Genomic DNA, 72,089 nt, shown 5'->3' with positions numbered 1-72,089 from the left:
GCCAATCGCCATGGTGCGCATAGCGGCCGTTGGAACGTCTTCTTCATCTACATCATCAAGATCAACAACTTGCTCTCTTGGAGAGCCATTAGTCTCATCAAATACAACGTCGCTAGAGACTTCAACCAAACCCGATGATTTGTTGAAGACCCTATACGCCTTTGTATTTGAGTCATAACCTAATAAAAACCCTTCTACAGCTTTGGGAGCAAATTTAGAACTTCTACCTTTCTTTACAAGAATATAGCACTTGCTCCCAAATACACGAAAATAAGACACATTGGGTTTGTTACCAGTTAGCAGCTCATACGAAGTCTTCTTGAGGAGGCGGTGAAGGTAGACCCGGTTGATGGCGTGGCAAGCCGTGTTCATGGCTTCCGACCAAAAACGCTCGGGGGTTTTGAACTCTCCAAGCATAGTCCTCGCTATATCGATGAGCGTCCTGTTCTTCCTCTCTACCACACCATTTTGTTGTGGTGTGTAGGGAGCGGAGAACTCGTGCTTGATCCCTTCCTCCTCAAGGAACTCCTCCACTTGAAGGTTCTTGAACTCGGACCCATTGTCGCTCCTTATCTTCTTCACCTTGAGCTCAAACTCGTTTTGAGCTCTTCTTAGGAAGCGCTTGAGGGTCCCTTGGGTTTCAGATTTATCCTGCAAAAAGAATACCCAAGTGAAGTGGGAAAAGTCATCAACTATAACAAGACCATACTTACTTCCTCCTATACTTAGATAGGCGACGGGTCCGAAGAGGTCCATATGAAGCATCTCCAAGGGTCTTGATGTGGTCATCACATTTTTGGTGTGATGAGAGCCTCCCACCTGTTTCCCTGCTTGACAAGCTGCACAAGGTCTATCTTTTTTGAAATGCACGTTAGTTAGACCTATCACGTGTTCTCCCTTTAGAAGCTTGTGAAGGTTCTTCATCCCCACTTGTGCCAAGCGGCGATGCCACAGCCAGCCCATGCAAGTCTTAGCAATTAAGCATGCATCTAGACTAGCCTCTTCTTTTGCCAAATCAACTAAATAAAGTTTGCCGTCTAGTACACCCTTAAAAGCTAGTGAACCATCACATCTTCTAAAGACAGACACATCTACATTTGTGAATAGACAATTATATCCCATATTGCATAATTGACTAACAGATAACAAATTATATGCAAGAGACTCAACTAAAAACACATTAGATATAGAGTGCTCAGATGAAATAGCAATTTTACCTAACCCTTTTACCTTGCCTTGGTTCCCGTCACCGAATATTATTGAATCCTGGGGATCCTTGTTCTTGACGTAGGAAGAGAACATCCTCTTTTCCCCCGTCATGTGGTTTGTGCATCTGCTGTCGATAATCCAGCTTGTACCCCCGGATGCATAAACCTGCAAGGCAAATTTAGGCTTGGGTCATAGGTACCCAACTCTTGTTGGGTCCTACAAGGTTAGTCACAATTGTCTTAGGGACCCAAATGCAAGTTTTATCTTCCTTGCATCTTGCCCCTAACTTCCTAGCAATCACCTTCCTATCCTTTTTACAAATAGCAAATGAAGCATTGCAAGCATGATATATTGTAGAAGATTCATTAACTTTCCTAGGAGCATGAGCAATATTATTTCTAGGCACATGATGAATAACATTTCTCCTAGACATATTTCTACCATGCATATAGGAAGAACTAGAAGCAAACATGGCATGAGAATCAAAAGCATTATAAGCATTACAACTCCTATAAACATTTCTAAATTGTCTCCTATCATGGTATATAAAAGCATGGTTCTTTTTAGCACTAGTAGCCATAGGGGCCTTCCCTTTCTCCTTGGCGGAGATGGGAGCCTTATGGCTTGTCAAGTTCTTGGCTTCCCTCTTGAAGCCAAGTCCATCCTTAATTAAAGGGTGTCTACCAATCGTGTAGGCATCCCTTGCAAATTTTAATTTATCAAATTCACTTTTGCTAGTCTTAAGTTGGGCATTAAGACTAGCTACTTCATCATTTAATTTAGAAATGCAATCTAGGTGTTCACTACAAGCATCAACATTAAAATCTTTACACCTAGTGAAAATTACAACATGTTCTACACAAGAGTTAGATTTATTTGCTACTTCTAGTTTAGCATTTAAATCATTGTTAATTCTCTTTAAGCTAGAGATAGCGTCATGACAGGTAGACAATTCACTAGAAAGCATTTCATTTCTTTTAACTTCTAGAGCAAGTGAATTTTGTGCACTAACAAATTTATCATGCTCTTCATATAAAAGGTCTTCTTGTTTCTCTAAGAGTCTATCCTTTTCATTCAAGGCATCAATCAATTCATTGATCTTATCTATTTTAGTTCTATCCAATCCCTTGAACAAACTAGAGTAATCTATTTCTTCATCACTAGACTCATCATCACTAGAAGAATCATAAGTAGTACTGTCCCGAGTACATACCTTCTTCTCCTTCGCCATGAGGCATGTGTGACGCTCGTTGGGGAAGAGGGATGACTTGTTGAAGGCGGTGGCGGCGAGTCCTTCATTTTCGGAGTCGGATGACGAACAATCCGAGTCCCACTCCTTGCCAAGGTGTGCCTCACCCTTAGCCTTCTTGTATGTCTTCTTCTTCTCCCTCTTGCTTCCTTGTTCCTGGTCACTTTCATTATCGGGACAGTTAGCAATAAAATGACCAATCTTACCGCATTTGAAGCATGAACGCTTCCCCTTTGTCTTGGTCTTGCTTGGCTGTCCCTTGCGACCCTTTAGCGCCGTCTTGAAGCGCTTGATGATGAGGGCCATCTCTTCATCATTGAGTCCGACCGTCTCAACTTGTGCCACCTTGCTAGGTAGCGCCTCCTTGCTCCTCGTTGCCTTGAGAGCAATGGGTTGAGGCTCATGGATTGAACCGTTCAACGCGTCGTCCACGTATCTCGCCTCCTTGATCATCATTCGCCCGCTTACGAACTTCCCAAGGACTTCTTCGGGCGACATCTTGGTGTACCTAGGATTTTCACGAATATTGTTCACCAAATGTGGATCAAGTACAGTAAAGGACCTTAGAATTAGGCGGACGACGTCGTGGTCCGTCCATCGCGTGCTTTCGTAGCTCCTTATTTTGTTGATGAGGGTCTTGAGCCGGTTGTATGTTTGGGTTGGCTCCTCACCCCTTATCATCGCGAATCTTCCAAGCTCGCCCTCCACCAACTCCATCTTGGTGAGTAAGGTGACGTCGTTCCCCTCATGAGAGATCTTGAGGGTGTCCCAGATCTGCTTGGCATTGTCCAAGCCGCTCACCTTATGGTACTCGTCCCTGCACAAAGAGGCTAACAGCACAGTAGTAGCTTGTGCATTTTTATGAATCTGTTCATTAATAAATATGGGACTATCCGAGCTATCAAATTTCATTCCATTCTCAACAATCTCCCATATGCTTGGATGGAGAGAGAACAAGTGACTACGCATTTTGTGACTCCAAAATCCGTAGTCCTCCCCATCAAAGTGTGGAGGTTTGCCAAGAGGGATGGAAAGCAAATGTGCATTTGAGCTATGCGGGATACGCGAATAATCAAAAGAAAAGTTTGAGTTAACCGTCTTTCGTTTGTCGTAGTCGTTGTCGTCGTTGTCCTTTTGGGAAGAAGTAGACTCATCGCTGTCGTCGTAGTAGACGATCTCCTTGATGCGTCTCGTCTTCTTCTTCTTCCCATCTTTGCGTCTGTGGCCCGAGCCCGAGTCGGTAGGCTTGTCATCCTTCGGCTCGTTGACGAAGGACTCCTTCTCCTTATCGTTGATCACGATTCCCTTCCCCTTAGGATCCATCTCTTCGGGCGATTAGTCCCTTCGTGAAGAGAACGGCTCTGATACCAATTGAGAGCACCTAGAGGGGGGGTGAATAGGTGATCCTATAAAACTTGAAACTTAAGCCACAAAACTTGGTTAAGTGTTAGCACAATAATCGCCAAGTGGCTAGAGAGGAGTCTCAACAAAACACAATAACCACAAAGATATCAATCACAGAGATGGCACGGTGGTTATCCCGTGGTTCGGCCAAGACCAACGCTTGCCTACTCCACGTTGTGGCGTCCCAATGGACGAGGGTTACAATCAACCCCTCTCAAGCGGTCCAAAGACCCACTTGAATACCACGGTGTTTTGCTTTGCTTTTCTTTATGCCGTTTGCGAGGAATCTCCACAACTTGGAGCCTCTCGTCCTTACACTTGAAGTTCACAAAGAAGCACGGAGTAAGGGAGAGATGAGCAACGCACACAAGACACAAGAATCAGAATGTCAATACGCACACAAGTCGCAACAAGAGCTCACAACACAACCCGACGAGTTCACAACTTAACAAGAGCTCTAGATGCTATCACGAAGAAACAAATGCGTGGAATCAAAGTCTTGGTGCTTAGGAATGCTTTGAGTATGCTTGTTGTTCTCCTCCATGCGCCTAGGGGTCCCTTTTATAGCCCCAAGGAAGCTAGGAGCCGTTGAGAGCATTCCAGGAAGGCTGATCTTGCCTTCTGTCGCCTGGCGCACCGGACACTGTCCGGTGCGGATCTCTTTCCTTATTTGGCGAAGCCGACCGTTGGCGCCTAGGAGCCGTTGGCGCACCGGACACTGTCCAGTGCACACTGAAAGTCGCCTAGAGGGGGGATGAATAGGCGGAACCTGAAAATTAAAACTTTATCCCCCAACTAGATCCCTTGATTTGTGGTTAGAACAAGATATACAAATATCGGAGAATAGAAACTAAGTTCTTGCTTGAAAAGAGTATTGCTAAATAATGCGGGAGAGATAAATCAATACAACTAATAAGTTATAGAATAACAAAGCAAGAAGCCTTATATGAGAAGAGCACTAAGCCAAGTTCTTTCTTGCGAAATGTTGCTTCACTAAATGGAATTAAACTTGAAGCAACACCAAATGATATTAGCAAATAATGGTGCAAGAAAATTTAGAGCAAGGGAAAACAAACAAATCACAAGCAATAAACACAATGGACACGGGTGATTTGTTTTACCGAGGTTCGGCCCTCGAAGGCCTAGTCCCCGTTGAGGAGTCCACTTAAGGACGGGTCTTTTTCAACCCTTTCCCTCTCTCCCCCGATCACACAAGGATCAGCGAGCTCTTCTTCTTCTCAAGGATCACTCTCGATCCCACAAGGACCACCACACACTTTGGTGTCTCTTGCTAGCTTTTACAAGCCTCCAAAACTTTGGAGGAAGTTCAATGGGAGTCAAAACTCCACGCGCAAATGAACACAAAGATGAAGCACACACTATCTCTCGATGAAACTCACAAGGCACTAGTGCTAAACTCAAATGAGTAGCTCTCTTTTGCTTGCTCTCTATTTTGTGGCACTTGTGTTGGTTGTAGTGGTCTAAATCTTGTGTATAGGATGGATCAATGAATATATGTGGTTGGGAGGGCTTGAGTATGTCAACTAGATGACTTGGAATGTTGCTTGGGCTCCCACACCTTGAAGTGGCCGGTTGGGGTGGTATTTATAGCCACCAACCAAAATCTAGTCGTTGGTGAAAGCTAACTGTCGTATGGGGCACCGGACAGTCCGGTGCACACCGGACATGTCCGGTGCGACAGCCACGTCACCAGGCCGTTGGGGTTTCGACCGTTGGAGCTCTGACTGCTGGGCTCGCCTGGATGTCTGGTGGCGCACCAGACATGTACTGTAGAGTGTCCGGTGCGCCACTACGCGCGTGCCTAACTTCTGCGCGCTCTGACGCGCATTAATTGCTGTTGCAGGTGACCGTTGGCGCGAAGTAGCCGTTGCCCCGCAGTTACACCGGACAGTCCGGTGTACACCGGACATGTCCAGTGAATTACAGCGGAGCAGCCGTTGCTGTTTCCCGACGCTGGCGAGTTCCGGAGGCCGCTCTTCCTTGGAGCACCGGACACTGTCCGGTGTACACCGGACAGTCTGGTGAATTATAGCGGAGTCGCCTCTGGAAATTCCCGAAGGTAGCGAGTTTGAGTTGGAGTCCTCTGGTGCACCGGACATGTCCGGTGGTGCACCGGACAGTCCGGTGCGCCAGACCAGAGGAGCCTTCGGTAGTCCCTTTGCTCTTTTGTCGAACCCAATACTTGGTCTTTTTATTGGCTAAGTGTGAACCTTTTGGCACCTGTATAACTTATACACTAGAGCAAACTAGTTAGTCCAATTATTTGTGTTGGGCAATTCAACCACCAAAATTAATTAGGGACTAGGTGTAAGCCTAATTCCCTTTCACACACCGAACAGTCCGGTGCCTCCTTCTAGCCGTTGGCTCGGCCACGTGTCCCGCGCAGATCGCGCGGCCGACCGTTGGCCCAGTCGACCGTTGGCTCACCGGACACTGTCCAGTGCACACCGGACAGTCCGGTGAATTATAGCCGTACGTCGTTTATTTCTTCCCGAGAGCGGCAAGTTCGCCTGAGTCGGCCTGGCACACCGGACACTGTCCGGTGCGCCTAGACCGAGCTGACTTTGGCTGAACATAGCCATCTCATTTCCAATTCAATCTTTCCTGTTTCCAGCACTTAGACACAATACATTAGTCCATAAAAGAATGTACTAAGTCTAGAAACATACCTTTTGACATGATTTGCACTTTGTCCACCACATTGCATAGACCAACACAAAAGCACTTGCGTTGGCACTCAATCACCAAAATACTTAGAAATGGCCCAAGGGCACATTTCCCTTTCAGCAAGGTGTAGGGTGAACAAAGTAGGTAACCTATTAGGTCCCATCAATTTAATCTAACTGTGCCACGATGATTAATAGAATCATAAATATTATCAGGTCAAAGAATGTGATCAAGGACACAACTTGCCTTTTACTTGCAAATCCTACTGCTCAAGTGCTTCCCCAAAAGTTGTGGTCCAGGTTTCTCATCGTAACCTCGCTTCTATTTGTAGCAAAACATATAGATAGACAAAGAATAGATAAAAATAACATTACACCAAAGATGGAAACAAACCACACAATAATATTCTACGCTTCTATACAAATCCGTAGGTTCGAGAACCACTAAATTCGAAGCTAAAAAGTAAAAAATATAAATTTTCTAAGTTCCTATAATTTTTTATACTAGAAATCAATTTGCATAATTAGTTTTTAAATTTCCTGGTTTTATTGGACTACGTCTATTATTTATTGGAAGCTCGGGATCTCTTCTGAAGAATACAAGACCTAGTTTAAATGTTCTTTATATATACTAGGATGGCAGGTGTTGGGGGCCTGTCTTGCCAAAGGTCCTCAAGACGTCTTTACTTTGGTATAAACAAATGTGTTTCAGGTAAATAGTGAAGGACGGACGAAGGTAGCCTTTGGCATAAGCGGTGAGTAAAGAAGCTTCGTCTACATACAGCGATAGTGCGAACCGAAGATCACCAGCCTCGGCATAAGGACGGCTTTGAGTACGAAGTGATAAGGAGGAAGAAGCTAAAGTCTTATGCAACAAGAAATAAAGAGGAAAGAAAGTATTGCCCGTGTATCATTTGTTAATCATGTGTGTAAGCCTTGTGGGCATGTATGTAATTTCATGAGAGGTTGTTCAACTTCGCTATAAATAGGTGAACAATGCCATGTATAAATTCACCTTTTTGAGGGCCTTAACCTTCGTTTCACTTAGCCTTCGAAGTATCTTCGAGCTATCTTGTGCAAAAAAGTCGAAGGTATGTTTGTAAACTTGTTTAATACGGAGGAAGATGGGATAAAAAATGCTATGGCATATGAGATGAGTCTCATATTGTATTGTTCATTGTCCTCTCATTGAATAGTGCTTCATTCACATCTTCTCTTAAGAACCTTCGTCCTCAAGTTATCACTTCAAAGAAGTAATAACATAAGGACGAAGGTTCAAACTTCTTAACTTGTGTTGCCTTGTTTTTGATGCCATGTAGCAATTGAAAACAAGTGACCAACATCGGGTTGATTTCCTAAAACTCTAGGGGTTCTTTTATAAATGTGTTGTGGCGAAGGGGTATCCTTTGTTCTAGATCATTAGATTCAAAACCGACGGCTCTGATTAGATCAGATATCTTATGAACCGGTATCCGATCTGAATTCTTTGATCTAGGATCTACGACCTATGGTAATCCACGCCAGTGCCTAGTCATAACCGCATGATCCAATCTTAACGTCCTAGATTAAAGTAATGAAGAGGTATTTGTGTCATCTATCCTCATCCGTTCATCAACAAATCGATGGCCACGGGCGCCCCTTCCCCGACGACGGCCAAGGACTATAAGGGAAATGTGCCCATGGGCCATTTCTAGTTGTTTTGGTGATTAAATGCCCAACACACTACTTTGAACTAACCCTCTTAATATGAGCATGAGCAGAGGTGTAGCAAAGGCAAATTGAAGGTAGTAAGTCCATATGAGTTGAATTGGAGGGCTAAAAGTGCAACTTTGATCAAACCATCAAAACATAAAGTTTAAGTGTTGGATAAGTTGCATACACCCTACTCTATGTTTCTAGCACTTTGTTTTGGCTATTAACTTAGTTTTGCAAAGAAATGAATTTTTGAACTTAGTTACAGATATGTTGCATATCCTTGTGAAAAGAAGTTGTTTGTCACTCATTTCTGAAACGGAATTAGGCTTACACCTATTTCCTAAATGATTTTGGTGGTTGAATTGCCCAACACAAATAATTGGACTAACTAGTTTGCTCTAGTGTATAAGTTATACAGGTGTCAAAGGTTCACACTTAGCCAATAAAAAGACCAAGATTTGGGTTCAACGAAGAGAGCAAGGGATAACCGAAGGCAGCCCTGGTCTGGCGCACCGGACTGTCCGGTGCACCACCGGACAGTGTCCGGTGCACCAGGGGACTTCACGCTGAACTCTTCACCTTCGGGAAAACTAAGAGGCGCTCCGCTATAATTCACCGGACTGTCCGGTGTACACCGGACAGTGTCCGGTGCTCCAGGAATGAAGCGACTCTGAACTCGCCAGCTTCGGAAATTCGCTCCACTATAATTCATCGGACATGTCCGGTGCACACCGGACTGTCCGGTGAGCCAGCGGAGCAACGACTACTTCGCGCCAACTGTCACCTGCAGAAGCAATTAATGCGCGCCAGAGCGCGCAGAAGCCAGGCACGCGCGAAGTGGCGCACCGAACACTCCACAGTACATGTCCGGTGTGCCACCGGACATCCAGGCGGGTGAGAGCACCTAGAGGGGGGGGGGGTGAATAGGTGATCCTGTGAAACTTGAAACTTAATCCACAAAAGCTTGATTAGACGTTAGCACAATAATGCCAAGTGGCTTAGAGAGGAGTCTCAACAAAACACAATAACCACAAGAGATCAATCACAGAGATGGCACAGTGGTTTATCCCGTGGTTCGGCCAAGTACAAAACTTGCCTACTCCACGTTGTGGCGTCCCAACGGACGAGAGTTGCACTCTACTCCTCTCAAGTGATCCAATGATCAACTTGAATACCACGGTGTTTTGCTTTTCTTTTCTTATCCCGTTCGCGAGGAATCTCCACAACTTGGAGCCTCTCGCCCTTACACTTTGATGTTCACAAAGAAGCACGGAGTAAGGGAGGGATGAGCAACTCACACAAGACACAAAGATCACAGCAAATACGCACACACAACACCCAGACTTGAGCTCAAGAGACTATCACAAGTTTCACACTAGAACGGAGCTCAAATCACTAAGAATGTCGAACAAGTGCGCAAGAATGGAGTGTGAGTGATCAACAATGCTCAAAGGATGCTTGGTGTTCTCCTCCATGCACCTAGGGGTCCCTTTTATAGCCCCAAGGCAGCTAGGAGCCGTTGAGTGCATTCCAGGAAGGCATTTCTTGCCTTCTGTCGACTAGCGCACCGGACAGTCCGGTGCACCACCAGACACTGTCCGGTGCGGATTTCCTTCCTTATTTGGCGAAGCCGACCGTTGGCAGCCTTGGAGCCGTTGGCGCACCGGACACTGTCCGGTGCACACCGGACAGTCCGGTGCCCCCTACTAGCCGTTGGCTCAGCCACGTGTCCCGCGCGGATCGCGCGGCCGACCGTTGGCCCGGCCGACCGTTGGCTCACCGGACACTGTCCGGTGCACACCGGACAGTCCGGTGAATTATAGTCGTACGCCGTTAATCATTTCCCGAGAGCAGCAAGTTCGTCTGAGCCAGCCTGGCGCACCGGACACTGTCCGGTGCACCACCGGACACTGTCCGGTGCACCCAGACAAAGCTGACTTTTGGCTGAACAAAGCTATCTCTCTTCCAATTCGATTTTTCCTGTTTCCAGCACTTAGACACAATACATTAGTCTCTAAAACAATGTACCAAGTTTGAGAAACATACCTTTATATTTGATTTGTACTTTGTCCACCATTTGACACTTAGGCACTTGTATTGGACACTAAATCACCAAAACACTTGGAAATGGCCCAAGGGCACATTTCCCTTTCAATCTCCCCCTTTTTGGTGATTTATGCCAACACAACATAAAGCAAGTAGAACAAGTGCAAAATCAATTCAAATAAAAACTCAAATTTGTTTTGAATCAAATTTGGCATATATGGATCATTCTTTGCCACCACTTGGTTTGTATTTGCAAATCAACCTCAATTTCCTATCTCTAAGTCAAACACACATGTTGAAACATAAAGAGAGATGTTTCATGAGAAATTGATCAAGGATTCAAAAACTCCCCCTTTTTCCCATAATTAAGCCATTCTCCCCACAAGAGGCCAACTTTTGACAATAAGAGGCAACCAAGAGTATTTTGACAAAGACTCTAGCTCTACTATTTTCAAAACTCTCACAACTCACAAGTGGTAGCTGATCCATTTATTGCTTTGGCCTTATTTTCTCCCCCTTTGGCATCAAGCACCAAAACGGGATCAATTTTGGCACTTTAACCCCATTGCCTCACCAAAATCTTCAACTAAGAGTAAAAAGGCAATAAGAGTACAAAGATGAACTTGGAAAAGTTACTCTTTCATCGGAGTGCAGTGGAAGTCTTGCATGGTCCAAGTCCACCTTTTCCCTTTCAAACCTCCTTTGAGACTAAAATAAGCAGACTCAAGCACACGGTTAGTCTCAAAGGGTCAAGTTGTAGCACATCTCCCCCTAAATTTGTGCATCACTTGCAAAGGACTTGTGAGGTCCGGGGAGTGCTTGTACAACTTGAGCACCATAAGTAAACAACAAAATGCATAAGGAACATGATCAAAGGCATAAACACATGTATGCTATAAATCAATCCAAGTTCCGCGAATCTAAGACATTTAGCTCACTACGCAACTTGCAAAAGGTCTGCTCATCTAAAGGCTTGGTAAAGATATCGGCTAGCTGGTTCTCGGAGCTAACATGAAACACTTTGATATCTCCCTTTTGCTGGTGGTCTCTCAAAAAGTGATGCCGGATGTCTATGTGCTTTGTTCGGCTGTGTTCAACAGGATTATCCGCCATGCGGATAGCACTCTCATTATCACATAGGAGTGGGACTTTGCTCAGATTGTAGCCAAAGTCCCTGAGGGTTTGCCTCATCCAAAGTAGTTGCGCGCAACACTATCCTGCGGCAACATACTCGGCCTCAGCGGTGGATAGGGCAACGGAGGTTTGTTTCTTAGAACTCCAGGACACCAGGGACCTTCCTAAGAATTGACACGTCCCCGATGTACTCTTCCTATCGACCTTACATCCAGCATAGTCGGAGTCTGAATATCCAATCAAGTCAAAGTTAGACCCCTTTGGGTACCAGATCCCGAAACAAGGCGTAGCGACTAAATATCTAAGAATTCGCTTCACAGCCACTAAGTGACACTCCTTAGGATCGGATTGAAATCTAGCACACATGCATACACTAAGCATAATATCCGGTCTACTAGCACATAAATAAAGTAAAGACCCTATCATAGACCGGTATGCCTTTTGATCAACGGACTTACCTCCTTTGTTGAGGTCCGTGTGTCCGTCGGTTCCCATTGGAGTCTTTGCGGGCTTGGCGTCCTTCATCCCAAACCGCTTGATCAAGTCTTGCGTGTACTTTGTTTGGGAGATGAAGGTCCCATCCTTGAGTTGCCTCACTTGGAACCCAAGGAAATAGCTTAGCTCGCCCATCATCGACATCTCAAACTTTTGAGTCATCACCCTGCTAAACTCTTCACAAGACTTTTGGTTAGTAGAACCAAATATAATGTCATCGACATAAATTTGGCACACAAAAAGATCACCATCACAAGTCTTAGTAAAAAGAGTTGGATCGGCTTTCCCAACCTTGAAAGCATTAGCGATTAAAAAGTCTCTAAGGCATTCATACCATGCTCTTGGGGCTTGCTTAAGTCCATAGAGCGCCTTAGAGAGCTTACACACGTGGTCGGGGTACAGTTCATCCTCGAAGCCAGGGGGTTGCTCCACGTACACCTCCTCCTTGATTGGCCCGTTGAGGAAAGCGCTCTTCACATCCATTTGGAACAACCTGAAAGAATGGTGAGCGGCATATGCTAGCAAAATGCGAATGGATTCTAGCCTAGCCACAGGAGCAAAAGTCTCCTCAAAGTCCAAACCTGCGACTTGGGCATAACCTTTTGCCACAAGTCTAGCCTTGTTCCTTGTCACTACCCCGTGCTCGTCTTGTTTGTTGCGAAATACCCACTTGGTTCCCACAACATTTTGATTGGGACGAGGCACCAGTGTCCAAACTTCATTTCTCTTGAAGTTATTGAGCTCCTCTTGCATGGCCAACACCCAGTCCGGATCTAGCAAGGCCTCCTCTACCCTAAAAGGCTCAATAGAGGAGACAAAAGAGTAATGCTCACAAAAATTAACTAATCGAGATCGAGTAGTTACTCCCTTGCTAATGTCACCCAAAATCTGGTCGACGGGATGATCCCTTTGAATCATTGCTCGAACTTGGGTTGGAGGTGCCGGTTGCGCTTCTTCCTCCATTACATGATCATCTTGTGCTCCCCCTTGATCACACGCCTCCTGTTCATCATCTTGAGTTGGGGGATGCACAAATGTTGAGGAAGAAGGTTGATCTTGTTCATCTTGTTCCTGTGGTCACACCTCTCCAATCGCCATGGTGTGTATTGCGGCTGTTGGAACTTCTTCTTCATCTACATCATCACAATCAACAGCTTGCTCTCTTGGAGAGCCATTAGTCTCATCAAATACAACGTCGCTAGAGACTTCAACCAAACCCGATGATTTGTTGAAGACTCTATATGCCTTTGTATTTGAGTCATAACCTAACAAAAACCCTTCTACGGCTTTGGGAGCAAATTTGGAATTCCTACCCTTCTTCACTAGAATGTAGCATTTACTCCCAAAAACCCGAAAATACGAAACATTTGGTTTGTTACCGGTTAGTAGCTCATACGACGTCTTCTTGAGGAGGCGATGAAGGTAGACCCTGTTGATGGCGTGGCAAGCCGTGTTCACGGCTTCCGACCAAAAGCGCTCGGGGGTCTTGAACTCTCCAAGCATCGTTCTCGCCATGTCTATAAGCGTCATGTTCTTCCTCTCTACCACACCATTTTGCTATGGTGTGTAGGGAGCGGAGAACTCGTGCTTGATCCCTTCCTCCTCAAGGTACTTCTCCACTTGAAGATTCTTGAACTCGGACCCATTGTCGCTCCTTATCTTCTTCACCTTGAGCTCAAACTCGTTTTGAGCTCTCCTTAGGAAGCGCTTGAGGGTCCCTTGGGTTTCAGTTTTATCCTGCAAAAAGAATACCCAAGTGAAGCGGGAAAAGTCATCAATAATAACTAGTCCATACTTACTTCCTCCTATGCTTAGATAGGCGACGGGTCCGAAGAGGTCCATATGTAGCAGCTCCAGAGGTCTTGATGTGGTCATCACATTCTTGCTGTGATGCGCTCCTCCCACTTGTTTACCTGCTTGACAAGCTGCACAAGGTCTATCTTTTTCGAAAGTAACATTGGTTAGACCTATCACGTGTTCTCCCTTTAGAAGCTTGTGAAGGTTCTTCATCCCCACATGTGCTAAGCGGCGATGCCACAACCAGCCCATGCTAGTTTTAGCAATTAAGCATGCATCTAGACCGGCCTCCTCTTTTGCAAAATCAACTAAATAAAGTTTGTCGTCTAATACACCCTTAAAAGCTAATGAACCATCACTTCTTCTAAAGACAGACACATCTACATTTGTGAATAGACAATTATATCCCATTTTGCATAATTGACTAACAGATAACAAGTTATATCCAAGAGACTCAACTAAAAACACATTAGATATAGAGTGCTCGGATGAAATAGAAATTTTACCTAACCCTTTTACCTTGCCTTGATTCTCATCACCGAATATTATTGAATCTTGGGAATCCTTGTTTTTGACGTAGGAGGTGAACATCTTCTTCTCCCCCGTCATATGGTTTGTGCATCCGCTGTCGATAATCCAGCTTGAACCCTCGGATGCATAAACCTGCAAGGAAAATTTAGGCTTGGGTCTTAGGTACCCAACTCTTGTTGGGTCCTACAAGGTTAGTCACAATTGTCTTAGGGACCCAAATGCAAGTTTTATCTCCCTTTCATCTTGCCCCTAACTTCCTAGCAATCACCTTCTTATTCTTTCTACAAATGGCAAATGAAGCATTGCAAGCATGATATATTGTAGAAGGTTCATCAACTTTCCTAGGAACATTAACAACATTTCTCCTAGGCATATGAACAACATATCTCCTAGACATATCTCTACCATGCATATAGGAAGAACTAGAAGCAAACATGGCATGAGAGTCAAAAGCATCATACGCATTACAACTCCTATAAGACTGTCTTCTATCATAGTACATAAAAGCATGGTTCTTTTTAGCACTACTAGCCATAGGGGTCTTCCCTTTCTCCTTGGCGGAGATGGGAGCCTTATGGCTTGTTAAGTCCTTGGCTTCCCTCTTGAAGCCAAGTCCATCCTTAATTGAGGGGTGTCTACCAATCGTGTAAGCATCCCTTGCAAATTTTAGCTTATCAAATTCATTCTTGCTAGTCTTAAGTTGGTCATTAAGACTAGCCAATTCATCATTCAATTTGGAAATTGAAACTAGGTGTTCACTACAGGCATCAATGTCAAAATCCTTACACCTATTGCAAACCGTAACATGTTCTACACAAGAGTTAGATTTACTAGCTATCTCTAACTTAGCATTCAAATCATCATTTATGCTCCTTAAGCTAGAAATTGTCTCATGGCAGGAAGATAGTTCACAAGAAAGCATTTCATTTCTCTTTATTTCTAAAGCAAGGGATTTTTGAGCTTCTACAAACTTATCATGTTCATCATATAAGAGATCCTCTTGCTTTTCTAGCAATCTATTCTTATCATTCAAAGCATCAATCAATTCAATTATTTTATCCACCTTGGTTCTATCTAGACCCTTGAATAAACATGAATAATCTATTTCATCATCATCACTAGACTCATCCTCACTTGAAGAAGCATAAGTACTAGTGTTACGAACGCTTACCTTATTTTCCCTTGCCATGAGGCAAGTGTGATGCTCGTTGGGGAAGAGGGATGACTTGTTGAAGGCAGTGGTGGCGAGTCCTTCGTTGTCGGAGTCGGACGACGAACAATTCGAGTCCCACTCCTTGCCAAGATGTGTCTCGCCTTTTGCCTTCTTATAGTTCTTCTTCTTCTCCCTCTTGTTCCCTTGTTCCTGGTCACTATCATTGTCGGGACAGTTAGCAATAAAATGACCAACCTTACCACATTTGAAGCATGAGCGCTTCCCTTTTGTCTTGGTCTTGCTTGGCTGCCCCTTGCGACCCTTTAGCGCCGTCTTGAAGCGCTTGATGATGAGGGCCATCTCTTCATCATTGAGCCCGGCCGCCTCAACTTGCGCCACCTTGCTAGGTAGCATCTCCTTGCTCCTCGTTGCCTTGAGAGCAATGGGTTGAGGCTCATGGATTGGACCGTTCAACGCGTCGTCAACATATCTCGCCTCCTTGATCATCATTCGCCCGCTTACAAATTTCCCAAGAACTTCTTCGGGCGACATCTTGGTGTACCTAGGATTTTCACGGATATTGTTCACCAAATGTGGATCAAGTACAATAAAGGACCTTAGCATTAGACGAACGACGTCGTGGTCCATCCATCGTGTGCTTCCGTAGCTCCTTATCTTGTTGATGAGGGTCTTGAGCTGGTTGTATGTTTGGGTTGGCTCCTCTCCCCTGATCATTGCGAATCTTCCAAGCTCGCCCTCCACCAACTCCATTTTGGTGAGTAAGGTGACGTCGTTCCCCTCATGTGAGATCCTGAGGGTGTCCCAGATCTGCTTGGCATTGTCCAAGCCGCTCACCTTATGATACTCGTCCCTGCACAAAGAGGCTAACAACACAGTAGTAGCTTGTGTATTTCTATGAATCTGTTCATTGATAAACATAGGACTATCCGAACTATCAAATTTCATTCCACTTTCCACAATCTCCCATATGCTCGGATGGAGAGAGAACAGGTGACTACGCATTTTGTGGCTCCAAAATCCGTAGTCCTCTCCATCAAAGTGAGGAGGTTTGCCAAGTGGAATGGAGAGCAAATGAGCATTTGTACTTTGCGGAATACGAGAGTAGTCAAAAGAAAAGTTCGAATTAACCGGTTTCCTTCTCTCGTAGTCATTGTCGTCGTTGTCCTTTTGGGAAGAAGTGGACTCGTCGCTGTCGTTGTAGTAGACGATCTCCTTGATGCGCCTTGTCTTCTTCTTCTTCCCATCCTTTCGTTTGTGGCCCGAGCCCGAGTCGGTAGGCTTGTCATCCTTCGGCTCGTTGACGAAGGACTCCTTCTCCTTATTATTGATCACGATTCCCTTCCCCTTAGGATCCATCTCTTCTGGCGGTTAGTCCCTTTCTTGAAGAGAACGGCTCTGATACCAATTGAGAGCTCCTAGAGGGGGGGTGAATAGGTGATCCTGTGAAACTTGAAACTTAATCCACAAAAGCTTGATTAGACGTTAGCACAATAATGCCAAGTGGCTTAGAGAGGAGTCTCAACAAAACACAATAACCACAAGAGATCAATCACAGAGATGGCACAGTGGTTTATCCCGTGGTTCGGCCAAGTACAAAACTTGCCTACTCCACGTTGTGGCGTCCCAACGGACGAGAGTTGCACTCTACTCCTCTCAAGTGCTCCAATGATCAACTTGAATACCACGGTGTTTTGCTTTTCTTTTCTTATCCCGTTCGCGAGGAATCTCCACAACTTGGAGCCTCTCGCCCTTACACTTTGATGTTCATAAAGAAGCACGGAGTAAGGGAGGGATGAGCAACTCACACAAGACACAAAGATCATAGAAAATACGCACACACAAGACCCAGACTTGAGCTCAAGAGACTATCACAAGTTTCACACTAGAACGGAGCTCAAATCACTAAGAATGTCGAACAAGTGCGCAAGAATGGAGTGTGAGTGATCAACAATGCTCAAAGGATGCTTGGTGTTCTCCTCCATGCGCCTAGGGGTCCCTTTTATAGCCCCAAGGCAGGTAGGAGCCGTTGAGTGCATTCCAGGAAGGCATTTCTTGCCTTCTGTCGACTGGCGCACCGGACAGTCCGGTGCACCACCGGACACTGTCCGGTGCGGATTTCCTTCCTTATTTGGCGAAGCCGACCGTTGGCAGCCTTGGAGCCATTGGCGCACCGGACACTGTTCGGTGCACACCGGACAGTCCGGTGCCCCCTACTAGCCGTTGGCTCAGCCACGTGTCCCGCGCGGATCGCGCGGCCGACCGTTGGCTCACCGGACACTGTCCGGTGCACACCGGACAGTCTGGTGAATTATAGCCGTACGCCGTTAATCATTTCCTGAGAGCAGCAAGTTCGCCTGAGCCAGCCTAGCGCACCGGACACTGTCCGGTGCACCATCGGACACTGTCCGGTGCACCATCGGACACTGTCCGGTGCACCCAGACAAAGCTGACTTTTGGCTGAACAAAGCTATCTCTCTTCCAATTCGATTTTTCCTGTTTCTAGCACTTAGACACAATACATTAGTCTCTAAAACAATGTACCAAGTCTGAGAAACATACCTTTATATTTGATTTGTACTTTGTCCACCATTTGACACTTAGGCACTTGTATTGGACACTAAATCACCAAAACACTTGGAAATGGCCCAAGGGCACATTTCCCTTTCAGCGGGCCCAGTAGTCAGAGCTCCAACGGTCGGAACCCAACGGCCTGGTGACGTGGATGGCGCACCAGACAGTGTCCGGTGGCGCACCGGACTGTCCGGTGCGCCATGCGACAGACAGCCCCACCAAACGACTAGTTTGGTGGTTGGGGCTATAAATACCCCCAACCACCCCACATTCAAGTCATCCAAGTTTTCACACTTCCAACCACTTACAAGAGCTAGGCATTCAATACAAGACACACCCAAGTGATCAAATCCTCTCCTAATTCCACAAAAGCTTTAGTGATAAGTGAGAGAGATTTGTCGTGTTCTTTTGAGCTCTTGCGCTTGGATTGCTTTCTTCTTTCTCATTTTTTCTTGAGATCAATACTCACTTGTAATTGAGGCAAGAGACACCAATTGTGTGGTGGTCCTTGCGGGGAAGTTTTGTTCCCGGTTGATTTGAGAAGAGAAAGCTCACTCGGTCCGAGGGACCGTTTGAGAGAGGGAAGGGGTTGAAAAAGACCCGACCTTTGTGGCCTCCTCAACGGGGAGTAGGTTTGCAAGAACCGAACCTCGGTAAAACAAATCCGCGTGTCACACTTCTTATTTGCTTGCGATTTGTTTTTTACCCTCTCTCGCGGACTTGATTATATTTCTAACGCTAACCCGGCTTGTAGTCGTGATTAAACTTTGTAAATTTCAGTTTCGCCCTATTCACCCCCTCATGACGACTTTCAATTGGTATAAGAGCCCGGTGCTTCATTAGAGCCTAACTGCTCGAAGTGATGTCGGGAGAACACGCCAAGAAGGAGATGGAGACCGGCGACAAGCCCGCTACAAGCCATGGGAAAGCTTCATCGGAAGAGTCCCGCAAAAAGGGAAAGGGGAAGGAGAAGAAAGCCTCCTCCCACAAGTCGCATCGGAGTGGCGACAAGAAAAAGAAAATGAGGAAGGTGGTCTACTACGAGACCGACACCTCATCACCTTCCACCTCCGGCTCCGACGCGCCCTCCGTAACTTCTAAGCGCCATGAGCGCAAGAAGTTTAGTAAGATCCCCCTACGCTACCCTCGCATTTCTAAACATACACCTTTACTTTCCGTCCCATTAGGCAAACCACCAACTTTTGATGGTGAAGATTATGCTAGGTGGAGTGATTTAATGCGATTTCATCTAACCTCACTCCACAAAAGTATATGGGATGTTGTTGAGTTTGGTGTACAGGTACCATCCGTAGGGGATGAAGACTATGATGTGGATGAAGTGGCCCAAATCGAGCACTTCAACTCCCAAGCCACAACAATACTCCTCGCCTCTCTAAGTAGGGAGGAGTACAACAAGGTGCAAGGATTAAAAAGCGCCAAGGAAGTTTGGGACGTGCTCAAAACCGCGCACGAAGGTGATGAACTCACCAAGATCACCAAGCGGGAAACGATCGAGGGGGAGCTCGGTCGCTTCCGTCTTCGCCAAGAGGAGGAGCCACAAGACATGTACAAGCGGCTCAAAACCTTGGTGAATCAAGTGTGCAACCTCGGGAGCAAAAAGTGGGATGACCACGAGGTGGTTAAGGTTATTTTAAGATCATTCATTTTCCTCAACCCTACTCAAGTACAATTAATTCGTGGTAATCCTAGATATACACTAATGACTCCCGAGGAAGTAATCGGGAATTTTGTGAGCTTTGAGTTCATGATCAAGGGCTCACGGAAGATCAACAAGCTTGACGGTCCCTCCACGTCCGAAGCACAACCGGTCGCATTCAAGGCGACGGAGGAGAAGAAGGAGGAGTCTACACCAAGTAGAACACCCATCGACGCCTCCAAGCTCGACGACGAGGAAATGGCGCTTGTCATCAAAAGCTTCCGCCAAATCCTCAAGCAAAGGAGGGGGAAAGATTACAAGCCCCACTCCAAGAAGGTTTGCTACAAGTGTGGTAAGCCTGGTCACTTTATAGCAAAATGTCCTATTTCTAGTGACAGTGACAGGGGCGACGACAAGAAGGGGAGAAGAAAGGAGAAGAAGAGGTACTACAAGAAGGGCGGCGATGCCCATGTTTGTCGCGAGTGGGACTCCGACGAAAGCTCTAGCGACTCCTCCGACGACGAGGACGTCGCCAACATCGCCGTCACCAAGGGACTTCTCTTCCCCAACGTCGGCCACAAGTGCCTCATGGCAAAAGACGGCAAAAAGAAAAAGGTTAAATCTAAATCCTCCACTAGATATGAATCCTCTAGTGATGATAATGCTAGTGATGAGGAAGACAATTTGCGTACTCTTTTTGCCAACTTAAACATGCAACAAAAAGAGAAATTAAATGAATTAATTAGTGCCATCCATGAGAAGGATGATCTCTTGGACTCCTAAGAGGACTTCCTAATCAAGGAAAACAAAAAGCATGTTAGAGTTAAAAATGCTTATGCTCTAGTAGTTGAAAAATGTGAAAAATTGTCTAGTGAGCTAAGCACCTGCCATGAGACTATAGACAACCTTAAAAATGAGAATGCTAATTTGTTAGCTAAGGTTGATTCTATTGCTTGTAATGTTTCAATTCCCAATCTTAGAAATGATAATAATGATTTACTTGCTAAGATTGAAAAATTGAACATTTCTCTTGCTAGCCTTAGAAATGAAAATGAAAAATTGCTTGCTAAGGCTAAAGATTTTGATGTTTGCAATGGTATCATTTCCGACCTTAGAAGTAAAAATGATATATTGCATGCTAAGGTTGTAGAATTAAAATCTTGCAAACCATCTACATCTACCGTTGAGCACACTACTATTTGCACTAGATGTAGAGATATTGATATTAATGCTATACATAATCACATGGCTTTAATTAAACAACAAAATGATCATATAGCTAAACTAGATGCTAAAATTGCCGAGCATGAACTTGAAAATGAAAATTTTAAATTTGCTCGTAGTATGCTTTATAATGGGAGACGCCTTGGCATCAAGGATGGCATTGGCTTCCAAAAGGGGGACAATGTCAAACTTAATGCCCCTCCTAAGAAATTGTCCAACTTTGTTAAGGGCAAGGCTCCCATGCCTCAAGATAACGAGGGATACATTTTGTACCCTGCCGGTTATCCTGAGAGCAAGATTAGGAGAATTCATTCTAGGAAGTCTCACTCTGGCCCTAATCATGCTTTTATGTATAAGGGTGAGACATCTAGCTCTAGGCAACCAACTCGTGCTAAGTTGCCTAAGAAGAAAACTCCTAATGCATCAAATGATCATGACATTTCATTTAAAACTTTTGATGCATCATATGTGTTAACTAACAAATCCGGCAAGGTAGTTGCCAAATATGTTGGGGGCAAACACAAGGGATCAAAAACTTGTGTTTGGGTACCCAAAGTTCTTGTTTCTAATGCCAAAGGACCCAAAACCATTTGGGTACCTAAAGTCAAGAACTAAACATGTGTTGTAGGTTTATGCATCCGGGGGCTCAAGCTGGGTAATCGACAGCGGGTGCACAAACCACATGACAGGGGAGAAGAAGATGTTCTCCTCCTACGAGAAAAACCAAGATCCCCAACGAGCTATCACATTTGGGGATGGAAATCAAGGTTTGGTCAAAGGATTGGGTAAAATTGCTATATCACCTGACCATTCTATTTCCAATGTTTTTTCTTGTAGATTCATTAGATTACAATTTGCTTTCCGTTTCTCAATTATGCAAAATGGGCTACAACTGTTTATTCACTGATGTAGGTGTCGCTGTCTTTAGAAGAAGTGATGATTCAATAGCATTTAAGGGAGTGTTAGAGGGTCAGCTGTACTTAGTGAATTTTAATATAGCTGAACTCGACACTTGCTTGATTGCTAAGACTAACATGGGCTGGCTCTGGCATCGCCGACTAGCACATGTTGGGATGAAGAATCTTCATAAGCTTCTAAAGGGAGAACACATTTTAGGATTAACCAATGTTCATTTTGAGAAAGACAGGATTTGTAGCGCATGCCAAGCAGGGAAGCAAGTTGGTGCTCATCATCCACACAAAAATATCATGACAACTGACAGGCCACTGGAGCTCCTTCACATGGATTTATTCGGCCTGATCGCTTACATAAGCATCAGTGGGAGTAAGTACTGTCTAGTTATTGTGGATGATTATTCTCGCTTCACTTGGGTATTCTTTTTGCAGGAAAAATCTCATACCCAAGAGACATTAAAGGGATTCTTGAGACGGGCTCAAAACGAGTTCGGCTTAAGGATCAAGAAAATTAGAAGCGACAACGGGACGGAGTTCAAGGACTCACAAATCGAAGGCTTTCTTGAGGAGGAGGGAATCAAGCATGAGTTCTCTTCTCCCTACACGCCACAACAAAATGGTGTAGTGGAGAGGAAGAATAGAACTTTATTGGACATGGCTAGAACCATGCTTGATGAGTACAAGACATCGGATCGGTTTTGGGCCGAGGCGGTCAACACCGCCTGCTACGCCATCAACCTGTTATATCTACACCGAATCCTCAAGAAGACATCATACGAACTCCTAACCGGTAAAAAGCCAAATATCTCATATTTTAGAGTCTTTGGTAGCAAATGTTTTATTCTTATTAAAAGAGGTAGAAAATCTAAATTTGCTCCTAAGACTGTATAAGGCTTTTTACTAGGATATGACTCAAACACAAGGGCATATAGAGTCTTTAACAAGTCCTCTGGACAAGTTGAAGTTTCTTGTGACGTTGTGTTTGATGAGACTAACGGCTCTCAAGTAGAGCAAGTTGATCTTGATGAGATAAGTGATGAAGAGGCTCCATGCATCGCGCTAAGGAACATGTCCATTGGGGATGTGTGTCCAAAGGAATCCGAAGAGCCTCCAAATGCACAAGATCAACCATCCTCCTCCACGCAAGCATCCCCACCGACTCAAAATGAGGATGAGGCTCAAGTTGATGAAGGAGAAGATCAAGCAAATGAGCCACCTCAAGATGACGGCAATGATCAAGGCGGAGATGCACTTACTCAAGACAAGGAGGATGAAGAACAAAGGCCGCCACACCCAAGAGTCCACCAAGCAATCCAATGAGATCACCCCGTCGACACCATCCTCGGCGACATTCATAAGGGGGGTAACCACTAGATCTCGTGTTGCACATTTTTGTGAGCATTACTCTTTTGTTTCCTCTATTGAGCCACACAGGGTAGAGGAAGCACTTCAAGATTCGGATTGGGTGGTGGCGATGCAAGAGGAGCTCAACAACTTCACGAGAAATGAGGTATGGCATTTAGTTCCACGTCCTAATCAAAATGTTGTAGGAACCAAATGGGTCTTCTGCAACAAGCAAGACGAGCATGGTGTAGTGACAAGAAACAAAGCCCGACTTGTGGCCAAGGGATACTCCCAAGTCGAAGGTTTGGATTTCGGTGAAACCTATGCACCCGTAGCTAGGCTTGAGTCAATTCGTATATTATTGGCCTATGCTACTTACCATGGCTTCAAGCTTTATCAAATGGACGTGAAAAGTGCCTTCCTCAATGGACCAATCAAGGAAGAGGTCTATGTTGAGCAACCTCCCGGCTTTGAAGATAGTGAGTACCCTAACCATGTTTATAAACTCTCTAAGGCGCTTTATGGGCTCAAGCAAGCCCCAAGAGCATGGTATGAATGCCTTAGAGATTTCCTTATCACTAATGGATTCAAAGTTGGAAAGGCCGATCCTACACTCTTCACTAAAACTCTTGAAAATGACTTGTTCGTATGCCAAATTTATGTTGATGATATTATATTTGGGTTTACTAACGAGTCTACATGTGAAGAATTTAGTAGGATCATGACACAAAAGTTCGAGATGTCTATGATGGGGGAGTTGAAGTATTTCTTAGGATTTCAAGTAAAGCAACTCCAAGAGGGCACCTTCCTAAGCCAAACGAATTATACTCAAGATATTCTAAGCAAGTTTGGGATGAAGGATGCCAAACCCATCAAGACACCCATGGGAACCAATGGGCATCTCGACCTCGACGAGGGAGGTAAATCCGTCGATCAAAAGGTATACCGGTCGATGATAGGATCTTTACTCTATTTATGTGCATCTCGACCGGATATTATGCTTTCCGTATGCATGTGTGCAAGGTTCGAAGCCGACCCTAAGGAAGCTCACCTTACGGCCGTAAAATGAATCTTGAGATATTTAGTTTATACTCCTAAGTTTGGGCTTTGGTATCCTAGGGGATCCACTTTTGATTTGATTGGTTATTCGGATGCCGATTGGGCAGGGTGTAAAATTAATAGAAAGAGCACATCGGGGACTTGCCAGTTCTTGGGAAGATCCTTGGTGTCTTGGGCTTCAAAGAAGCAAAATTCCGTAGCTCTTTCTACCGCCGAAGCCGAGTACATTGCCACAGCCCATTGTTGCGCGCAACTACTTTGGATGAGGCAAACCCTTAGGGACTATGGTTACAAATTAACCAAAGTTCCTCTTCTATGTGATAATGAGAGTGCAATCTGCATGGCGGATAATCCCGTTGAGCATAGCCGCACTAAACACATAGCCATTCAGTATCACTTTTTAAGGGATCACCAACAAAAGGGAGATATCGAGATTGCATACATTAATACTAAAGATCAATTAGCCGATATCTTTACCAAGCCTCTAGATGAACAAACTTTTAACAAACTTAGGCATGAGCTAAATATCCTTGATTCTAGGAATTTCTTTTGTTGATTTGCACACATAGCTCTTTCATATACTTTTGATCATATCTCTTTCATGTGCTATGACTAATGTGTTTTCAAGTGAATTTCAAATCAAGTCATAGGTATATTGAAAGGGAATTGGAGTCTTAAGCGAAGACAAAGGCTTCCACTCCGTAACTCATCCTTCGCCGTCGCTCCACGCACCTCTCCATCTTTGGGGGAGAGAACATGAGTCCAAAGCAAAAGGACTCCGTCTTTGGTATAATCTTCACTCTTATGTCTTTTACCCAAGGGGGAGAAAGTAGTTATAAAAAGGGCTCTAATGACTCCGTTTTTGACGATTTATGCCAAAGTGGGAGAGAGAGCGTGAGAGCCCAAAGCAAAAGGACCGCACCACCACCAACTTAAAATTTTGGTTTTTCAATTGGTACTAATTTTAGGGAGAGTTTTTCAATTGGTATAATTTTTCAAATTGGTATCTCATTGTGTTCAAAAGAGGGAGAGAGTAGTATTTTCAAAATCAATATCTTAAAACCCTCTTGAACACTAAGAGGAGGAATTTATCAAGGGGGAGTTTTGTTTTAGTCAAAGGAAAAGCATTTGAAACAGGGGGAGAAAATTTCAAATCTTGAAAATGCTTACAAAATCTTATTCATTTACCTTTGACTATTTGCAAAAGAACTTTGAAAAGGATTTACAAAAGAATTTGCAAAAACAAAACTTGTGGTGCAAGCGTGGTCCAAAATGATAAAAATGAAGAAACAATCCATGCATATCTTATAAGTATTCATATTGGCTCAATTCCAAGCAACCTTTGCACTTACTTTATACAAACTAGTTCAATTATGCACTTCCATATTTGCTTTGGTTTGTGTTGGCATCAATCACCAAAAAGGGGGAGATTGAAAGGGAATTAGGCTTACACCTATTTCCTAAATGATTTTGGTGGTTGAATTGCCCAACACAAATAATTGGACTAACTAGTTTGCTCTAGTGTATAAGTTATACAGGTGTCAAAGGTTCACACTTAGCCAATAAAAAGACCAAGATTTGGGTTCAACGAAGAGAGCAAGGGATAACCGAAGGCAGCCCTGGTCTGGCGCACCGGACTGTCCGGTTTGCCACCGGACAGTGTCCGGTGCACCAGGGGACTTCACGCTGAACTCTTCACCTTCGGGAAAACTCAGAGGCGCTCCACTATAATTCATCGGACTGTCCGGTGTACACCGGACAGTGTCCGGTGCTCCAGGAATGAAGCGACTCTGAACTCGCCATCTTCGGGAATTCGCTCCACTATAATTCACCGGACATGTCCGGTGCACACCGGACTGTCCGGTGAGCCAGCGGAGCAACGACTACTTCGCGCCAACGGTCACCTGCAGAAGCAATTAATGCGCGCTAGAGCGCGCAGAAGCCAGGCACGCGCGAAGTGGCGCACCGGACACTCTACAGTACATGTCCGGTGTGCCACCGGACATCCAGGCGGGCCCAGTAGTTAGAGCTCCAACGATCGAAACCCAACGGCCTGGTAACGTGGATGACGCACCGGACAGTGTCCGGTGGCGCACCGGACTGTCCGGTGCGCCATGCGACAGACAGCCCCACCAAACGGCTAGTTTGGTGGTTGGGGCTATAAATACCCCCAACCACCCCACATTCAAGTCATCCAAGTTTTCACACTTCCAACCACTTACAAGAGCTAGGCATTCAATACAAGACACACACAAGTGATCAAATCCTCTCCCAATTCCACAAAAGCTTTAGTGATAAGTGAGAGAGATTTGTCGTGTTCTTTTGAGCTCTTGCGCTTGGATTGCTTTCTTCTTTCTCATTTTTTCTTGAGATCAATACTCACTTGTAACTAAGGCAAGAGACACCAATTGTGTGGTGGTCCTTGCGGGGAAGTTTTGTTCCCGGTTGATTTGAGAATATAAAGCTCACTCGGTCCGAGGGACCGTTTGAGAGAGGGAAGGGGTTGAAAAAGACCCGGCCTTTGTGGCCTCCTCAACGGGGAGTAGGTTTGCAAGAACCGAACCTCGGTAAAACAAATCTGCGTGTCACACTTCTTATTTGCTTACGATTTGTTTTTCACCCTCTCTCGCGGACTTGATTATATTTCTAACGCTAACCTGGCTTGTAGTCGTGATTAAACTTTGTAAATTTCAGTTTCGCCCTATTCACCCCCCTCTAGGCGACTTTCAGTTTCTGATTGCTATGAATCATAAAACAAGGCAACACGGTTGTTAAACGTTAAGGACCTTCATCCTTCGAAGCATTATCTCTCTTTGGGTATAATGAATCTTGGACAAAGGTCATGAAGAATGCATCTTCAACATTCGCAAGAATGAAAATATAATTACAGAAGTAGCACTATATTTTCACTCATTTCGCATTCAATATTTAAACAAACACTAATATCCATACCATACATTAACAACTGATGTATAATATATATTACATTAATACCTTCGGCTTGCTCGAAGGAGAAAACGAGAGTAGAATCTCAATTCTAGCATGAACAGTACGGGGGTACTGTTCACCTATTTATAAGCATGGGACACAGTCTGGATAAAAATACATTTGTGACCTTAACATGTACACATAATCCTAATACAAAACATCAGGGATTAACTAGTCTTTTCCTCTTCGGCTCAACATCCTGTTGACCTTCGTAACCACTTTAAGCCGAAGTTGTCATCCTTCGACACTTTTACGCATGCTCGCTGTAGCTTCGGCATTCAATTATGTTGCTTACATACAATATCTCCGTCTTGAGGACCTTCGGCAGAGAAGGAGACCCCTGTCACACCCGGATTTAAGGGACAAAGTCGGGTGCATCTCATACATGTGCCAAAGAAGACAACATATATAATAACAGAGTGTATAGAGATAAATATCACAATAACATTAGAGTACTTATTATATAGCAAAAGTCTTACAAAAATAAAATATAAATATAAAACGAACTAAATCCATCCTTGGCGCCAATAAGTCAATTGGGAGACGCCACCTAGATCAGATCAAACTCCTAGTTGTGTGGCTCCTCCTGAACCACCTGTTCTTCTCCTGTGGGGGGTGTGAGACAGCAAGGGTGAGCTCACACATGATCATAGCTCAACAAGTTGTGGGGAAACCAGTGGGCATGAACTGAACAAAGGTGAGAGTTTATGTGATGTGTAAGGTTGATCAACAATAGAGGTTAAAGCTGAGCATTGCGTTTAATAAGTTGGTCAAATTTTATTAGCAGTTACTAAGTGTAAGTAAATACCAAACCATAATAAATAATACAACAAAATTAATAAATAATCCCATGCAAATGCAAATGACAAATTGAATTTAAGTTACATAAATTAATCATGTGAGTGTCCCAGTCGCTCATGACCGTGAGCACGACTAGTATACCAGGTTTACACTCTGTAAAGGTTGTACCCTGTACCCATAAGTCATGTTACCCATCTGCCAAGAGACGGTCAATCTCATACACCTCTACCGAGGAGGCGAGGCAAGGTAACACTACGAGGCCTTTACAAAGTTCCTCTAGCTTCAGAAAACCTGCTACAGTTATGGGAAGAGCACTTACAAGAATCCCCCGTCTGACCGTCATCGTAGCAAAATCAACCCGGGAACCTCCCTGCATGCAACTCTCCTACTTCCCTTGCCCCTTTCGGGTAAGGTAGTCTTCCAGTAGCTGTCCTAATTAGTAAGCCAAGGGGTCCCATTCCTCTCATGTGTTGGCACGTTTTCTCGAGTGGTTCTCCATGTTCTCATTAACATAATGATCTTATCATAAACATAAATAACATAACAGAATAATAGGAACATGGATATAATGAAATATTAACCCAAAACCATGTAAAGCAATAGCAAAACTACCCAAGTGATTCAGGGGTAAACAAGATAAAGAGATAAACAGTCTAGGGTGACCTATTGGGTCCCATCAGAATTAAACCTATGCATGAATAAATGATATTAAAGAACATTATTGGCTAAAAAGTGGTCAAAGGCACAACTTGACTTCAATGAGCTCCTGCTCAGCAACTTCTATCTGCTGAACCTCAGGATCCACAGTAGCTTGCTCGTCTACTCGCATCAATACAAACATACATAGTATAAAAAAATTAACATCACACCAAACATGTAAACAAAATGCATAATAAAAATCTACACATTAAAATAAGATCATAGGAACATGAATCATTAACTTTGAAGTTACGCCCCGTTTGGATCACTGGAATTGAATTCCATTCTAATAATAATAATTTAGGCATATATCAATTAAGCTAATTCGCTTTTATACAAAATATATTTGTATACTATTATTAGCAAGATGTACTAGATATTTATATGCTACATTTTTACTATAGAGGAGTGAAACGAAGAGTGTCATGTAAGTTACTGAGTAGAAACAAATTCTACTCATGTGTAAAATCATTTCCTATCCTCCACCCTATGAATTTGAGATAGGCTTATATCCGAACTTTAGAAAGTGGTGGAATGCTAAATTCCAAACTAAATAAGTTACTTTATTGAGTGAATTCCAATTCCTTTAAAATGAAGGGATCCAAACGCCCCCTTATGGATTTTAAATTATGAATTTCCAAAGGTTTAATGTGTTTGATATATGATTAAGTGAGAAATTAATTTTACTACTGTTTTCATGTCAAAACAGAGACTCTAGGTGGTAAACAATAATATTACAAAATTTTAGAAACTGGAATGGATCCATTTGGAGTTCACGTGAATTTTCAATGATTTATACAAGTTCTAGCAATTATTTTTGCTCTAAAATCTATTTTCTAATTTATTTTCTCTGGTTTTTTTGTTCTCTGTACTGAGCATCGAATTCCAGAAAGGCCAGGGGCCTCGCGCCCTCGCCGTAAAAAATCTTAAGACTCAGGGCACTGTTATGGTGGAGAGCGAGTTCTATTTAGGAAAACGCAGGGGCTCTTTAGCAATTTGCACCCGCGAAGGGATATCGACCGATTACAACTGTTGGATCAACAGCCTATGCGTCAGATTAGATCATTTATAACGCGAAACGGTACACGATCGTGACCGCCAATCAACAAATCAACGACCCCGATTTTAAATAATCTAACTTGATCCTGGTTCCCACGATTCCGGATCCACAGTTCAGATTGAACGCGACGAAGGGGTACGCGTAGTTTAATCCGAGCCGTTCGCGTTCAGATCTACGGCCATCACTTTGCCATATGAAGCGATATCCTCCCTTTAATTCCGGCCGGCCAGTTGCCATCCTACGGTTGACGGCACACGGCCATCGTCGAGCAGTAGCGGCGGTGCCGCGCCTCTCCTACACGGTGGCACCATTGCCGGAAAATGCAATCCAGCAATCCTAGCCGCCAAGCTTAAATCTAATGCATCCTATCGCATGTACGAGTGGTTTCGAAACAACGTATGAACACGTACCGGCCCACGGCGATCCGAGTAATCCCGACCACGGCGTTGTGGGGAAGATGCGCGACGTTGAGCAATTCCGCGGTCTCCGTCAACCAATCACGCACACCGAGGCCGCCGATACCTTCCCTGTGATCCGAGGAAACCCCCAGACACGATGTTGAGGCAGTGGCAGCGAGGAACGCTAGGTCTACTCTGCCGACTCTCTCACCTCACCCGCGGCGGCGAAATTTTCCAACGGCGGCGGCGCACGGGGTAAGGGTTTGCTTGCTGGCTCACACGTGAGTCAACAGGAGAAGCCGCAAGCGCCCGTGGCTTTATTTCCCACGATCGAGGCCATACCAAGCTCCATGCCACCACGATCCCGCGCGGTGGTTGAAGCTTCCACGCTTATCGCGGAGACGACGTGCTTGGCCATCCGGTCCCACGTGTAAGCGTCTACGCCCAGAAAAAAAGTTCTGCTAGGTGGGCCACGCCTAAGCGACCAATATGCGCACGGAATGGGGCGTGTGACTAACCGAAAGGGCCTCTCTTTATTGGACCCTTCAGAATCTTTAGGCGAGTGGGGGAGATGGCCTATCAACTCGAGTTACCTGATCATCTATCTGATGTATTTCACGTGTGTTAACTTAAGAAGTGTCTCCGTCACTAGTACAAAAAGGCTCAAAGCCTGCGGGGACGATATATTTTTACAGGCGGTTTCGGTTATCTACTGACTGTGTTATTTCTAGTGGCGGTTCCTTAAGAAAACCGCCACTAGAAATCGTATTTCTACTGGCGGTTCCTTAAGAAAACCGCCAGTAGAAATCCATGATTTGTAGTGGCGGTTTTTTTAAGGAACCGCCACTAGAAATACGATTTCTAGTGGCGGTTTTCTTAAGGAACCGCCACTAGAAATCATTTTTATCCTTAATTTTTCGAGTTTTTCAAACAGCCTCGTATGACAAAACCACCAAAATAAAAGTTGTAGATCTCTAAAAGTTATGAAACTTTGTAGTTGACAACTTTTTTGTTTGAACTCATTTCGGTTCTCAAAAATTGAATCTAAGTATGTCAAATTTAAAAGTCAAATTTTGCAAACTACCTCGGATGAAAAAAGTGTCAAAATAAAAGTTGTAGAACTTCAAAAGTTATTTATCTTTGTAGTTGACAACTTTTTTATTTGAATTAGTTTAGAGTCTCAAATAAGCAATTTACACTCGAATGGTTGTAATATGTGAAGAAAACAACTACAAACTAGACACAAGACATGTCATAGACGGAGTGGTAGGGGAGGGTACGCGCGAGGGTGAGGTCGACGGTTCGAATACTAACAACCGCGTAGCGCGCGAATTTTGCGCGAAAAATGCCGCGACTGGCAATGATGATTTCTACTGGCCCCTAGCACTGGCGGTTACAAAAAACGCCACTATAAATAGGTTTACAACCGCCACTATAGAACTTCTCTGTACTAGTGCGTGTCCCTGAGGAACAACTACCAATGGAAGAACTCAGTGTTCAGGGTGATCTGACTTACACAGAGTATCCTATCAAGACTCTTGACACTTTGACTCGAGTTACCAGAAATAAAGTGATAAAAATGTGCAAAATACAATGGAGCCATCATGAAAAAGATGAAGCTACTTGGGAGAGAGAAGAAGAGCTTTGAATAGAATTTAAGATGGATCTATATTGTCGTTGTACTTAGGATAGGTGCCTGCTTTGTAGTTGTGTGGCCATGAGGAGGCTTAGAGCTGTGCTGATAGGGGGCTTCGCTTGTCAAGGTAGTTTAGTCCTTGGAAAGCGGCTTGCATGTGGGCTAACCTATTGTAATACCCAAATTTGTAAATAATGAGAAAAGATATGATCTTCGTATGTGTATTGCTCTCTATATATTAGAACATGTGAACAACCACATTCAGAGTAATTAAGTATCTAATGACACCTAAATAATATATGCATCATGCTGGGATTTATTTGTGTGTACATTTAGTAATAATAATAATAGTATTAATAGAAATACAATAATATCCAAATTCGGAATTAAGGGCTAAATTGCAAATTAGAAGTTGGAGAGAAGGAAAATACTATATTATATAAAGAAAATAAACATTTAAATAAATATAATCCCCCTATACTGATATTTGAATTCAGGCATTTAAGCTAAGTATGAATTTCCCAAATATGAATTAAATTTGAAACCTAAATATGAAAATGAGAGAAATAGGAAAAGAAAATGAAAAAGAAAAGAAAATGCTAGAATACACGTTTTCAGCCCACCTTCACTTCCTCCTTAACCGCGCAGCCCACTTGGGGTCACCGCCAGGTGGGACCCGCTGCCTAGTTCTCCCCCACCACGTGCGTGTTGGAGTTGCTCTCACCGTCGCGTGGGCCGCTGCTCTTCTCTCCGCGTCGCGCGTGCGATATCTGGCTGGCTGGTGGGCCCGTGTCATCATGGACTTCTCCTTCCCCGCCTCAGGCGTCCCATGACCGTGCGATCGCCACGGGGGTGGTCACAACCGCCTTCCCGTCTTTCTCTCGAGCTCGACATTCGGGACCCAGCTTGGTGGGGGCTACATAAGGACACGCGCGCCTCTCCTCCCTCCGTTTGCAACTGCCCCTAGGATCGCGCTGTAGATCACCGCCGGCATGAGTTGAAGGACCAAGAGAGAGAAAGGTAAATCGCGGGCGCTGCCGTCACCTCGTCCGCGTCGTGCTTGAGTCGAAAGGTGGTCAAGGACAATCCCTGTACTCGGCGAAGCCATTCGTGGCCGAAGGGCGCATCGCGATCTCCGACGATAGACTGTGCATCACCGGGCTTTGCGTCTTGCGTCGGACTGCACGGCGACATCGTCAACTTCGTCCTCGTCATCTCCGCGGTAAGACCCATCGGCCTATCGTATTCTTGGGGGCTCCACATTGGTTATATCGAACCGGGGGCCACGGTGCGTCGCTGGAACACCCCTGGGGGGTTCGCCAGTCATGGCGCCGCCGCGCGGTCGGGTCGTGAGGGGTGGTGCTTGTGGGCTGTTGGATGTGGAGTTAGCAAACTAGATTAAAAGGACCATACACCCCCTTCATCGTATAGATCTTGGTCGTCGATTCGATGATAAAGGGTTTAGGTCAAGTCGGGGCGTGGTCGTATCTCATTCGTTGATATCGGATCTGGCGACCGGGGATGATTATCGGTTCATCTGTCACGCTGATTTAATCTTGAGGGTTGGCTGTAGATCGGACGACTCATAAATCTGTGTACCCCTTCGCTGTGAAGATTTAACACATGAGCCCTCGGAGAGATTGGAAATCAACCCTCAGCCCTCGCGGATGTAGTCTAAGTCTAGGGAATTTTGCAGACTGATCCTAGGCTTTCTGGTTATTATGCCCGCAGTTCACACAATTAATTAAATAGTGAAATTTGTTTAGAAATTTTTTTAGTACACAAATAATTACTAGAATTTGTTTAATTCCTAAAAAATTCATATTAGTCCAAATTAGTCCATTTCAGTTTCTATAATTTTGTAATAATATTGTTCATCACATAGTGTCTCTGTTTTGACACGAAAACAATATTAAAATTGATCTCTTAATTAATCTTGTACCAAACACATGAAACCTTTGGAAATTCATAACTCTGAATTTAATGATTCTTTTTCCTATGATCTCATTTTAATGTGTAGATTATTAATTAATATGTATTTTGTATACATGTTTGGTGTGATGTTAAGTTTTCCCTTGTACTATGCTTGTTTGTATTGTGGCGAGTAGAAGAGCCAGTGGCCGAGGATCTAGTTGTTCAGCAGGTAGAAGTTGCTGAGTAGGAGCTCATTGAAGGCAAGTTGTGCCCTTGACCACTTTTATTACCCAATAATGTTCTTTATAATCATTTATCCATGCATAGGCTTAATTTTGATGGGACCCAATAGGTCACCCTAGTCTGGTTATCTTTTTACCTTGTTCGTCCCTGAAATATTTGGGTAGTTTTGCTATTGCTCTATATGATTTTGGGTTTAATATTACATTATGTTCATGTTCCAATTATACTGTTATTTTATTTATTATTCATATCAAGATCAGTATTTTTAATTGGAACACGGAGCTTAACTTGAGAAACACGTGACACCACAAGGGTGAAATGGGACGCCCTTGGCTGACTAACTAGGAAAACTAGTGGAGGACTACCTTACCCGATAGGGGCAAGGGCAGTAGGGGAGTAGGCGTGTAGGGAGGTTCCCGGGTTGATTTTGCTATGATGGCGGTTGTCGGCGTTTCGACCCCGGGGGGTCCCTAGACCGACGAGTAAATTGTCGCTACGTGTCGCAGCCCAGATGGGTCGGCGCGAGACGGAACACAAGGGGGAACAATAAGGGGAACCACGGCCTCGTGTTGTCCTGCGCCCAGGGCGGATGCGCTTGCAGTAGGGGGTTACAAGCTTTCGCGAGGGAGAGAGAGAGCCTGTGCGTCAGCCCGTCCTCCCGCGCGGCCACCTTTTCGTACGAGGGCCCTGGACGTTCCTTTTATAGATGTAAGGAGAAGGCCGAAGTGTACAATGGGGGGTGTAGCAATGTGCTAACGTGTCTAGCAGAGGGAAGCTAGAGTCCTATGTACTTGCCGACGTAGCTGTCGGAGAGGTTTTGGCGCCCTGTTCATGTGATGTCGTGGCCGTCGGAGGAGCGCTTGAGCCCTGTAGGAGCACAACTGTCGGAGCTGTCGGGTCCTTGCTGACGTCTCTTTGCTTCCGTAGGGGGCTGAGAACCGCCGTCGTCATGGAGCACGCGGGGTGCCATCATTACTTGTTTTACCGGGACGAGCAAGATGGGACGCCGGTCTTGTTCCCCGTAGCCTGAGCTAGCTAGGGGTAGGGTAATGATGTGCCCTCCTGCGACGTGGTCGGTCCGAGCCCAAGGTCGGCGAGGCGGAGGCTCCTCCAAGGTCAAGGCTGAGTCCGAGCCCTAGGGTCGGGCGAGGCGGAGACCGTCGTCCGAGGTCCAGGTTGAGTCCGAGCCTTAGGGTCGGGCGAGGCGGAGTTTGTCGTCTGAGGTTGAGGTTGAGTCCGAGCCCTGGGGTCGGGCGAGGCGAAGTCTGTCGTCCGAGGTCGAGGTTGAGTCCGAGCCCTGGGGTCAGGCGAGGCGGAGTCCGTCGTCCTCGGTCGAGGTTGAGTCCGAGCCCTGGGGTCAGGCGAGGCGGAGACCGTCTTCCGGTGTCGAGGTGGAGTTCGAGCCCTGGGGTCGGGCGAGGCGGAGACCGTCGTCCTCGGTCGAGGTTGAGTCCGAGCCCTGGGGTCGGGTGAAGCGGAGCTTCCTATGGTGCCTGAGGCTGGACTTGACGGCTGTCAGCCTCACCTTAACGGGTGGCACAACAGTCGGAGCGGCGCAGGCGGCGCTGTTTTCTTGTCAGGTCAGCCAGTGGAGGGGTGAAGTGACTGCGGTCACTTCGGCTCAGTCGACTAAAGAGCGTGCGTCAGGATAAGGTGTCAGGCGATCCTTGCATTGAATGCTCCTGCGATCCGGTCGGTTGGCGAGGCGGTCTTGGCCAAGGTTGCTTCTCCGCGAAGCCTGCCCGAGCTGGGCCTCAGGCGAGTCGAAGGTGCGCCCGTTGCTTGAGGGGACCCTCGGGCGAGACGTGAATCCTCCTGGGTCGGCTGTCTTTGCCCGAGGCTGGGCTCGGGCGAGGCGAGATCATGTCCCTTGAGGGGACAGAGCCTTGACCTAAATTGCGCCCATCAGGCCTTTGCAGCTTTGTGCTGATGGGGGTTACCAGTTGAGATTAGGAGTCTTGGGGGTACCCCTAATTATGGTCCCCGACAGTAGCCCCCGAGCCTCGAAGGGAGTATTAGTACTCGCTTGGAGGCTTTTATCGCACTTTTTTGCAAGGGGACCGACCTTTCTCGGTTGTATTTCGTTCCGGTGGGTGCGCGCGAGCGCACCCGCCGGGTGTAGCCCCCGAGGCCTCGGAGGAGTGGTTTGACTCCTCCGAGGTCTTAGCGCTTTTCGTGACGCCTCGACCGGTCTGGTTGTTCCCTCATGCGAACTGGTCGTTGCCCGGGTGCATAGTCAGGTTCCGAGTTCTCGGGCTGGTATGTTGACGCTGTCAACGGTTTGGCCGGAGCCGGGTTTGCGAGAGCAGCCCCCGAGCCTCCGCACAGAGCGAGAGGACGGTCAAGGACTGACTCGGCTTTTATCATACGTCCCTTCGTCGCCTTTCTGCAAGGAGGAGGGGGAAAGTGCCATGTTGCCCTTGGAGGGCGCCGAACATGGTGTCTCCAGTGAGTTGCTAACGGGTGATCCGAGTGGACGCCCGTGCCCCGTTCGATAAGGATCGGCTAGTGGCCCAGAGGCGCGCTCCAAAAGTACGTGCAGGTGATTTGCCGGACCCGGTCCCGTTTGATTGGTTCCGAGGGCCTGATGCCTCCCTCTGATGGGATTCCGTTATAGAATCGCTCCTGCTGGTCTCGGAAATGTCCTAGGGTACCTCGAGAGCATAGCCCGAGCCTCGGCCATGTATCGGATGTACCCAAAGTCATCCCTCGCTCTGCGTGCTCTGAGGCGGCTGTCGAACCCTTCGGGGGCCAGCCTACGAACCCCTGATCAGTAGTGGGCGCGGAGCCCGAGTGGCCTGAGGCGACTGTCGAACCCTTCCGAGGGGCCAGCCTTCGAACCCCTGACCAGTAGTGGGCGCGGAGCCCGAGTGTTCTGAGGCGACTGTCGAACCCTTCCGAGGGGCCAGCCTTCGAACCTCTGATTAGTAGGAGGGCTCAGGGCCCGCTTTCTTCGCAGGGAAGGATCCCTTTCGGAGTATCCCCTTTCCCGGTCCCTATAGCAAGAGAGAGAAAGGGGAAGAGGAAAAGGATACGAAATTGAACGACGTGGCGCACCTTTTTTGACGCGGTCATCATGGCAGAGGTGAAGCGTCGCCCGCTTCGCATGCCCTGCCGCAGAGTAAATGCGACGGGACGAGTGGTTGGCGGGGCAGCCGTTGTGTATGCGCGAGCCGTTCGAGGAACGGAACACGGGCGCGTCATCTTCACGCCGTGGGAGAGGGCTCTCCCGCTGTCCCAGGAGGGGACGTGAGCCTGTAGACGATTTGACTGCTGCTTCCGCCCGCCTGCCGCCGCCATTACTGCTGGCCCAATTTTGGCCATATCGACCGTCGCGCCTTCTCCTGCGGCGGACTGACCCGTGACCGATGTGCTCGGTTGGCACTGTTGGGCCATGCGCAGGGTTGCCTCGAGTCGCGGCACCGGTCCCGCAGTCGAGAAGGCGTGGTACTGGCGCAAGTGGCGGTGCAGTTTCTCGCACGTAGTAACCGGCGCGCCGGTTACATGATGTGTGGCTTGGGCCCCATGCTGGACGTGTTGAAGTCGAAAAGGTGCATCCCCTTGGTGCAGTTGCATGCCGCCTGCATGGCGGTCCGCCCTTTTGCCCGCTGGTTTAGGCGAAGATGGAGGAGTGCTCGTAACCGCTGGGCAGTTACGTGCTCCGCGCGCGGCGGTTTGGCTTCTTCTGTCCTCGGCCAGCTTGCATGACGCGTGTGACCCAGCCCCTGTGTCGTGGGGGGAGGACCTTGGAGCGTGTTGGTGAAGACTCAGTCTGTGACGGCTGAGGACACAAGTGGGGAGAGTCGCCTTTAAAAAGGGGGTGACCCCCTTGGATGGCAGCCATGCCTTCGCACTCCCCTCATGCATTGCGCCCTTCCATCTTCCGAGCCCCCGGATGGGGAGCGCCTTCGTTGCTTTCGTCTTGCTGTCGTTGGAGGAGCGCAACTTCGCGGAAGTTGGTACCTTTCAGCCATCGCTCGGCTTCAAGGATTTTCATCAGGCAGCCCGACTGCATCCCCTTGCCGATGGTCACCCAAGACGGTGACCACCAGTTTGATGGTGGGGAGAAGCAAGCCGGGCTGCGACCTCTGCCCTGCCCTCAGCTTCAAGGATCTTCATCATCCTTGCAGGGGCAGAGGGCGAGCTGAGCCGGAGCTCTACCTCCCGTATGGGTCGGTGGGCCACCTCCTCCTTCATCATTTAGGGGAGAGGGCGCTCGCCGGCTTAGCGGAAGGGGCGGACTTCGACAACGCGGTGCCGATCGGCCGCAAGCGTCGTCAGCTCCAGCATGCCTGGTTCGCTGGCTCAGCTGGCTCTGGCGCAGCTTCCGGTGCCACCTCCCACCGCCGGGCGGAGTGCGGCTATCTGCCCGCCGTATAGGCGGCTGTTGCGCCGCGCGCACCGAGGGACCGCCCAAGACGTCGCGCGCTGCTAGGGCGGCGTTCGTGTTCTTGGGCTGTCCTGCCCTTGCTCCGGTACGACGCTTCCGTGCGGAGGTCGGTGCTCGCCTGTCCGGGAGGACCCGAGTGGGGATCTGCCGGTGGGCAGATGGCTGCTGTCGTCGGTGCTGAGGTGGTGGCGGCTGAAGAAGTCCTCGTCGCCGATGAGATCGCCGCCACCATCTGCGCTCCGGGCCTCCGGCTCTTTGGCTTTGATAGTTTGTCCTCGCCCCTCGAGTGGGGACGTGGGCGAGGGCCTTATCGCAGCAGCATCTGCCCTGAGGTCATCGCTGCTGCTGTTTGGCCGCCCGGAGCGGAGATCGTTGTCGCTGCTGCCGGAGTGGGCGGCGGCGAGCCACCTGGGATTTTGTCGTCCCGCAGGCCCTCCAACGTGGGGGGTTGTTCGTAACTGCGGGAGTGGAACCAGGGTTCTGTTTTTAATGGCACCTTGAGTGTCGGTGTTGTTCATTGTGGCTGTCGAGGCCTGAACATATGTGTATTTGGGCGTAAAGCCATGTTTTTTCCTCATTTCGAGCACTAGGACTCGCCTGTCGGCTAGCTGAACCGCTTAACCAAGTGTGAGTTGCCCTGTGCGGAAGGTGACGAGTGAGGTATCCGTATCCCAGAGGCGTAGGAGTCCCTCAGCTCAGTGGGCCTTGCCGCTCGAGGCTTCTCTTGCCCAGTTTAAGAAACCCTCGGCCGCTCTGCGATGAGCCGGAGCCGGAGGCAGCGGTGTCAGCATGGACAGAGGCGGAGTTGGCTCGAAAAGAAGACTTCGTCGGCCCAGGAGCAGGTGACTTCCCAGGCCGAGGAGGCGTAGCAGCGGCGGCTGGAACTTGGCCAGGTCGTCCACTTGCGGGACCAACCCTGGAGTCGGGCTGCCGAGGCCATGAGCCGAGCCGGCGTCCCCGGGGGACGGCTGGCTGAGGCTACGGAGCGGCCGATCAAGCCGTCTGCTTGGGCCGGGTTTCTAGAGGAGACCCTAGCGGCGATGACCCAGGTGCGATGCTGACATTTTCATTTGAGGTGGAGGTCCTCCGACCGTGTCACCGTCCGAGGCCGGGTCGGATTCCGCCGAAGGTGGAGTTGATGCCGAGGGTGCTGCTGCTCCCCCTACTGATGTATGATCCTGCAGGAACAGTTTATCTGTAGTGTGCGTATGTTTTTTGCGGCCGCCAAGGCCCAAACATACCGTCGTCATGTTGTAAGCTGCGTTTCTTTTCCCCTTGTTTTGAGTATCAGGACTTGTTCGTCGGTAGCAGAATTGTTTATCCGAGCGAGAGTTACTTATTGCGGAAGGTGATGAGTGAGGTATCCGTATCCCGGAGGCGTAGGAGTTCCTCGGCTCGGTCGGCCTTGCCGCTTACGTGTACTCTTACTCGTCCGTAGGATTCTGTTATCGATATAGTCGAGAAGGCACGAAAAATCGTTTCAGCAGAAAGGTTTTCGAGCGTTTAAGACTTGTTCGGTCGACGGAATCGCTTATCCGAGCGTGAGTTACTTATCGCAGAAGGTGATGAGTGAGGTATCCGTATCCCGGAGGCGTAGGAGTCCCTTGGCTCGGTCGACCTTGCCGCTTACGTGTACTCCGTCGTTTTCAGGATCCCACTATCGAAGTAGTCGAAAAGCACGAAAGATGTTCTGGCAGAAAGACTTTTTCCGAGGAAAATTTTGACGCAGAGGGGGTACCCCCCTTCTAGCCCCCGAGGGAGGGTCGAGCTTTGCCGAGGCAAGGCTGACCCTTCCTTGATGGTTAGACTTTATTTGTGTATGTAAACGAGGTATATGAAGACTTGGAAACATCTTAAGGGTAGAAGCGACGTAGCTGTCGGATGTTCCAAGCATTGCTGTTGTAGGATTACGGGGAGGCTACACTAGCGCAAAACAAAATTTTCAACCCCATAATACCAAGAACTATTGCGGTTATAGGTCATGGAATTACCACTAGACGCGCAGAGCAGCGGAAGACGTCTCGATGTAGACGAACGCGTCGAGCAGTGCCGTGCAGTCGCCAGCGTCCTTCACGTCCTCGCACGGTCCGTCCAAGTGCTCCAGATGCAGCACCTCCGAGGTATCCACACGTACAGGGAGGAAGCGCCGCGTACCGAACTGCTAGGTTCGCGACGGCGGCTTGGCGAGGGCGAGAGGTGGGCGGCGGCTGTTAGTTCGCTGGTGGCGAATTAGGTTATCTCTTAACCGCGCCCCCGACCCTCATTATATAGGCGTTATGGTGGGCTTCTGACGCCGAGGCCCATCATTAACCCTAAAGCCCAGTCTAATTTCGGATCTAATCTGAATTAGGCTTCCTTTCCCTTAAGTGTGTGACCCTATAGGTTCACGTACAAATAGACATAGCCCGAGTACTCTTACTTGGCCCAATAATTGACAGCGGCCTCTAGCAAGACATGTCAACTCCTATGTGTACGTAAAGATCATATCAGACGAACCATTGCGACATTAAGTACATGCTGTTCCCTTTGTCTCACGATATTTGGTCTGGCTCTAAGCTGACCTCTCTTTCTCGATACTGTGAATTGGAATCCTTTCAATGGTTAACTCTTAACCCTAGCACGACCATGCATTTCTTGATCCAATCACTCGAGGGGCCCAGAGATATCTCTCTCACAAAGAGAGGGACAAATTCCATCTTGACTGACCATGCCTCATAGCATGCTTCCTGACAAACCCAAAACTACCTTTATAACTACCCAGTTACGGGATAGCGTTTGATAGTCCCTAAGTAAGTCAATTCACATCTTGAGAACATGCGACAATCTCAGGTCTAAGGATACAGTATTCATGTTGCAAGAAGAGAACTATATTACAATATCTCACGTTGGGTCGGTCCAGCCTCATGTCATACATGCGCCCACATTATTAATTTAACATCTCCATGTTCATGACTTGTGAAATGTAGTCATCAACTAATACATGTGCTAGTCATCGACTCTGACTAGGGACATCATTTAGAATAACCATATAAGTAAAGAATCTCACAAACAATTCACATAATTGCTAATCAATACAAGGTGCCTTCCATGGATATTCAATTAAGCAATATATATATCTCATGGATACAAAGAAATATGCTCATCTCTATGATTATCTCTAGGGCATATTTCTAACAGCTGTAGACCTCGCCTTGACTGTTGGCCAACTTGTATGTTCCGGGCTTCAAAATCTTGGCGATGATGAACGACCCTTCCCAGGGAGGTGTGAGCTTGTGGCACCCTCGGGCGTCTTATCGTAGCCGAAGCACCAAGTCGACCACCTGGAGGTCTCGGGACCGAACCCCTCGGGCATGGTAGCGTCGTAGGGACTGCTGATACCGCGCCGAGTGTAGTAAGGTTACATCCTGAGCCTCTTCCAGCTGGTCTAGTGAGTCTTCTTGGTTGGTCTGGTTGTTTCGGGCGTCGTGTGTCCTCGTCTTCGGGGAACCGTATTCTAAGTCTGTGGGCAAGATAGCCTCGGCCCCATAGACTAGAAAGAACGGCGTGAAGCCCGTGGCTCGGCTTGGCGTCGTCCTCAGACTCCAGACCACCGAGGGGAGTTCCTTCATCCATCGCCTGCCTAGCTTGTTGAGGTCGTTGTAGATCCTTGGCTTGAGTCCCTGTAGAATCATGCCGTTGGCACGCTCTACCTGCCCATTCGTCATGGGGTGAGCTACGGCGGCCCAGTCCACCCGGATGTGGTGGTCCTCACAGAAGTCCAGGAACTTTCTGCCAGTGAACTGGGTGCCGTTGTTAGTGATGATGGAGTTCAGGACCCCGAAGCGATGGATGATGTTGGTGAAGAACGCCACCGCCTGTTCGGACCTGATGCTGTTTAGGGGTCGGACCTCAATCCACTTGGAGAATTTGTCGATAGCGACCAGCAGGTGCGTGTAGCCCCCGGGTGCCTTCTGCAAGGGACCGACGAGGTCCAGACCCCACACAGCAAATGGCCAGGTGATGAGTATTGTTTGCAAGGCCTGAGCGGGTAGGTGCGTCTGCCTTGCGTAGAATTGACACCCTTGGCAGGTGCGTACAATCCTAGTGGCGTCGGCCACCACGGTTGGCCAGTAGAAACCCTGTCGGAAGGCGTTTCCAACGAGGGCCCTGCGTGCTGCGTGGTGGCCGCAAGCCCCCAAGTGTATTTCTTGTAATAGCTCCTGACCTTCGGCGATGGATATGCATCGCTGGAGGATGCCTGAGGGGCTGCGGTGGTAGAGCTCCTTTCCGTCACCCAGCAAGACGAATGACTTGGCGCGCCGTGCCAGTCGCCGAGCTACAGCCCTGTCGAGGGGTAGCTCTCCTCGGTGGAGATAATGCAGGTACGGGGTCTGCCAGTTCCGATTAGGCGGGACCCCATTCCGCTCTTCCTCGACGCGCAGTGCCTCACTCTCGGGGGCCGAGGGTGCCTCGGGCTGAGCCGAGGGCGCCTCGGGCAGGGCCGAGACCTTCTCGGGCTCGGGCGTGTCGTCGGTCTTGACTGAGGGTTGATGTAGGTCTCGGGAGAAGACGTCCGGAGGAACCGTTGTCCGCCCCGAGGCTATCTTAGCTAGCTCGTTCGCAGTCTCGTTGTATCGTCGAGCGATGTGGTTGAGCTCGAGCCCGTAGAACTTGTCCTCTAGGCGCCGAACCTCATCGCAGTAGGCTTCCATCTTCGGGTCACGGCAATGGGAGTTCTTCATGACTTGGTCGATGACAAGCTGCGAGTCACCACGAGCGTCGAGGTGCCGAACCCCTAGCTCGATGGCGATGCGCAACCCGTTAACCAGAGCCTCGTACTCAGCCACGTTGTTGGACGCCGGGAAATGGAGGCGCAACACGTAGCGGAGGTGCTTCCCGAGGGGTGAGATGAAGAGCAGGCCCGCGCCCGCTCCTGTTTTCATCAGCGACCCGTCGAAAAACATGGTCCAGAGTTCCGGTTGGATCGGAGCTGCTAGAAGCTGGGTGTCGACCCATTCGGCCACAAAGTCCGCCAAGACTTGGGACTTGATGGCCTTCCAAGGAGCGAACGAGATTGTCTCGCCCATGATCTCCACCGCCCACTTTGCAATCCTACCCGAGGCCTCTCGGCACTGGATGATCTCTCCCAGGGGAAGGATGACACCACAGTCACCGAATGAGACTCGAAGTAGTGTCGCAACTTTCGCCGCATCAGAATTACCGCATACAGTAGCTTCTGAATTTGCGGGTAGCGGATTTTGGTCTCGGACAGTACCTCACTGATGAAGTAGTCCGGCCTCTGGACGGGCAATGCGTGCCCCTCTTCTCGTCTCTCGACCACGATCGCGACGCTGACCACCTGAGTGGTGGCGGCGACGTAGATCAAGAGGGCTTCTCCGGCAGCTGGGGCACCAAGATGGGCGCGCTTGTAAGGAGCGCCTTTAAGTTCCCGAGGGCTTCCTCGGCCTCGGGGGTCCAAGTGAAGCGCTCGGTCTTCCTTAAGAGGCGGTACAGAGGTAGGCCTCTTTCGCCGAGGCGTGAGATGAAACGACTCAGAGCCGCAAGGCATCCCATGACCCTCTGTACTCCTTTCAAGTCCTTGATGGGCCCATGTTGGTGATGGCCGCGATTTTCTCCGGGTTGGCCTCGATGCCCCGCTCGGAGACGATGAACCCTAGGAGCATGCCTCAGGGGACTCCGAAGACACACTTCTCGGGATTGAGTTTCACGCCTTTCGCCTTGAGACACTTGAATATCGTTTCAAGGTCGGAGAGGAGGTCAGAGGCTTTCCTCGTCTTGACTACGATGTCATCGACGTAAGCCTCGACCGTTCGACCAACGTGCTCTCTGAACACGTGGTTCATGCACCTTTGGTATGTCGCACCCGCATTCCTCAAACCGAATGGCATAGTAATGTAGCAGTACATGCCAAAAGGTGTGATGAAAGAAGTCGCGAGCTGGTCGGACTCTTTGATCCTGATTTGGTGATATCCTGAGTAGGCATCAAGGAACGACAGGGTTTCGCACCTAGCAGTGGAATCCACAATTTGATCGATGCGAGGCAGAGGGTAGGGAACCTTCGGACATGCTTTGTTTAGACCAGTATAGTCTACACACATCCGCCATTTCCCGCCTTTCTTTCTCATAAGCACATGGTTGGCTAGCCATTCGGGATGGAATACCTCTTTGATGAACCCTGCAGCCATCAGCTTGTGGATCTCCTCGCCTATGGCTCTGCACTTTTCTTCGTCGAATCGGCGCAGAGGCTGCTTCACGGGTCGGGCTCCAGCTCGGATATCCAGCGAGTGCTCGGCGACATCCCTCGGTATGCCAGGCTTGTCCGAGGGACTCCACGCAAAAACCTCGGCGTTCGCGCGGAGAAAGTCGACGAGCACTGCTTCCTATTTGGGGTCGAGCTCGGAGCCGATCCGGACTTCCTTGGAGGTGTCGTTGCTGGGGTCGAGAGGGACGGACTTAACCGCCTCAGCTGGCTCGAAGTTGCCGGCGTGGCGCTTCGCATCTGGCACCTCCTTGGAGTGACTCTCTAGGTCGGCGATGAGGGCCTCGGATTCGGCGAGGGCCTCGGCGTACTCCACGCACTCCACGCCGCATTCGTACGCGTGTCGGTACGTGGAGCCGACGGTGATGACCCCGTTGGGGCCCGACATCTTGAGCTTGAGGTAGGTGTAGTTAGGGACGACCATGAACTTGGCGTAGCATGGTCTCCCCAGCACTGCGTGGTAGGTTCCTCGGAACCCGACCACCTCGAACGTGAGGGTTTCCTTTCGGAAGTTGGAGGGAGTCCCGAAGCAGACGGGAAGATCGAGTTGCCCAAGGGGTTGGACGCGTTTCCCGGGGATGATCCCATGAAAAGGCGCCGCGCCGACCCGGATCGTGGACAGATCAATCTGCAGGAGCCCGAGGGTCTCGACGTAGATGATGTTGAGGCTGCTGCCTCCGTCCATGAGGACCTTGGCAAGCCTGACGTTGCCGATGATGGGATCGACAACGAGCGGGTACTTTCCTGGGCTCGGCATGCGGTCGGGGTGGTCGCCCTGGTCAAAGGTGATGGGCTTGTCAGACCAGTCTAGGTAGGCTGGCGCCGCCACCTTCACCGAGCAGACCTCCTAGCGCTCTTGCTTGCGGTGCCGAGCCGAGGCGTTCGCCACTTGCCCACCGTAGATCATGAAGCAGTCGTGGACCTTGGGGAACTCCTCTGCCTTGTGATCCTCCTTCTTGTCGTTGTTGTGGGCTCTGCCACCTTCCGCTGGTGGCCCGACCTTGTGGAAGTAGCGCCGAAGCATGACGCACTCCTCAAGGGTGTGCTTGACGGGACCCTGATGATAGGGGCACGGCTCCATGAGCATCTTGTCGAGCAGGTTGGCGCCTCCAGGAGGCTTCCGAGGGTTCCTGTGCTCGGCGGCGGCGACAAGGTCTGCGTTGGCGGCGTCGCGTTTCGCTTGCGACTTCTTCTTGGTGCCGCGCTGAGCGGACGCCTCGGGGACGTCTTCTGGCTGGCGCCCCTGAGGCTGCTTGTCCTTCCGGAAGATGGCCTCGACCGCCTCCTGACCAGAGGCGAACTTGGTGGCGATGTCCATCAGCTCGCTCGCCCTGGTGGGAGTCTTGCGACCCAGCTTGCTCACCAGGTCACGACAAGTGGTGCCGGCAAGGAACGCGCCGATGACATCTGAGTCGGTGATGTTGGGCAGCTCGGTGCGCTGCTTCGAAAATCGCCGGATGTAGTCCCGTAGGGACTCTCCCGACAGCTGGCGGCAACTTTGGAGATCCCAGGAGTTCCTAGGGCGCACGTATGTGCCCTGAAAGTTGCCGGCGAAGGCTTTGACCAGATCGTCCCAGTTGGAAATTTGCGCAGGAGGCAGATGCTCCAGCGAGGCTCGGGCGGCGTCAGAGAGGAACAGGGGAAGGTTGCGGATGATGAGGTTGTCATCGTCCGTTCCACCCAGCTGGCAGGCCAGCCGGTAGTCTGCGAGCCATAGTTCCGGCCTTGTCTCCCCTGAGTACTTGGTGATGGTAGTCGGGGTTCGGAACCAGGTCGGGAACGACGCCCGTCGTATGGCCCGGCTGAAAGCTTGCAGACCGGGTGGTTCGGGCGAGGGGCTCCGATCCTCCCCGTTGTCGTAGCGTCCCCCACGCCTGGGGTGGTAGCCTCGACGCACCTTATCATCGAGGTGGGCTCGACGGTCGCGACGGTGGTGCTCGTTGCCGAGGCGTCCCGGGGCCGCATGCGCTGTGTTCTGCGTGCGCCCGGTGTGGACCGAGGCTTCCCGCGTGAATCGGGAAGTCACGGCGCAATGCTCCGGGGGTACCTTTGCCTTCGGGAGGCAGAGCTTTCGGCCCGTCGGACCGCGGCATCTTCCAGGAGATTCTTGAGCTCTCCCTGGATACGCCGCCCCTCGGTGGTGGATGGTTCCGGCATCGCTCGGAGTAGTATTGCTGCTGCAGCCAGGTTCTGGCCGACCCCACTGGAAGCCGGGGGCAGCCTTGCCTTGGCATCGTCGGCGATGCGGTGCTGGACGTCCTGGGCCAGATGACGCGCTTCTCCGGCCGGCGCTCGGCCTGCCCACTCCTGCCCGATATTTTGCCGGAGCAGCACAAGCTGCCCTGCTTCCTCGTCGAGCCTGGCCTGCATCTCCCAGATTTTCTCGAGCTGTGCGTCCTGACCCCCCGCAGGGACTGGGACCACAGCTAGCTCCCGAAGGATGTCAACGTGAGGCGCAGGCCTAGGGGGATCGCCGTCCTCCGACATACCAAGGTGGTTGCCTTCGTCGAGACCCCCTAGATCGACGTGGAAACATTCGCGACTTGGGCCACAGTCCTCGTCGCCGAGGCTGTGGCTACTATCGGAGCAATCGGAGAGGCAGTAGTCACATGCGGTCATGAAGTCCCGCATGACACTGGGGTTACCGAGCCCGGAGTAATCCCAACCATAGTCGGTCTCGTCATCTTCCTCGGAACCCGGGGGCCCGTAGGTCGAGACGACCGTCAGTCGATCCCAGGTTGACCACATATGATACCTCGGAAGGTTCGGATATGCCTTTATGAAAGCATCCACCGAAGTGGCTTCGCTTGGTGGGTCGAAGCTGAATCTAAAAGGCACAGGATGAAAAACGGACAGTACCTCTTGATCGACGGATGGTGACGAAGCCGCGTCGGGGATGGACTGCACCGTTATCTCAGGTACGAGGCTAAGCCCAGCAAGTCCTTCGCGAGCGTGCTGGCGTTGTTCGTCTGCTTGGGGTTGGCGTGTTGCGGGGAGACGATGCTCGTCTTCGTCTCAGACGCGAGATCAACGCCCGACGTGTCCCCCGCTGGGGCGCTGGCGCCGTTGACTCGCTCGACAGCCGACGAGGTGCCACCTCCTGCTTGGCCATGGTTGCCCCGCCTCCTCCTCCGTCGGCGGGGAATGTGACGGGATAGACCCGGATGTTGCTCTTCCGCCACGTGGGGATGACGTCGTCGATTCCGCCGCCGACGAGCGGGCTGACGGCCGCCATTGTCGTTGTCGCGCGGCGGAGGAAGGAGCACCATGTCGTAGCTGCCGTCGAGGGACATGAACTCGAGACTCCCGAAACGGAGCATCGTCCCGGGTTGGAGAGGTAGATGGAGACTACCCATCTGGAGCTTGACGGGAAGCTGTTCGTCAACACGCAGCAGGCCCCTACCTGGCGCGCCAAATGTCGGCGTTTCGACCCCGGGGGGTCCCTGGACCGACGAGTAAATTGTCGCTGCGTGTCCCAGCCCAGATGGGTCGGCGCGAGACGGAATACAAGGGGAAACAATAAGGGGAACCGCGGCCTCGTGTTGTCCTGCGCCCAGGGCGGATGCGCTTGCAGTAGGGGGTTACAAGCGTTCGCAAGGGAGAGAGAGAGAACCTGTGCGTTAGCCCGTCCTCCCGCGCGGCCACCTTTTCGTACGAGGGCCCTGGACCTTCCTTTTATAGATGTAAGGAGAAGGCCCAGGTGTACAATGGGGGGTGTTGCAATGTGCTAACGTGTCTAGCAGAGGGAAGCCAGAGTCCTATGTACAGGCCGACGTGGCTGTCGGAGAGGTTTTGGCGCCCTGTTCATGTGATGTCGTGGCCGTCGGAGGAGCGCTTGAGCCCTGTAGGAGCACAACTCTCGGAGCTGTCGGGTCCTTGCTGACATCTCCTTGCTTCCGTAGGGGGCTGAGAATCGTCGTCGTCATGGAGCATGCGAGGTGCCATCATTACTTGTTTTACCGGGACGAGCCAGATGGGACGCCGGTCTTGTTCCCCGTAGCCTGAGCTAGCTAGGGGTAGGGTAATGATGTGCCCCCCTGCGACGTGGTCGGTCCGAGCCCAAGGTCGGGCAAGGCGGAGGCTCCTCCGAGGTCGAGGCTGAGTCCGAGCCCTGGGGTCGGGCGAGGCGGAGACCGTCGTCCGAGGTCGAGGTTGAGTCCGAGCCCTGGGGTCGGGCGAGGCGGAGTCCGTCGTCCGAGGTCGAGGTTGAGTCCGAGCCCTGGGGTCGGGCGAGGCGGAGTCCATCGTCCGAGGTCGAGGTTGAGTTCGAGCCCTAGGGTCGGGCGAGGCGGAGTCCGTCGTCCGAGGTCGAGGTTGAGTCCGAGCCCTGGGGTCGGGCGAGGCGGAGACCGTCTTCCGGTGTCGAGGTGGAGTCCGAGCCCTGGGGTCGGGCGAGGCGGAGACCGTCGTCCTCGGTCGAGGTTGAGTCCGAGCCCTGGGGTCGGGCGAGGCGGAGCTTCCTATGGTGCCTCAGGCCGGACTTGACAGCTGTCAGCCTCACCTGACGGGTGGCACAGCAGTCGGAGCGGCGCAGGCGTCGCTGTTTTCTTGTCAAGTCAGCTAGTGGAGGGGCGAAGTGACTACGGTCACTTCGACTCTGTCGACTGAAGAGCGCGCGTCAGGATAAGGTGTCAGGCGATCCTTGCATTGAATGCTCCTGCGATACGGTCGGCTGGCGAGGAGATCTTGGCCAAGGTTGCTTCTCTGCGAAGCCTGCCCGAGCTGGGCCTCGGGCGAGTCGGAGGTGCGCCCGTTGTCTGAGGGGACCCTCGGGCGAGACGTGAATCCTCCTGGGTCGGCTGTCTTTGCCCGAGGCTGGGCTCGGGCGAGGCGAGATCGTGTCCCTTGAGGGGACGGAGCCTTGACCTGAATTGCGTCCATCAGGCCTTTGCAGCTTTGTGCTGATAGGGGTTACCAGCTGAGATTAGGAGTCTTGGGGGTACCCCTAATTATGGTCCCCGACAGCGGTCAAACCGGGGATTCCTGCATTGCTCTTCCTAGAAACTGTAGTGGATTTTCTGAAGCTAGTGGAACTTTGTAAAGGCCTCGTAGTGGATCTCTAGCCATTCACCTCGGTAGTGTCTAAGGGTCTGGCTAACCCTGGTGACATGGGATACACGACTTGTGGGTACAGGGTACAACCTCTGCAGAGTGTAAAACTGGTATACTAGCCGTGCTCGCGGTCATTAGCAGCCTAGGACTCTCGCATGATTAAATTATGGAACTAAATTCAATTTATCATTTGCATTGCATGGGATTTATTATTAATTTTGTTCTATTATTATTATAGTTTGGTATTTACTTACATCTAGTAATTGCTAATAAAATTTGACCAACTTATTAAAAGTAATGCTCAGATTTAACCCTATTGTTTTGATCAGCCTTACAAATCACATGAACTCCCACCTTTGGTGAGTTCATGCACGTTATTCCCCACGACTTGTTGAGCTATGATCTTTTGTGAGCTCACACTTGCGATATAAACCCTCCCAGGAGAAGAACGGGTGGCCCAGGAGGAGCCGCACAACAAGGAGTACGACTTGATCTAGGTGACGTCTCCCAGTCGACTTTATGGCGCCAAGGATGGACTTTAGTTCATTTTATATTTATCTTTTATTTTGTAAGACCTCCGCTATGTAATAATTACTTTTATGATATTGTGACATTTATCTCTATACACTATGTTATTATATGTGTTGTTCTTCTTTAGCGCACATATGAGACGCACCCGGCTTTATCCCTTAAACCCGAGTGTGACACCTATGGAAATGATAAAAATTTTGGTTGTTAACCGCTCTAGCTGGCTATTGGTGAGGGGTCTTCATGGTGCATGTCTGCGATTTCTTGCTCAAATGCTCTTTCTTTCTCCTCTTCATCCATGATCAGTTGTCTCACTCTGGCCTACATGTTGGTTTGTTGCCTCTTGACTGCGAGGATCTCCCTTTGCTTTTGAAGGTGGTTGTTTTTATGCATAGGGCTCGCAGTTTGAGCTGGTCATCTGCTGAGATTCCTAGGTCTTCACCATCTTGCAGGTTATCTTCGACCCCTTGGGTTGGGAGGTGTGCTACGGGAACAAATCTCGGTGGTGTGTCATCATGAGAGAGGCCTTTGGAGCTGCATGTGTGGACGCTGCCTTCTGGGGTAGGCGGGTCTTCAGTATGAGGGTGCTTGTTGTTGACTACCCCTGTCTCATTATTTTTAGTTATTGTGGGTAGGGTGTCTTCTGCAAGGGTTGCTTTGCCTTTCTTGTCGACGAGTGTCACCTTTGTGGTCTCGTCCAGGGAGGAGCTAGCCCTAGTGGTCACTTTCTTAGGTGCCATTGCGGGTGTTGATTTTTGGAGCACGAACGGTGGGCGCCAGATGTTGGACCTTCTGAAACATGGATAAGTGGGCCCAAACACTCGATAACTGACAGGGCTGAAGTGCACAACAAAACGATAGGTAGGGAAATGTAGCGTCTTGTTATGTGTGTTCCATCAATGCATATAACATGGGTATTTATAGGTAACTAGGCGGGTACGTGGTCCTAAGTACCATTATGCCCCCGGTTACCTGCTACACTCCTAGAATATTCCCCACAATGGGGTCATTAGAGCATATCCAACAATGTCTCAAATTGGTGCCTCAAATTGAAATATAGGGCTATACACAAGAAAAAACTACTCCGATAGTGCCTCGTTTTATAAAATTTGGTCAAAAAAGTATATGGAACCCTCTCATGTGCCTCAAATATACTACACTGTAGTGGGCTGCCCTATAATCAAGATTTGGGGCTTTACTGTTGGAGTAAAATATTTTATTGGTGCCCTAAATCTTATAAAATATACTCATTTTCAAATTATAGGGCATTTTTATAGGACACGTTGTTCAAGATGCTCTTACAGCATAGTAAAATACACCGACCCAAACACACCTAAAAGCCTAACCCTCCAAGGGGCTTACAACTAGGGCTAGGCCCTAGCTGAGCAGAATTGGGTCCCAAGGAGGATGTTCGAAGCCTTCGCTCATGTACCGGACCCTTTGCTCCTCGGAGGTCGCGGGGGTGCCTTCACTAGGACCTCAACTCCATATGTTGTGGGGGTCCCAAGTCATCGCTTGTTGTTGACTTCGACTCAACAACTGACGAGCCCCTGTCTTCCCGTAGGGCGGTTGTTGTTCACTTGTTCTCAACTGTTGTGAATCAAGAACAAGGCAACACAATTGTTAAATGTTAAGGACCTTCGCCTTCGAAGCATTATCTCCTTTTGGATATAATGATCTTCAGACGAAGGTCATGAAGAATATGTCTTCATCATTCATACCACTAGGGATTTAAATACATGAGATGTGATAATCAGTCACATATTTATTCTAGGATAAATGTATAAACTTTATCAAAAATCAAAATTCATATTACAACGATACCTTCGGCTTGCTCGAAGGTGATGACGCTAGAGCAATTACAATCTAGCGTGAATAGTATGGGGCACTGTTCACCTATTTATAAGCACGGGACACAGCTTGAGTAAAAATACAATTATGATCTCAGCCTATACTTATAATCCTAATACAAAACATCAGGGATTAACTAGTCTTTTCCACTTTGACACGACATCATATTTGACCTTCGGCGCCATCTTAAGCCAAAGCTGTCGTCCTTCGGTTGTAGCTTCGGCATTTGACGTTGTCACTTATAGACAATGTCTTCGTCTTGAGGACCTTCAGCAGAGAAGAAGACTCCCAACATCGCTTAGACACAATACCTTCACCTTGAGGACCTTCGGCGGAGAAGAAGACCCCCAACAGTAGCCCCTTCGCGGTGCTAGGTCGTTTTCCCATTACGAGCTCAATCCACGAAAACACGAATGCTTTTGGATACCAAAGGTTCGAAAAACACCTTCCCTGAGCTTGTTATTAAAAAACATATATAAAATTTACGGCGCTTGTCGGTCCACCGATCAACCAGTACGCGCGTCTCGGTGGTTCACCTTCTTCACCCATAGGGCTATATATAAACAGACGAGTCAGTGAGAAGTTACCACAACATTCATTGCTATTGCACCATTGTGCTGTTGAAAATTTTTACGAAAGCCGGAGCTTTCTACTTTCCGTGCGCTTGTTGTGTAAGCTTCGGGCACATGTTCAATTAGTTGAGTGTAGCTTCGTCTCATAAAAACTGAAATGGCTAGAGTGAGGTCTATTGCCAGAGTATCACACGAAGGGGAAGAAGCTGGAGCTATTGAGACAACCCCTATCTCAGAAATGATGAATCATTCTGGATTAGTTGTACGAGAGGAAGGAGAGTCTGTTCCAATAGAAGATGTTGTTGTTGCCGAAGCTGAACCAACAACCGTCGAAGCTGACAGTGATAACAAAGATGATGATGGCATTTTAAGTCCGAGCAAACCTAGCCATATTGAGTTTGGAAAATCCATGGTTAAAGCGGAAGATCTGCTTTTGATGAAGAAATTAGGATATTTTGGAGAGTATGATGACAAACTAGTTCGGTTTGGGAAGAAATGATTCTAGAACCAAGGAATGACGAAGTCGTAGTTTTAAAAGCTTCTTCAGAGTAGGTCTTCGATTCCCTCTATACGATATGATTGGTGAAGTTTTAAAGAAGTTTGAAATCTACCTGCATCAACTCTCCCCAAATGCCTTAGTGTGTATATATGGGCTCTCCGAAGCCAAGGGAAGAGTGCCAACGCTGAAGGATTTTGCTAGGTGCATGAACTCCACTACCAGACTAAGGCTAGAGCTGATGGACTACATAAGAACTTCGAATATTACAATTTTGCGTACCAGAAAGATATCAAAGCTCCTATGATCGAATACCGCACCAAGTGGCCGACTGGATGGACGAGTGAGTGGTTTTATGTGAAAGCCAACGAGAAGAAGAGGGAGAAGCTTATGACTATGGTGATGAGTCCCCTGAGACTGAGCTTCGGCATGACACGACCACTGTGCAATATGCAACTCGGCTCCCCCTGCTAGTTAGCCAAAGTGGAATTTAGGGTTGTGGCGGAGCATATTAGTACTCGGGATTTGGTGCAAGAATACCTGGCCAACAAAACATTTTCGACGTCTGGTGGGTGGGGGATGCTGAAGAAAAAAGAAGGGGATAAATATGTACTTGTATGACTTCCCTACCGCTTCAAATTTCAGAAAAGCTTCGGTAAGCCCTATGCCGAATGGTTGGAATTAATAAATACAATGTGCAATGAGATTCTTGGGAATTATACTAAGAAAGAGGACCATCTAATGACTGATGCCTTCAGTACACGAAAAAAATGGAGGCTGAATCGGGTGATGGATGCCCTGGGCTTCGAGTTCCCTCACTATGAAAGACTTGACGAAGAAGTCGGGGGGTTGAAAAGAAAAAGGGTTGTAAGTGTGTTGAAGAGGACAAGAAGAAAAGGTTGACAAAGAACCCAAAGTTGGCACCAGAGCCTTCGACACCAAAGAAAAGGAAGGCTATGTCATCTGACCGCGGAGAAGAAGAGAGACCTTCTCCGCCAAAGCATTCAGAAGAGACCCCTTCGCAGCTTCCATTGGCGTGACCAAAATTCTAGAGGTAATGACTGCACCCTACCTTTCCCAATGCTAAGTCCTTTAGGATCAGATCTAACAAGCTTATTACAGCCACAGAAGAAAAATGTTGAGAGAACTGCCAAAGTAGAGGTAAACAAGGATCCTTCGGCACCTGGTGGAGGGAACACTCAGAAGAAGCGTAAGATGATGAATGTGATGAGGGCTATTCTTGACACCCCTCCTCCTCCACCTCCAGTTATTCGAAAGGAGATTACTCCTGCTACGGCTGACGAAGGTCCTCAACAAGCTAACAACAGTGGTGGTCCCCTCGGTACAACCTTATCAAAAATCAATAGACTATTGCTAATGTTGCTCCTAGGAAAATACTGAGGGGGGAATTGCTGTGGAGACTTCAGCATCGAAGGAAAAAAGAACTAAATAAGTCTCTTTAGAAGACAAAAGCTTCGATCTTCGGCACCTGGGCGGCCAACAACTTTCCGAAGAGGATATGTTAGAATTGAAGGAATTTGCTATATTTGGCGGCTACCAGCCTAGTTCCGTTCTCTTCGGCAGCGTGGATGAAGAGATTTTAGGATGTATCCGTGATCGCGCTGGAGCAAAAATTATGAGCACACTGTCAAAGAGTATCGGATTTCCGAAGCTAGAAAAAGACATTAGCTGTTACAGAAGACAACATGTTATAGTCAGCTTATTCTACTCAAATTTTAAGGTATGATTTCTCTACTATTTCTCCTTTGTCGGACTGGTTTTAGCATTTCATTAATGAAGATCTAACTCAACTTCATCCTTTAACTCAAAGCTTATTGCTGAGCAAAGCTATGAAGATGCAACAAGATGACGAAGACAAGAAAAATAAGTTTGTTATCAGTGGCTTGGAGAAAAGGATTGAAGAACTTGAAAATTTGTTGAAGGAAAATGACATCTTGCTCAGCTCAACCAAGGACTGTCTTACCGGAGCTCGGGCTTAGAATGAGAAAATAAGTAAAGAGTTGAAGGGAACACAAACACTTTCGAAAGAAAACTCAAGTCGATTCAGCCATGAGTCCGAAGCTTTGAACATGACAATCAAGGCTGAGTCTGAAAAGAATCTTAAGCCGAGCGCAACATTTAAAGCTCTTTGGGATAAATGCTTCGGCTTTGCAACCCAATGTACAACTCAGTTAAAAAATATCTTCAACTCTGTCAAGGCTATGTCTGAAGAAGCCAACCTTTCTACTGAAGATATCCCTGGAGCACTTGGATGTATTGAGAAGGAAATTGATGTCCTTGACGAAGTTATAATTGGTCATGGTGATTTTTGCGTGCTAGTGGCTTCTCGTGGGACAGCTGCTGCTTTCTCCAAGGCTGGGTGCAATCACGTAAGGACTATTAATAAACCAACCTTCAGCCTCTTGCTGTCAACTTAGTTAATATCCTAGCCGAAGCTAGAAGTGTGGGTAATATATTTATTACCCAGATCTAGACTAAGGGCGGCCGAGAGATTGCTGGAGACGAAGCTCGAGCTTTGATTGGCAAAGTATGACAATTTTCTTTACTTTCATGTTTTTATTTCAGGTTTTCTCTTATTATGTTTCTCAATAATTTTTTGTTTTTTAGGGTGATGTTGATGAAGACTGATGAGCCAAAGCTTGCTCTAAAGCTCTGAAGAAAGCTTTGGAAGCTTTTCGTTCTGTGGATGACTAAAAGGGCGCTCTTGAAGCCTCTTTGTAAAAAACATATTATTTAGCAAAAAACTGTCATTGAATGTAATTTTTTTGTAAATATTCATGGATACCTTGCAATGTTGCTTTACCTTTCTTCCACTGTTGCTTGCTTTGCTGTGGACGAAACCAATGCTCCTAGCTTTTTGAGCCGAAGGCAAAAAACACCTTCCCTTCTTTTCGTTCACATCGAAGCATCTTTGGACCAAAATCAAAGAATGGACCTTTCATTCATAACGAAGCATTTTCGCACTGAAGGAAAAAACCTTCCTTTCTTTTTTCGTTAGTGTCTTGTGCGATATGCCATGATACAATGAAGCTACAGATGTCTAATGTATGTTCGTATGAATGCAAAAGATGATGTGATGAAGTATGCAAATGTATGCTAAAGATAAAAAACTCATGCAAATACACACTCAGACTCTGCATCCCCTTAGGAACGACTTTGGAGTCTCTTCACCTCTTACTTAGGTGGTATTTTAGCTTTGCATTCCCTTAGGAACGACTTTTGAGCTAAGCTCTGCATTCCCTTAGGAACGACTTTGGAGCTTCTTCACCTCTTACTTAGGTGGTATTTCAGCTCTGCATCCCCTTAGGAACGACTTTGGAGCTAAGCTCTACATCCCCTTAGGAATGACTTTGGAGCTTCTTCACCTTTGACTTAGGTGGCATTTTAGCTCTGCATCCCCTTAGGGACGACTTTGGAGTTTTTCATATTTTTTACACTCAATGGTGTAATCTCAGATCTTTACATTTTACATGTGGGGGAAACTTGCCGGTGTATTGTACAGGGCCGCGTAAGGAAAAATGAAAATTACAACCTATGGCCCCATTAAAAACCTTTCTCCCGTCTTGAAAGGAAAAGGGTGCCATAGGGGAAAAAAGAAAATTACATGGTTTACACATAGTATCTCCGAAGCTCGTCTGCATTCTAGGATCTTGGAATGTCATTTCCGTCCATACCTTTTAACCTATATGATCCGGGTCTTGACGAAGATACTACCAAGAAGGGGCCTTCCCACTTGAGTTGTAGCTTCCCCACTATGTCTGGGTTGGCTATTCTTCGAAGCACCAAATGTCCTGGCTTAATATTGTTTAGTCTTACTTTTCTATCTCGCCACTTGACTGTTTCAGCTTGATATTTAGTGATGTGATCTATTGCCTGAAGTCTCACCCCTTCTATAGTGTCTTTTGTTATTTTGCAATTGTCTTTGTCCTCTGCCGAAGCTAGAGTCCTTATAGATCATGTCCTTGCTTCTTCCGGTGTTATTGCTTCATCTCTGAACAAAAGCTTAAACGTGGTGAACCCTGTTGACCTTGAGACAACAGTGTTATGATTCCACACTACTTTTGCCAATTCGTCTGGCCACTTTCCTTTTGGCAGATTAAAGATTGATTTCATTATTCTTGTGATAATGATTTATGTTGGTCACTTATTCTCAAATGATATGAATCAAGAACAAGGCAATAATCATTAATAATTAAGGACCTTTGTCCTCTAAGGCATTGTTTCCTTTTGGATTCAATGACCATTGGACGAAGGTCATGAAGGACATGCCTTCATCATGTTATCAATAGATTGAAATACACAAATATCAATATAAAAGGTACAAGTCATTGATTTATTGATATTCTTATTCCATAAAGTTTATATGAATATCAATAGAACTCATATTACATTGATACCTTCGACTTGCTCGAAGGTGAAGACGCGAGAGAGCGATTACAATCCAGCGTGAACAGTACGATGCTAATGTTCATCTATTTATAGGCACGGGACACAACCCAGGTAAAATTAAATTCATGACCCTCAACATCTGTTTATAGGCATAACTTAAATTACTAGGGTCTATTGAAAGGGAAATAGTCTTACACCTTTTCCTAATTGATTTTGGTGGTTGAATTGCCCAACACAAATAATTGGACTAACTAATTTGCTCTAGATTATAAGTTTTACAGGTGCCAAAGGTTCACAATAAACCAATAGAAAGACCAAGAAAGGGTTCAAACAAAAAGGGCAAAAGACAACCGAAGTGTGCCCTCGTCTGGCGCACCGGACTGTCCGGTGTGCCACCGGACAGTGTCCGGTGCACCAGGGAACTCAACTCCGAACTGCTCACCTTTGGGAATTCTGGGAGCCGCTCCACTATAATTCACCGACTGTCCGGTGTGCCAGCGGAGCAACGACTACTTCACGCCAACGGTCGTCTACAGAGAGCAGTTAATGCGCTACAGTGCGCGCAGAAGTCAGAGCAGAGCCAGAAGGCACACTGGACAATCTACAGGACCTATCCGGTGCACCACCGGACTGTCCGGTGGCCCAGAAGACAGAAGCTCCAACGGTCGAACCCTAACGGTCGTGTGACGTGGCTGGCGCACCGGACTGTCCGGTGTGCCATGCGACAGCAGCCTTCACCAAACGGCTAGTTTGGTGGTTGGGGTTATAAATATCCCCAACCACCCACCATTCATAGCATCCAAGTTTTTAGCCTTCAAACACCTTACAAGAGCTATAACATTCAATACAAGACACAATAAAAGAGATCAAATCCTCTCCCAAGTCCAAAGATCATTCCAATCAATAGTGACTCGTGAGAGAGAGACTTGTGTTCATTTGAGCTCTTGCGCTTGGATTGCTTTTCTTCTTCCTTCTTTCTTGATTTCAACTCAATTGTAACCAAGGCAAGAGACACCAATTGTGTGGTGGTCCTTATGGGGACTTAGTGTCCCATTTGATTGAGAAGAGAAGCTTACTCGGTCTAAGTGACCGTTTGAGAGAGGGAAAGGGTTGAAAGAGACCCGGTCTTTGTGACCACCTCAACGGGGAGTAGGTTTGCAAGAACCGAACCTCGGTAAAACAAAACACCGTGTCATTCGTCTTATTTGCTTGTGATTTGTTTTCGCCCTCTCTTTCGGACTCGTTTATACTTCTAACGCTAACCTCGGCTTGTAGTTGTGCTTAAAGTTTTAAATTTCAGATTCGCCCTATTCACCCCCCTCTAGGCGACTTTCAATTGGTATCGGAGCCCGGTACTTCATTAGAGCCTAACCGGTACTTCATTAGATCACGCCAAGAAGGAGATGGTGACCGGCGAGAAGCCCGCCCCAAGCCATGGGAAGGCTCCATCCGGGGAGTCCGGTAACAAGGTGAAGGGATCCCCTTCACATGACAAGTCACGTCGGAACGGCGAAAAGAAAAAGAAGATGAAGAAGGTAGTCTACTACGAGACCGACTCTTCATCGCCATCCACCTCCGGCTCCGACACGCCGTACGTCACTTCTAAGCGCAATGAGCGCAAGAAGTTTAGTAAGATCCCCTTACGCTATCCTCACATTTCCAAACGCACCCCTTTACTTTCTGTCCCACTAGGCAAACCACCAGTTTTTGACGGTGAAGATTATTGTATGTGGAGTGATAAAATGAGGCACCATCTAATCTCACTCCACGCTAGCATTTGGGACATTGTTGAGTTTTGTGCACAGGAACCATCCGTGGGGGATGAAGGCTATGACTCGGACGAAGTAGCCCAAATCCGGCACTTCAACTCCCAAGCCACCACTATACTCCTCGCCTCTCTAAGTCGAGAGGAGTATAACAAGGTGCAAGGGTTGAAGAGTGCCAAAGAGATTTGGGATGTACTCAAGACCGGACACGAAGGAGATGAGGTGACCAAGATCACCAAGAGGGATACGATCGAGGGGGAGCTCGGTCGGTTCATGCTTCACCAAGGGGAGGAGCCACAAGCGATGTACAACCGGCTCAAGACCTTGGTGAACCAAGTGCGCAACCTCGGGAGCACCAAATGGGATGACCATGAGATGGTCAAGGTTATTCTAAGATCACTTGTATTTCTTAATCCCACTCAAGTTCAATTAATTCGTGGTGATCCTAGATACAAGCTAATGTCTCTCGAGGAAGTGATAGAAAAATTTGTGAGCTTTGAATTGATGATCAAAGGCTCCAAGAAAATTATCGAGCAAGGCGCCTCCTCCACACCCGATGTGCAACCCGTGGCATTCAAGGCAACGGAGGAGAAGAAAGAAGACTCTACACCGAGTAGAGTCCCCATCGACGCCTCTAAGCTCGACAACGAGGAGACGGCACTCATCATCAAGAGTTTTCACCAAATCCTCAAGCAAAGGAGGGGGAAGGACTACAAGCCCCGCTCCAAGAAAGTTTGCTACAAGTGTGGTAAGCCCGGCCATTTTATTGCAAAATGTCCATTATCAAATGATAGTGACAGGGGCGACGACAAGAAGGGAAAGAGAAGAGAAAAGAAGAGATACTACAAGAAGAAGGGCGGCGATGCCCATGTATGCCGCGAGTGGGACTCCGACGAGAGCTCCACCGACTCCTCCTCCGACGAGGACGCCACCAACATCGCCGTCACCAAGGGCCTTCTCTTCCTCAACGTCGGCCACAAATGCTTCATGGCAAAGGACGGCAAGAGGAAGAAGGTAAAATCAAAATCCTCCACTAAGTATGCAACTTCTAGTGATGAGGATAATTCTAGTGATGATGAGGATAATTTGCTCACCCTTTTTGCCAACTTAAACATGCAACAAAAGGAAAAATTAAATGAATTGATTAGTGCTATTCATGAGAAGGATGAACTCTTGGATAGCCAAGAGGACTTCCTAATTAAAGAAAACAAAAAGCATGTTAAAGTTAAAAATGCTTATGCTCTAGAGGTAGAAAAATGTGAAAATTTATCTAGTGAGCTAAGCACTTGCCATGATGTTATTTCCAACCTTAAGAATGAAAATGCCAAATTAATTGCTAAGGTTGAGAAATCAAATGTTTGTAATGATTCAATTGACAATCTTTGAAATGATAATGCTAGTTCAATTGCTAAGATTGAAAAATTGAATGCCTCTCTTTCTAGCCTTAGAAATGAGAATGAAAAACTAATTGCTAAGGCTAAGGAATTAGATGTTTGCAATGTTTCCATTTCTAATCTTAGAGATGAAAATGATATTTTACATGCTAAGATTGTTGAGTTAAAAACTTGCAAACCCTCTACATCTACCGTTGAGCATGTTACTATTTGCACTAGATGTAGAGATATTAACATTGATGCTATTCATGATCACATGGCTATGATTAGACAACAAAATGATCATATAGCAAAATTAGATGCTAAAATTGCCGAGCATGAGTTAGAAAATGAAAAATTTAAATTTGCTCGTAGTATGCTCTATAGTGGGAGACGCCTTGGCATTAAGGATGGCATTGGCTTCCAACAGGGAGGCAATGTCAAACTTAATGCCCCTCCTAAAAGATTGTCAAACTTTGTTAAGAGCAAAGCTCCCATGCCTCAGGATAACGAGGGTTACATTTTATACCCTGCCGGTTATCCCGAGCACAAAATTAGGAGAATTCATTCTAGGAAGTCCCACTCTGGCTCTAATCATGCTTTTATGTATAAGAGTAAGACATCTAGTTCTAGGCAATCAACCCATGCTAAATTGCCTAAGAAGAAAACTCCTATTGCATCAAATGAACCTAATATTTCATTTAAGACTTTTGATGCATCTTATGTGCTAACTAACAAATCAGGCAAAGTAGTTGCCAAATATGTTAGGGGCAAACACAAGGGCTCCAAGACTTGTGTTTGGGTACCCAAGGTGCTTGTCTCTAATGTCAAAGGACCCAAGACCGTTTGGGTACCTAAGAACAAGGCCTAAATTTGTTTTGTAGGTTTATGCATCCGGGGGCTCAAGTTGGATCATCGATAGCGGGTGCACAAACCACATGACAGGGGAGAAGAAGATGTTCTCCTCCTACGAGAAAAACCATGATCCCCAAAGAGCTATCACATTCGGGGATGGAAATCAAGGTTTGGTCAAAGGATTGGGTAAAATTGCTATATCATCTGACCATTCTATTTCCAATGTTTTTCTTGTAGATTCTTTAGATTACAATTTGCTTTCTATTTCTCAATTATGCAAAATGGGCTACAACTGTCTTTTTACGGATATAGTGTTACTGTCTTTAGAAGAAGTGATGATTAAGTAGCATTTAAGGGAGTGTAAGAGGGTCAGCTATACTTAGTAGATTTTGATAGAGCTGAACTCGACACTTGCTTAATTGCTAAGACTAACATGGGTTGGCTCTAGCACCGCCGACTAGCCCATGTTGGGATGAAGAATCTTCATAAGCTTCTAAAGGGAGAACACATTTTGGGACTAACAAATGTTCATTTTGAGAAAGACAGGGTTTGTAGCGCATGTCAAGCAGGGAAGCAAGTTGGCGTTCATCATCCACACAAGAACATCATGACGACTAATAGGCCACTAGAGCTCCTCCACATGGACCTATTCGGCCCGATAGCTTACATAAGCATCGGCGGGAGTAAGTATTGTCTTGTAATTGTGGATGATTATTCTCGCTTCACTTGGGTGTTCTTTTTGCAGGAAAAATCACAAACCCAAGAGACATTAAAGGGATTCTTGAGACGGGCTCAAAATGAGTTCGGCTTAAGGATCAAAAAGATTAGAAGCGACAACGGGACGGAGTTCAAGAACTCACAAATCGAAAGCTTCCTTGAGAAGGAGGGCATCAAGCATGAGTTCTCTTCTCCCTACACGCCACAACAAAATGGTGTAGTGGAGAGGAAGAATAGAACTCTATTGGACATGGCAAGAACCATGCTTGATGAGTACAAGACTTCAGATCGGTTTTGGGCCGAGGCGGTTAACACTGCTTGCTACGCCATCAACCGGTTATATCTACACCGAATCCTCAAGAAGACATCGTATGAACTCCTCACCGGTAAAAAGCCCAATGTTTCATATTTTAGAGTCTTTGGTAGCAAATGTTTTATTCTTGTTAAAAGAGGTAGAAAATCTAAATTTGCTCCTAAGGCTGTAGAAGGCTTTTTACTAGGATATGATTCAAACACAAAGGCATATAGAGTCTTTAACAAGTCCACTGTGCTAGTTGAAGTTTCTTGTGACATTGAGTTTGATGAGACTAACGGCTCTCAAGTAGAGCAAGTTGATCTTGATGAGCTAGACGATGAAGAGGCTCCGGGCGTCGCGCTAAGGAACATGTCCATTGGGGATGTGTGTCCTAAGGAATCCGAAGAGCCTCCACAAACACAAGATCAACCATCTTCCTCAATGCAAGCATCTCCACCAACTCAAGATGAGGATCAAGCTCAAGATGATGATGGTGATCAAGAGGAGCCACCTCAAGAAGAGGACAATGATCAAGGGGGAGATGCTAATGATCAAGACAATGAAGATGATGAGGATCCAAGATCGCCACACCCAAGAGTCCACCAAGCAATCCAACGAGATCACCCCGTGAACACCATCCTCCGCAACATTCATAAGGGGGTAACTACTCGATCTCGGGTTGCTCATTTTTGTGAACATTACTCTTTTGTTTCCTCTATTGAGCCACACAGGATAGAGGAAGCACTTCAAGATTCGGATTGGGTGCTGGCGATGCAAGAGGAGCTCAACAACTTCACGAGGAATGAGGTATGACATTTAGTTCCATGTCCTAATCAAAATGTTGTAGGAACCAAGTGGGTCTTCCGCAACAAGCAAGATGAGCATGGTGTGGTGACAAGAAACAAAGCCCGACTTGTGGCCAAGGGATATTCACAAGTCAAAGGTTTGGATTTCGGTGAAACCTATGCACCCGCAGCTAGGCTTGAGTCAATTCGCATTTTACTTGCCTATGCTACTTACCATGGCTTCAAGCTTTATCAAATGGACGTGAAAAGTGCCTTCCTCAATGGACCAATCAAGGAGGAGGTCTATGTTGAGCAACCTCCCGGCTTTGAAGATAGTGAGTATCCTAACCATGTCTATAAACTCTCTAAGGCACTTTATGGGCTCAAGCAAGCCCCAAGAGCATGGTACGAATGCCTAAGAGATTTTCTTATCGCTAATGGCTTCAAAGTCGGAAAAGCGGATCCTACTCTCTTTACTAAAACACATGCAAATGATTTGTTTGTATGCCAAATTTATGTTGATGATATCATATTTGGGTCTACTAACGAATCTACATGTGAAGAGTTTAGTAGGATCATGACTCAAAAATTCGAGATGTCTATGATGGGGGAGTTGAAGTATTTCCTAGGATTTCAAGTGAAGCAACTCCAAGAGGGCACCTTCATTAGCCAAATGAAGTACATTCAAGACATACTGACAAAGTTTGGGATGAAGGATGCCAAGCCCATCAAGACACCCATGGGAACAAATGGGCATCTCGACCTCGACACGGGAGGTAAATCCGTAGATCAAAAGGTATACCGGTCGATGATAGGTTCTTTACTCTACTTATGTGCATCACGACCGGATATTATGCTTTCTATATGCATGTGTGCAAGATTCCAAGCCAATCATAAGGAAGTTCACCTTAGGGCCATAAAACGAATCTTGAGATATTTAGTTTATACTCCTAAGTTTGGCCTTTGGTATCCCAGGGGATCCACATTTGATTTAATTGGTTATTCTGATGCTGATTGGGCAGGGTGTAAAATTAATAGAAAGAGCACATCAGGGACTTGCCAGTTCTTGGGAAGATCTCTGGTGTCTTGGGCTTCAAAGAAGCAAAATTCTGTAGCTCTTTCTACCACTGAAGCCGAGTATATTGCCGCAGGCCATTGTTGCGCTCAATTGCTTTGGATGAGGTAAACCCTCAGGGACTATGGTTACAAATTAACCAAAGTTCCTCTTCTATGTGATAATGAGAGTGCAATCCGCATGGCAGATAATCCCGCTGAGCATAACCGCACTAAACACATAGCCATTCGGTATCACTTTTTAAGGGATCACCAACAAAAGGGGGATATCGAGATTGCATATGTTAACACCAAAGAACAATTAGCCGATATCTTTACCAAGCCATTAGATGAGCAAACTTTTACCAAACTTAGGCATGAGCTAAATATTCTTGATTCTAGTAATTTTGATTGATATTTTGCACACATAGCTCATTTATGTACCTTTGATCATATCTCTTTCTTTGCTATGACTAATGTGGTTTCAAGTGCATTTCATGCCAAGTCATAGATTGAAAGGGAAATGGAGTCTTCGGCGAAGACAAGGCTTCCACTCCACTCCATCGAATTATTCATCCTTCGCCGTCACTCCACTCTCCAACTTTGGTATAATCTTCACTCATATGTTATTTACCATAAGGGGAGAAAGTAGTTAGAAGGGCTCTAATGACTCCATTTTTGGCGATTCATGCCAAAGGGGGAGAAAGTATTAGCCTAAAGCAAACGGACCGCCGCACCACCACCACCACCAATTTCAAAAATTTAGTCATTCAATTTATATTTAAAGTAGTGTTTTCAAATTGGTATCTTATTATTGATATAATTTCAAATTGGTATACCCTCTTCAAAATTAATATCTAAAACCCTCTTGAACACTAAGAGGAGGATTTCATTAAGGGGGAGTTTTGTTTAATCAAAGGAAAAGCATTTGAAACAGGGGGAGAAAATTTCAAATCTTGAAAATGCTTCTCAAAATCTTACTCATTTACCTTTGGCTATTTTGCAAAAAACTTTGAAAAGAATTTCCAAAACTTTGCAAAACAAAACAAGTGGTGCAAGCATGGTCCAAAATTTTAAATAAGAAGAAAGCCATCCATGCATATCTAGTAGAAATGATTATTGGTTTCATTCCAAGCAACCTTTGCACTTACATTATGCAAACTAGTTCAATTCTACACTTTTATATTTGCTTTGGTTTGTGTTGGCATCAATCACCAAAAAGGGGGAGATTGAAAGGGAAATAGGCTTACACCTTTTCCTAATTGATTTTGGTGGTTGAATTGCCCAACACAAATAATTGGACTAACTAGTTTGCTCTAGATTATAAGTTCACTACAAAAAATTTATCCTTTTATGACAAAATACCTAATGACAAGGTCAGTTATCGTCATATAATGTCACATAATATGATGGAATTTTTTGAATCGTCATAATTTCATGAGGCCATGAAGATTTTATGACGATAGTGTTTTTGTTGTCACATAAGGGTACGAAGATTCGTCATATATTGTCACGCGCCAGGAGCCGGTAGACGGTTTTACTTTTATGACGCTTAGATGTGCCTTTATGTGATGATTTGGCGGCGTCACTTTATGTTTTTTTTCCAAAAAAGGACTGTACCCCTTTCTGTTGACCGCATTCACTTTCCCATCTCCCGCCCAAAATGACCAAAATTTCCCTCCTACCTTATCCTCTCAGCTGCTCACCACCCCAGACAAGTCCAGTCCTCTCCCTCCCCTCAACCTAGCGCCGCCACTCGTGCCCACCACGCCGCCGCACCACCGCTGGTGAACGGCCGGCGCCACCATGGCGGCGTCCAGGGTCTCGGCATGTCGGAGGTGGAGGCCAACGCCGGCGGCGGGGGCAAGGAGCAGGACCGATTCCTCCCTGTCGCCAACATCGGGCGCATCATGCGCCGCGCGGTGCTGGAGAACGGAAAGATCGCTAGGGACGCGAGGGAGTCCATCCAGGAGTGCGTCTCCGAGTTCATGTAACACCATAAAAGCCATCAACTAAAAATAATAAATTTGGTTATTATGTTAAATAAGGTAATAATTTTTTAAGTGTTTAATTATTTATTTGCACTTTGAATCATTTTCTTTGTATGCGCGTCGGATGTTTTATAGCAATGCTTCTTAAAAGAAATACTTGTAATTAATATGATAATTAAATAATTATTAGTCTTAAAATAAATATTGTATTTATATATAATTTTGGTGAATTTTTATGAATTTTTGAGCTATCTAAAAATGTATTTCGGAATTAGAAAAAAAAGAAAAAAAACAAAAACCCTCCTAACCTAGCCGGCCCAACTAAGGGCCCATCTTCTCTACGCGCGCGCCCCTGCTGGCTTCCAGCCAGCCAAGCCGCCGCCGCCCCTACTGTGTTCCCTCTTCTCTCCCCTAACTCTCTTCTCTCTCTGCTCTCTTCAACGCACAGCCGCCCGACCGAGCTCCCTGCGCCGTCGACGCCCAGCGCGCGCCCCAAGCCGGTCGAGCCGCCTAGGCTGCGCTCGACGCCCACGCCCAAGGCCGAGCCGTCGAACTCCCTGCGCATCACCGCCGCGACGCCCACGCGACCAGCGGCCGAGCCCAAGACCCCGACCGGCATCAGCACCGCGCGACCCGAGCGCCCCGGCCGCGACGGTCCGCGCGCCCTGCGTTGAGCCAGGCGGTCGACCAAGCCGACGAGCCCGACGTCCGTGACATCAACGCGCCGTGGCACAGTGCACTCGCCGTCCGTTCGTCTCGCGCGTTAATGGAGCATCAACTCCTCCGTTTCTTCCTCCTCCCAACGTTATTTTTCATCTCTGCAGGGCGAGTGACAAGTGCGTCAAGGAGAGGCGAAAGACCATCAACGACGACGACATCATCTGGTCCTTGGGTACGCTCGGCTTCGAGGAATACGTTGAGCCCCTCAAGATCTACCTGAACAATTACCGGGAGGTATCATTCCAGTTATCCTCCTCTAATCCTATTTACTGGGTATATATTCATTCATTTATATCTTGTGTTCAACTGCCAAGGCACAATATGTGCGCGTTTAGGAGACAAAAATTTGGATTTATGCCATTCTAAAGCGTTGTCTTATCTAGAACATAAAATTTATGTTTCAGAGTCATGACGAGGCATATGATATTTGTTAGTTGCATGAAGAAGCTTTCTTGACTCACATTAGTATTCCTTGTGTATTATACCTAATCGACACATATCTATTTGATGGTTCTTCTGTTGCACAACATCTGGTACGACACCAAGACGAGAAATGTTAATTTTTAGAAACCTGATCATTAGCAACTGTATTTACAAACTAGAATCATCTGGTGAGCTTCAGGAAGAAACTTAAATTGATACTACTAGTCAGGACTTCTGTTTGATAACCAGCAGTATGGGTACTTGCTTAGCATAGCAGTTCAATATGGAGTTTGAGTTTTTATTGATTCTTGAGGTCTGCCATATTTGGAAATCTGTAATTCGACTAACTTGTGACTAATTAAAAGGCTGATGAACTAGACATTGTTTGCTTTGTCATGATAAGTTTCTGAAACCCAGGTTGCTTTTTAAAAGGCTGATGAACTAGACACTATGTTGTATTGCTGTTGGCATGTACCAATATTTCATGGCAAATCTTATATCCCAAGTTTTTTATATGCCGCAGAGGACTAAGTACAACAACATGGAGCCGGATGTTGTTGATTTCTTTGGGGAATGTATGAATAGTCCCCGAAATGGTCGTACTCCGCTTGCAAATGAGATATATGTAAGTTACATGTACTACACTCAAGTAAATGCCTGGTTCAACACTTTTGTATGGCCTTGTTACTAAGTACATTCATTTTATGTAGGAGCAAATGGTTGCAGAGAAGGAAAGAGAGCTAGAAGAAGGAGAAGCACAAAAGTCACCCTCCAGGATTGTTGCTGATAGTCTCAGCCAGATCAGTCGCTCATCCACCTTCCTTCCAAACATTGGTGTCTGTTTGAGTGCTTCAAACCTTTGTGGTGGAACCTTTGTATGTTTGAACCTCTGTTGTGGAAGAACTAGTGTGCTGGAATTGTGTATGACTTGTGATGAGAATGTTGTGTATGATGGCTTTTCATTGTATTATGATTCTGTGAGCTATCATGAGAGCTCAGTGTGTCGTCACTGTATGGTCACTGTATGTGGGTGCCATATTAAACGATCCCAACATTAGGTTTGACTGGAAAAAATGTGATGGATAACACCGTCATATATAGCAACAATATGTGAGGGTACTCTGAACAGTCGTCACAAGGTACATAATGTGACGGTCGTTATATGACGACCCTTATGACGCAGCATTTTCGTCATAAGATGCTTTTTATGACCAATTTTGTACTAAACATGACACGTTACTTTTGTCATACAAAACCATTTTTTGTAGTGGTTTTACAGGTGCCAAAGGTTCACAATAAACCAATAGAAAGACCAAGAAAGGGTTCAAACAAAGAGGGCAAAAGACAACCGAAGTGTGCCCTGGTCTGGCGCACCGGACTGTCCGGTGAGCCACCAAACAGTGTCCGGTGCACCAGGGAACTCAACTCCGAACTGCTCACCTTCGGGAATTCTGGGAGCCGCTCCGCTATAATTCACCGGACTGTCCCGTGTAGCACCGGACTGTCCGGTGTGCCAGCGGAGCAACGGCTACTTCGTGCCAACGGTCGTCTGTAGAGAGCAGTTAATGCGCTACAGTGCGCGCATAAGTCAGAGCAGAGCTAGAAGGCGCAACAGACAGTCTACAGGACCTGTCCGGTGCACCACCGGACTGTCCGATGGCCTAGAAGACAGAAGCTCCAATGGTCAAACCCTAACGGTCGGGTGACGTGGCTGGCGCACCAGACAGTGTCCGGTGGCGCACCGGACTGTCTGGTGCGCCATGCGACAGCAGCCTTCACCAAACGGCTAGTTTGGTGGTTGGGGCTATAAATACCCCCAACCACCCACCATTCATATCATCCAAGTTTTCAGCCTTCAAACACCTTACAAGAGCTATAGCATTCAATACAAGACACAATCAAAGAGATCAAATCCTCTCCCAAGTCCAAAGATCATTCCAATCAATAGTGACTCGTGAGAGAGAGACTTGTGTTCATTTGAGCTCTTGCACTTGGATTGCTTTTCTTCTTCCTTCTTTCTTGATTTCAACTCAATTGTAACCAAGGCAAGAGACACCAATTGTGTGGTGGTCCTTGTGGGGACTTAGTGTCCCGTTTGATTGAGAAGAGAAGCTCACTTGGTCTAAGTGACCATTTGAGAGAGGGAAAGGGTTGAAAGAGACCCGGTCTTTGTGACCACCTCAACGGGGAGTAGGTTTGCAAGAACCGAACCTCGGTAAAACAAATCACCGTGTCATTCATCTTATTTGCTTGTGATTTGTTTTTGCCCTCTCTTTCGGACTCGTTTATACTTCTAACGCTAACCTCGACTTGTAGTTGTGCTTAAAGTTTGTAAATTTCAGATTCGCCCTATTCACCCCCCTCTAGGCGACTTTCATCTATCTAGTCTTTTCATCCTCTGCTCGATCTAAACCAAATCTGATGGTAGCTTCGGCACTTGTCATCGTTGCTTCTAAGCGAGGTTTTCATCTTGAGAACCTTCGGCAGAAGGAGGGAAGACTTCAGTATTACTTTGCCGAAGGTGTTTTTGTCTTGAGGACCTTCGGCAGAGAAGAAGATCCCCAACAGTAGCCCCTTCGCGGTGCTAGATCGTTTTTTTCATAACAAGCTCGATCCATGAAAAACATGAAGGCTTCAGAATGCAGAAAGTCCGAAAAACACCTTCCCTGAGCTTGTTATCAAAAAACGATTAGAATATTCTGAGCGCTGGTTGGTCCACCGTTCAGCCAGTATACACGCTTTGGCGGTTTGCCTTCTTCTCCTAAAGGGCTATATAAATAGACATGTTGGTGAGAAGTTACCACAACATTCATTGCTATTGCACCGTTGTGCTGTTGAAAATTTTAAGCGAAGCCGAAGCTCTCAACATTGTGCTTCCAAACAAGCACTTCGTCACTTAAGATCAACTTCGTCTAAAAGAAGCTGAACATTGAAATGGCCAGAGTAAGATCCACTGCAAGGGTGTCCCGTGAGGGAGATGAAACTAAAGTAACTGAGACAGCACCCATATCAGAAATGATGAGGCGGTCGGGGCTGGTTGTGCAAGAGGGAGCTATTATCGAAGGTACCTCTAACGCCGAAGCTGAACAAGTTGTGGCCGAAGTTGAGAGTGATAACGAAAGTGAAGAGGACGATAGTATTCTGTGCCCAACTAAGCCTAGTCATGTTGAATTTGGAAAATCCACAGTAAAAGCAGATGCTCTAGTTGTGATGAAAAAACTATGTTATTTTGGAGAGAATGATAATGAATTGATTCGCTTTGCTGGACAAGAAATAATTCCAGAGCCGAAGGAAGATGAAGTTGTGGTGTTCAAGAGTTTCTTCGGGGCGGGGCTTCGATTCCCCCTTTACGAGATGGTAGGGGAAGTTTTAAAGAAATTTGAGATATATCTCCATCAGCTGACCCCGAACGCTATTGTTAGGCTTAGCGTTTTCATCTGGGCTCTCCGAAGCCAAGGAAAGAGTGCTAACGCCGAAGGGTTTTGCTGGGTTCATGAACTTCATTATGAAACAAAGGCAAGGGCTGACGATCTGCACAAAAATTTCGGATGCTACAACTTTGCATACTGAAAGGATACGAAGGCTCTTGTGGTAGGTTACCGGACCAAGTGGCCCACTGGTTGGACGAGTGAATGGTTCTACATTAAGATAGACGAGAAGAAAAGGGAAAAGCTTATGAGCATGGTGATGAGTCCACTGTGACTAAACTTCAGCATGACTCGGCCCTTGTGCAACATGCAACTAGGGTCTCCTTGCCAGCTAGCTGAATGGAATTTAGGATCGTGGTTGAACATATCAGCATGAGATATTTGGTACAAGAATATCTAGCAAACCGGACATTCCCAACTTCTGGCGGCTAGGGAATGCTGAAGAAGAAAGAAGAGAGGAAGAAATACGAGCTTGTTCGTCTGCCACATAGCTTCAAATTTCAGAAAAGATTTAAAGAACCATGCACTGAATGGCTAGAATTGATAGAAACCATGTGCAATGAAATTCTTGGAAACTATACGAAGAAAGAAGATCAGCTAATGACTACTGCCTTCAGCACCCGACCGAAATGAAGGCTGAACCGTGTAATGGATGCTCTTAACTTTGAGTATCCTGACTACAAGAGGCTTGATGAAGGGGCCGGAGGAGTCAAGAGGAAGAGGATTGTTAGTATCCTAAGTAGGCAGGCCGTCCGGTCGGTTAAAGAAGACCAAGAGGCTTTGCAGAAGCGAAAAATTGTACCAGAGCCAAAAGTATAGGCTCCCAAAAAACGGAAGCTTGCCAAAATGTCATCTGAGAAGACGAAGTTGGAAGATGTGCCGAAGTAGACTGCAAGCCCTTCTTCGTCTTCTGCTGCTAAGGTCTCGAAGATTTTGAAGGTAATGACTGAGTCTTTCCCATTTGCACTGCTAAGTCTTCTGAGGTTGGTGTCACACCCGAATTTAAGGAACAAAGCCGGGTGCATCTCATATATGCGCCAGAGAAGACAACACATATAATAACAGAGTGCATAGAGATAAATGTCATAAATAACATAAATGTACTTATTACATAGCGGAAGTCTTACAAAAATAAATGATAAAATAAAGCGAATTAAATATTATTCCCTGGCGCCACAAAGCTGACTGGGAGACAC

General features: G+C 47.2%; 3 long non-coding RNA genes across 3 annotated transcripts; 2 read left to right on the top strand and 1 right to left on the bottom strand.

Annotated features, from left to right (window-relative positions):
* Positions 1-27,566: 27,566 nt before the first annotated feature.
* Positions 27,567-30,536, bottom strand: LOC118476039 (uncharacterized). The gene is made up of 2 exons (XR_004855296.1): positions 30,149-30,536; positions 27,567-27,784 (listed from the first exon to the last, which is right to left on the bottom strand). It is a non-coding gene; the product is annotated as an uncharacterized lncRNA (long non-coding RNA).
* A 2,017-nt stretch (positions 30,537-32,553) lies between these two features.
* Positions 32,554-50,294, top strand: LOC111590599 (uncharacterized). Its single transcript, XR_002749734.1, has 2 exons — positions 32,554-32,994; positions 50,072-50,294. It is a non-coding gene; the product is annotated as an uncharacterized lncRNA (long non-coding RNA).
* A 17,678-nt stretch (positions 50,295-67,972) lies between these two features.
* LOC103637748 (uncharacterized) lies at positions 67,973-68,422 on the top strand. The gene is made up of 2 exons (XR_558334.3): positions 67,973-68,090; positions 68,176-68,422. It is a non-coding gene; the product is annotated as an uncharacterized lncRNA (long non-coding RNA).
* The last annotated feature ends 3,667 nt before the right edge of the window (positions 68,423-72,089 follow it).

The sequence above is a fragment of the Zea mays genome, chromosome 1, assembly GCF_902167145.1.
Source record: "Zea mays cultivar B73 chromosome 1, Zm-B73-REFERENCE-NAM-5.0, whole genome shotgun sequence".
Classification (NCBI taxonomy): domain Eukaryota; kingdom Viridiplantae; phylum Streptophyta; class Magnoliopsida; order Poales; family Poaceae; genus Zea; species Zea mays.
Note: the sequence above shows the minus strand (reverse complement) of the source record. Positions and strands in the feature narration are given on the sequence as shown.